The sequence below is a fragment of the Trachypithecus francoisi genome, unplaced genomic scaffold (assembly GCF_009764315.1).
Source record: "Trachypithecus francoisi isolate TF-2019V2 unplaced genomic scaffold, Tfra_2.0 Lachesis_group6, whole genome shotgun sequence".
NCBI lineage: Eukaryota > Metazoa > Chordata > Mammalia > Primates > Cercopithecidae > Trachypithecus > Trachypithecus francoisi.
Genome location: NW_022681471.1, coordinates 33,442,494 through 33,514,582, shown reverse-complemented (window position 1 = coordinate 33,514,582; position 72,089 = coordinate 33,442,494). Strand labels below are relative to the sequence as shown.

General features: G+C 41.4%; 2 protein-coding genes, 1 long non-coding RNA gene and 3 pseudogenes across 4 annotated transcripts; 4 read left to right on the top strand and 2 right to left on the bottom strand.

The window, feature by feature from the left end:
• Window positions 1–6,537: 6,537 nt before the first annotated feature.
• Window positions 6,538–7,112, top strand: LOC117077903 (annotated as a pseudogene). Its single transcript, XR_004434863.1, has one exon. The product of XR_004434863.1 is annotated as a 40S ribosomal protein S10-like (transcript).
• A 1,049-nt stretch (window positions 7,113–8,161) lies between these two features.
• LOC117078499 lies at window positions 8,162–9,288 on the top strand (annotated as a pseudogene).
• A 630-nt stretch (window positions 9,289–9,918) lies between these two features.
• Window positions 9,919–24,476, bottom strand: LOC117077676 (annotated as a pseudogene).
• Window positions 24,364–32,490, top strand: PGRMC1 (progesterone receptor membrane component 1). The gene is given in 4 exon segments (XM_033202058.1): window positions 24,364–24,802; window positions 28,337–28,393; window positions 28,396–28,491; window positions 31,172–32,490. Coding segments are annotated over 4 exon segments (585 nt in total). The 5' UTR covers window positions 24,364–24,474; the 3' UTR covers window positions 31,276–32,490.
• Window positions 32,491–40,126: 7,636 nt separating this feature from the next.
• Window positions 40,127–62,137, bottom strand: LOC117078497. Its single transcript, XR_004435000.1, has 3 exons — window positions 61,669–62,137; window positions 41,886–42,016; window positions 40,127–40,216 (listed from the first exon to the last, which is right to left on the bottom strand). It is a non-coding gene; the product is annotated as an uncharacterized LOC117078497 (long non-coding RNA).
• Window positions 58,861–59,348, top strand: LOC117078496 (40S ribosomal protein S25-like). Its single transcript, XM_033202057.1, has one exon. The coding sequence runs from the start codon at window positions 58,924–58,926 to the stop codon at window positions 59,299–59,301; it is 378 nt and encodes a 125-aa protein (XP_033057948.1). The 5' UTR covers window positions 58,861–58,923; the 3' UTR covers window positions 59,302–59,348.
• Window positions 62,138–72,089: the final 9,952 nt, after the last annotated feature.

Below are 72,089 nucleotides of genomic sequence, written 5' to 3'. Positions count from 1 at the left end.
GAAGAATCTAACTCTGCACCCCCGGGCCTCCCGCCTCCACTGCCCTAGCCCTAGCCCCAAGCATGGTCACAGCAGATTGCTCATTCTTCAAACGTATCATGTTCTTTCCACCTCTGTGCCTTTGGACAGGCTGTTCTCAAAGCCTCTCAATCTCCTTCCCTTCTCTGTCAAACAATACAAATTCAGCCAAGGTCCATCTTGTGACCCCACTGCCCACGCACCCCACCCTCGACTTCCAGAAGAGTGGATTTCTCTCCCTTTCCCTCGGGCACCAAGGAGAGCATTCGGGTATGGCATGGTATGGTCAGTGCGTGCATGGCAAACCAGCAATTAGGCTGCTCTCTTCAACTGTGTATCCTCTCCAAAACACACATATACCACATGTACACATCTTACAGAGTACAATAGAGTATTGCAGTTAAGTGAGTGAACTCGGGATCCGGACAACCTAGGTTTAAGTCCAGGCTTTGTCACTAACTCAATGAATGACCCTTGGGAAAGTGCTTGAACCACTCTGACTCAGTCATCTCAACTGTAAAATGGAGATGATAATAATAATACTCCTCTCAGAGAGTCATTTTAAGGACTAAATGAGATGAAATATATGAAGTGCACAACACAATGTCTGACATACAGCAACTGCTCCATCAGTGGTACCCGGTATTATTATTGCACAGAGCTTGGTGCATACAGGTTGCCAAATACATATTTGAGTGGGTATCTGAACACAGGAAGTCTTTAGGGGATTAACTTAGGGAGAAGTCAGGGACAATTGGGGTACTCAAGGAAGCTGTTCCCCTGACCTCATTATTCTCTTACTGCACCCTGTTTTTTCCTTCAGTGCATTTATCACAATGTACAATTATTACATGTGTTTGATTACTTATTTGATGTTGATGTTTTCCAATACACTAAGTTTCGTGATGCCAGGGTCCATGTATGTTTTAACCACCACCATGTATCCTGTACCTAGAACAGTGCCAGGAAGATGGTAGGTGCTCAATTAAAGAATTAAAAAATAAATGAAACTGAGTTAAAGAACAAATGAAAGAAGAATTCAGCAACGATGTGGGATGTAGGTGGGCCTGAAGGATGAGTAAGAGTTGAGTTGGTAGGCAAGAAAGCTTCTAAATGGAAGGGAATCCTGGGAAACTCCAGCACTTGGTGGTGGAAGGTACAGCGAACAGGGTGCAGTAAGTAGATCCCTTGGTCTGGAAGAGCAAGAGACTGTTTCTGTAGCGTAGTTTATATAGGGGAGTAGTGAGAAGACTGGTAGGGGGATGTAGTGAATGGCTTTGAATGCCAGGCTATCAGGGATTCATTCTATTAGCTTAGGCTTTGGCCTCTATTAGCATGCAAATATTCCTGGGAAAAAGTGTTTATTATCAGCAAAGTATAAATGTGTACAAATTAGTTTACTTGCTCTTTGCCTTAGAAAAAAATTTGTTAGAGGGGAAAGCAATATCAGGAGGCCACTGGAAAAGAGAAAATCGTGCCCCAGATAATCAAAAGCATATAAAGGGGAGGGAAGACAAACCTTACCCACTTCCAGGGTTCTGTTGGTCCAGAACCTGACCTCAACTTCTATAGTTTGTTTCATCACAAAATGACTCTTCTTTATCAAAGTGCAGGCAGGGAGTATGGGTGTTATGGAGGTTTTTAATCACTGAATAAATCTGTTTACCTGTTTATAGATCTGATGAATGTTTGAAATTTGTTTCTCTGGATTATCGAATTTATTATCTATGGTTTCCTGTGTCATTAAAAAAACTTTGTAAACATCATTTCCGATGGCTGCATGACATTCTATCACATGGTTGTCCCATAATGTAACTATTCTCTTAATGGTTCTCCTCTAGTTATTCACAAGGCCGACATGAATAATATCTTTGTACTAAAATCTTTATCTGTACTACCACTATTTCCTTAAGAAAAATTGCTAGACATGACATTTTTAGGACAAAAGACCCAAAATTTCTTAAGGTTCTTTCATCTTGCCAAATTGCCACCCAGAAAGGCCAGAGCAATTTTTCCTCCTCACCAGTACATGAAAAGCTTTATAACGTTGAGGGTCATGATTTTTAAAACATCTTTGCTGCCAGGCACAGAAAGACAAATACCACATGTTCTCACTTATGTGTGAATCTAAAACAATCTAACTCATAGAGGCAAGAATAGAATGGTGGTTACCAGAGGCTGGGGGTAGCGGTGGGGGTTGAGAATGGGAAGATGTTTGTCAAAAGTTACAAAGTTGCAGTTATGTAACTGACCTAAGGGTTCTTCCTGCCCAGTGCAAAAACAAAATAAATTCAAGACATTGCATTAAGAAAGAGTTTAATTGACCAGAGGCGGAAGTGTTGGAGTTTAGGGATTTTTCAAAGATAATTTGGTGGGCAGGGGGCTAGGGATGGGAGTGTAGTTTGTTGGATCAGAGATTAAATCACAGGGAGTCGAAGCTGTCTTCTTGCCTTGAGTTGCTTCTGGGTAGAGCCACAGTAGTGGTTGACAGGTCCAGGTGGAACCATCGATGTCAGACATGCAACGAACCTGAAAAGACATTTCAAAAGGCCAATCTTAAGTTCTGCAATAGGGATGTCATCTGCAGCAGTAATTGGGAAAGTTGCATATTTGTGATCCCAGGAATAATGGTGGGTAATTGTTTATGTCTGCACCTTAGCAGAATTCAGCCTCCTCTTATCCTCTTAGCCTGGTGGTCTCTCCTTAGCTTTACAAAAGCGTTGAGTTATGGTGAAAGACTATTATCATTTAAGCTATAAACTAAATGCCTCCCAAAGTTAGCTTGACTGAAGCCCAGGATTAATTAAAAGCAGCTTGAAGGCTAAAGGCAAAAGGGAGGTTGGCCAGATCGGATCTCCAGTCCCCCACCATGTTGCCATAATTTTCTCACTGATATATTTTTCGCAAAGGAGGTTTCAGTTGGGAGAAATAAATGGTAACTTATTTCAGTAAATGATGTGATTGTTTTTACCCAGATTGCAAATCATCCCTGTACCACTTATCGAATAATCCTTCCCTTTCCCATTGAATTGTGATCTTTCCTTTACCTTATAAATTCATATATATGTGTGTGTGTGTGTGTGTGTGTGTACACGTGTACATATACACACATATTTTTGCTTTATTTTGTTTCTAGGCTCTATTCTGACCCATTGATCTGTCTCTTCTTGCATCACTATCACTGTTTTAAATGTTGCAGTTTTATAATACATTTTGATAGCATTACTCCTCTGCCTCAAACTTTGCTTAGCTATTTAACTTAGTTCACTTTTCCAGACAAATATTACAATCATTTTGTTAGAAGGGCCGGTTCCTCCCCAGAGCCTACCTAAGTCACATGTTTTGGGTGCTGCTTAATTCATCTTCTTTGATCATGAGACACACTGATCCTCATAATGAGAAATGCAAAAGCCCAAATAAGCCAGACTCTAATTCTACCTTTAGCTTTCATACCGTCTTTGGCTCTAAAGGGAAAAATCAAAAGAGGGAAATATTTTGTCCACACTGAAGAGCTGAAATGAAAAGAATTGTTTACCATGCCATCGTATTTTATTTATTTTATCACAGAACAATTGGAATGTAAATCAATCATTTTCAAAGTATATTTTTCCCTCTACCCAAAGTGGAATTACTCTCTAAAGTGACAAACATTAGTATTTTATCTATGTATTTATTTTCGTTTCATTACTAACATCATGGAATTACATTTACAAATGCTCTCAGCTTTGTCTCTGTGTCTATGGAAACATGAATTGCTTAGCCTTTTGGAGCCTCAGTTCCCTCATATGGAAAATGGCAATAATGACTCCATTGTGCAAAATGCCTGGCTCACAGTTGGCCATCAGTAAATGTTGGCTATATTATATAATTGTGACAGGTAGTAGAGCATTTTGGTTCAGAGCACAGCCTCTGGAGTCAGGCTTCTTTGGTTCAAATCTTATCTTCATCAGTAAATGATTTTCTGATCTTGGATAAGTTAGCTAACCTGAATGTGCCTTGATTTCTTCTTCTGTAAAATGTGTTAATAAAATTACTTGCTTTATTGGTTGTAAGAAATGAGTTCACTCTGTCAATGAAGAGTCCAACTGTAAAATATTTGAAGTGTAGTATTCTGAGCCAGATATGAGTGGCCAATGAGTCCTCCATTGTGAGCCTGGAAAACAAGGCTGAGGCCTCCTACTGTGGAAACTAAGGGAAGCACATTCCCTCTCCACAAGCCCTGAGTGGTTAGGGAGCCCATTGGGGACCCAGGCTCCGATGTACATGTAAGATGTACATCGGTTCTATCTGGAAAAGTGGGGACATCTGGCAGCAGGGGCAGAGGTGAGGGGGTTGCTTCTAAGTCATAGACGGATTCAAAGATTTTCTGATTGCCAGTTGGTTGAAAGAGTTATTATCTAAAGACCTGGAGTCAATATAAAGGAATGTCTAGGTTACTATAAGGGATTGTGGAGACCAAAGTTTTGTCATGTAGATGAAGCCTCCAGATAGCAGGCTTCAGAGAGAATAAATTGTAATGTTTCTTATCAAACCTAAAGAGTCTGCTCTATCATCTCTTTTTTTTTTTTTTTTTTTTGACAGAGTTTTCGCTCTTGTCTCCCAGGCTGAAGTGCAGTGGCACAATCTTGGCTCACTGCAACCTCCGCCTCCGGGTTCAAGTGATTCTCCTGCCTCAGCCTCCCAAGTAGCTGGGATTACAGGCATGCTCCACCAGCTAATTTTTTGTATTTAGAAGAGATGGGATTTCACCATGTTGGTCAGGCTTGTCTCGAACTCCTGACCGCAGGTAATCCGCCTGCCTTGGACTCCCAAAGTGCTGGGATTACAAGCGTGAGCCACTGCGCCTGGCCTCTATCAGTCTTAAGGTCTCTGTGTTGATATTAATGCTGGTCAGCTGTGCCTGAATTCCAAAACGGAGAATGGTATAATTAAGCATGTCTGACATCCACTTCCCGTCATGGCCCGAACTAGTTTTTCAAGTTAACTCTGCAATGCACTTAGCCACGGGGAGGGTCCATCAGTTGGTTGAGGGGTTAGAATTTTATTTTTGGTTTGCAACTCTATAAAACATGTAGAAGAGTTCCTGGCATATATGAGGCACTCAATTAATTTTAGCTATTCTTGTTGACAGTATCCTGGGTGATGGTGTTATTGATTATCTTAATCCTTATTATTTGGGCAACGACATAATCAAGACCATATTACCTCACAGCGCCATCTAGTGCTTATTTTGGAAAATGCCAAATCCCTTTCTCTTGAACAACAGTCATTTGGTGAGGAGAATTTCTTAAAATTCCAATTTTAGGAATACAAAAGGAGTTTGGAAATATCATGATTTCAAATTTTCTCCAGCCTATCTGGGCTTGTATTTATAAATATCAGGGCTCTTGGTTGCAAATGACAGAGACTGACTCTGACTGAATTTAGCAAATTATTGGGCATTTCACAGAATCAACAGAAAGGCAGGTAAACCAGGATAAAGAAATGGTCAGGAATCATGGAAGGACCCCAGTCAAGATTTGCCATAGGACCAGCTTGGTTGGTATGTCACTCCTGGCAACAACCACCTTCACCACCTCTACACACCACCACCACAAAACACTGCTACATCTGGACTCCACTGATTTGACATTCTGGTGTGCTAGATGCAATTTCTATGAATGAATTCAAAATGGCCACTTTTTGTATAAACCTCTCAAGATCCAAAGTCTTCAGTAAGAGCCTGGGTCCCCAATGGGCTCCCTAACCACTCAGGGCTTGTGGAGAGGGAATGTGCTTCCCTTAGTTTCCACAGTAGGAGGCCTCAGCCTTGTTTTCCAGGCTCACAATGGAGGAATACCTCAAAAAAGAAGAGAGTTTGGACATCCACCTCAAGTGGGGTTGCTGGATAAAATACAGGATGCACAGTTAAGTTGGAATTTCAGAAAAACAATGAACACATTTTTAGTATGAGCATGCCAATATTGCATGCAGCATACTTATAGCAAAAACTTGGAAAGGTGAAAATGCCCGGTTTAAGTGTGGAGGGCACAATGAGATAAGCACTCTTGCATATTACCGGTTGGTATGCCTATTCATATATTCAAGTGGATTAAACATATTCACAACTACTAACCCTCAAATACTGTTTTTAGGAATCTTCATAGCCTATGACCCAATAGTTGAATTTTAAGGAGTGTATCCTAAGAAAATGATCAAAAATAGGCAAAATAATTTGTATGCAGAGTGCTCATTGCAGTTGCTGTTCATAAAGAAAAATTGGAAATAAATCTAAATATGCAAGATAGGAGAATGGCCAAATAAATTGTGGTAAATACATATGATAGCATCCTATACAGTCATTAAAAATATGTTCATGAAGAATTCTAGATACATGAAAATTGACAAGGAAATGTTCAGAGATAAGAGCAGGGCAGATAATAGCACGTACAACTCACTAACTGTAATCTTAGGCTACTTAACCTCTCTCTATCTCAGTTTACTCCTCTGTGAAATGGTATAATAATAGTAATAAGGCCTTTCCAGCCCCGGCCCCGGACCCTGCAGCTGCCGAGATGTTGATGCCTAAGAAGAACCGGATTGCCATTTACGAACTCCTTTTTAGGAGGGAGTCATGGTGGCCAAGAAGGATGTCCACATGCCTAAGCACCCGGAGCTGGCAGACAAGAATGTGCCCAACCTTCATGTCATGAAGGCCATGCAGTCTCTCAAGTCCCGAGGCTACGTGAAGGAACAGTTTGCCTGGAGACATTTCTACTGGTACCTTACCAATGAGGTATCCAGTATCTCCGTGATTACCTTCATCTGCCCCCGGAGATTGTGCCTGCCACCCTACGCCGTAGCCGTCCAGAGACTGGCAGGCCTCCGCCTAAAGGTCTGGAGGGTGAGCGACCTGCGAGACTCACAAGAGGGGAAGCTGACAGAGATACCTACAGACGGAGTGCTGTGCCACCTGGTGCCGACAAGAAAGCCGAGGCTGGGGCTGGGTCAGCAACCGAATTCCAGTTTAGAGGCGGATTTGGTCGTGGACGTGGTCAGCCACCTCAGTAAAATTGAAGAGTATTATTTTGCATTGAATAAATTTACAGCCAAAATAATAATAATAATAATAATAGTAATAAGAATGGAACTTGGAATAGTGCTTCACACATACCAAGTGTTATGTGTTGACTGGAGTGTGTGTGTGTGTGTGTGTGTGTGTATGTGCATGTTTGAGGAGGGGACAGAGGAGAGAGAAATGGTAGTCAAGGGACTTTTGCAATAATTGTAGCAACCTAAGTCAGTGTTTCCATGTCTCAGTCTCTAGTTTCATGGTTGTTGAGAGTCAGTTTATGGTGGCAGTGGTAGTGGCTCAGCTTCACTGGGCTGCAGCTATGGTGTTCTATTCCTTTGTTTTGTTTTCTTTTAATTCATCATTGTCTTTATTTTATAGTAGGAAAACTAAGGCATTTCATGAAAAACGAAGTAAATTGTACAATGCATAATACAGTCAAAGATCTTGACATAGAACTGGTGTCTTAACTATCATTTTTCACCTTTAATCAATAAACATTATTCCTCTTTAAAGACAATGAAAAATTACTCATGTTAAATATAGAAAAAATAAACATCATTAATTAAACACTACATCTGTAACTCTTTACATTAACACTCAGGAGTAAAAACAATAAAGATTTTTGTTATGGCTTCGTGTTTCTTTAAAATATTAACTAAAATAGATTTCTAATTTGGGAAACATGACTAATGCCATTTGGTTTTAAAAAGAATTGTATCTTAATCATCAAGCTAAAGACACAGCAACAAAACAATGACATGGTCACTTGAAGTGTGTCTCAGTCTAATTTTCACCATCTAATAAGACACCCTTTAAGTAATTCCAACAAAAACTCTAAGAAATTCATCGATCAACTTCCAAAGCACGTCAGGGAAGATGCTAAAACAGTGGACATTGAGAACAACAGCAGCAGAACATCTTATTTAAACTTTTGAGGTAATAAAACAATACAGAAGTGAGAACCCTTGTGAAATTTTTTTTCTTGTTTTGGTTAACAAGATCATTAATACTTTACAAACTTCACACATGTGGCACACTGTAAGGTTTAAAGAATAAAATAAGGGCCTTTCTGCCCGTGGACGCCGCTGAAGAAGCATCGTTAAAGTCTCTCTTCTCCCTGCCCTCATGTCTAAGTCAGAGTCTCCTAAAGAGCCCAACCGGCAGAGGAAGCTTTTCATTGGAGTGTTGAGCTTTGAAACAACCAATGAGAGCCTGAGGAGTCATTTTGAGCAATGGGGAACCCTCCTGGACGGTGTGGTAATGAGAGTTCCAAATACCAAGCACTCCAGGGTCTTTGGGTTTGTCGCATATGCCACTATGGAGGAGGTAGATGCAGCCATGAATGCAAGGCCACACAAGGTGGATGGAAGAGTTGTGGAACCAAAGAGAGCTGTCTCAAGAGAAGATTCTCAAAGACCAGGTGCCCACTTAACTGTGAAAAAGATATTTGTTGGTGGCATTAAAGAAGACACTGAAGAACATCATCACCTAATAGATTATTCTGAATAGTATGGAAAAATGGAAGTGACTGAAATCATGACTGACGGAGGCAGTGGCAAGAAAAGGGGCTTTGCCTTTGTAACCTTTGAAGACCGTGACTCCGTGGATAAGCTTGTCGTTCAGAAATACCATCCTGTGAATGGCCACAACTGTGAAGTTAGGAAAGTCCTGTCAAAGCAAGAGATGGTGAGTGCTTCATCCAGCCAAAGAGGACGAAGTGGTTCTGGAAACTTTGGTGGTGGTCGTGGAGGTGGTTTTGGTGGGAATGACAACTTTGGTCGTGGAAGAAACTTCAATGGTCATGGTGGCTTTGGTGGCAGCCCTGGTGGTGGTGGATATGATGGCAGTGGGGATGACTATAATGGATTTGGTAATGATGGAAGCAATTTTGCAGGTGGTGGAAGCTACATTGATTTTGGCAATTACAACAATCAGTCTTCAAGTTTTGGACCCATGAAGGGAGGAAATTTTGGAGGCAGAAGCTCTTGCCCCTATGATGGTGGAGGCCAATACTTTGCCAAACCACGAAACCAAGGTGGCTATGGGGGTTCCAGTAGCAATAGTAGCTATGGCAGTGGCAGAAGATTTTAATTAGGAAACAAAGCTTAGCAGGAGAGGAGAGCCAGAGAAGTGACAGGGAAGCTACAGGTTACAACAGATTTGTGAACTCAGCCAAGCACAGTGGTAGCAGGGCCTAGCTGCTACAAAGAAGACATGTTTTAGACAAATACTCATGTATATGGGAAAAAACTCGAGAACTGTATTTGTGATTAATTGTATAACAGGTTATTTTAGTTTCTGTTCTGTGGAAAGTGTAAAGCATTCTAACAAAGGGTTTTAATGTAGATTTTTTTTTTGTACCCATGCTGTTGATTGCTAATTATAATAGTCTTATCGTGATGCTGAATAAATGTCTTTTAAAAAAATAAAATAAAACAAGCAAGAGAGCTCCCTGAAATAAGAAACACTGCATTATAATAACTTTTTTTTTTTTTTTTTTTGAGATAGAATCTCCCTCTGTAGCCCAGGCTGGAGTGCAGTGGTGCAATCTCGGCTCACTGCAACCTCAGTCTCGCGGATTCAAGCGATTCTCCTGCCTCGGCCTCCTGAGTAGCTGGGATTCAGGTGTGCGCCACGACGCCCCGCTAATTTCTGTATTTTTAGTAGAGATGGGGTTTCACCATGTTGGCCAGGGTGGTCTGGAACTCTTGACTTCAAGTGATCCACCCTCCTCGGCCTCCCAAAGTGCTGGGATTACAGGCGTGAGCCACCGCGCCCAGCCGTATAACTTTTATAGGCACACACTTCCTTAAGTTTCAAGCGAGTTTAAGTTCAACCCTTGTTATTCACGAGGACTTCAAGTAGGCCAGTTTACAAACAAGTATGAGCACCCTACAAATGGCTCTTACTACAGAATTCTTAGGATAAACGTGTTTACACTTTGAACAGTCACGTGAGTATCGTAAAGCTGGCGATTGTATGTTACTATCCAGTGAAATTGCTTGCCTTCCTTCATGATTTCTTCAGTCCTTTTTCCAGCAGAGATAAGATTTTCTAAAAAGTCTGAATCTTCTAAGTGTAGCTCATCACTGGTAAAAGCTAGAGCATCCCATCAGCAGTTAACAAGGTGATCGGCAGCCACCTTTCCAGTCCTTCTAATGCCAGATCCAAACAAAATTTGTGCAAATCAGAGAGAGGCAAAGTTTTCAAGTCTTCTCATTTCGTAGAACTGTGGGGGTGCCAGCCAAATTTCTTTTGATAAGAAACTTTCAGTTGCCTTTGATGGCCATGACCAGTGACAGCCCACCACCTCCGCCAAGTCGAGGTAGACTGGCAGCGGCTCGCGCAGGCAGCATAGGAAGAAGGAAGCTTCGAAGAGGCGAGTTGCGCCACGCGAGAAAGGGGTAAGCCAGACGCTCCAGTGGTGCAGCGCCCAGATGTCGGGCGTGCAGCCGAGGTGCGCTCACAGCCGCAGGAAGTGGCGCGAGTCCTGGGCGCAAGCGGGCGCAGCAGGCGGCCAGGCTCGGCTGCAGCTCGAGGGCGAGGCCGGGCTCTGGCGCAGGACCCGGGCGGGGAGGTCTTGGGCGTTGCTCTATTCTTGAAGCCAGTCATCCTAGCGGAGGCTTCCTGATGACCCACTTTTCTGTCTGAGGGCAGAGGTCACAGTACCCCTAATGGGCCTATTTAGTGATAGAGTCCTGGTAGTCATTCCTACAGCCCGAGGCTATAGCCTGTTCTTCCAACCCTTTCACTGATTTTTGTAAGCTCTTAATTCCCTGTGTCCCATCCTTTTCTCCTCTAAATAACTAAGCAGTTTCTGTTTCTCACCACTGTACAGCGTCTAATACAAGGATGAAATTAAAAGTTATGTTTAGGACATGTAAATATTCTGATACCTATTGATGTCAAGTATGCCTAATGTATACAGGATCTGGAGTCCAGGGGTAAGGCCAGGGTAAAAAGTTTATTTTATGCTTTTTTCTCCTTCCTTTTGTCTTTCATACAAAGTTTAAATATGTGAGTCTTAAGTATATGAAAAACATTAGGACTGAATGAAATCACCTGAGCAGAGAATGAGACCAGATGCTGGCCCAGGATGTATCTGGGGCACTCCAACATTTAAAAGTCTGGCAAAGGAGGTGTAAATGGTATGGGCAGCTGAGAAGGAGTAGTGAATAAGAAAGGAGAAAAACCATCAAAGGATGTGGGATGTATCCCAGAAACTAAGTAAGAAAAGTATTTCAGGGTGTAGTGATCAACTCCATTAAATGTTGTACTCTGTGTACAAAGTGCTCTGAGCATACTTTGTACTCTGAGAGACAGAGTCCAAAGATAAAGTTACAAAAATGTCCATGGAATCAGAACATAAATAAGAATGGCATTGAAGGAGTGATGCAGACAAAAGCCCAGCAGAGTAAGTGGAAGAGAGAATGGGAGGCAAGGATGTGGAGATGATACATATAGACAACTTTTGTAGAAGTTTGGATACACAGGGAACAGAAAATGGAGGGGAATAGCTACTAGGAAGATTTGGGGTTAGGGAAAGGTTTTTGGTTTTGGTTTTGGTTTTTTTGTTTGTTTGTTTTTGTTTTGTTTTGTTTTTTTGAAACAGGGTTTCTCTCCCATCGCCCAGGCTGTAGTGCAGTGGTACACTCTTGCTTCACTACAACCTCCACCTACCAGGCTCAAGCGATCCTCCTGCCTCAGCCTCCCAAGTAGCTGGGATTACAGGCACATGCCACCACACCCAGCTAATTTTTATATTTTTAGTAGAGAACAGGCTTTCACCATGTTGGCCAGGCTGGTCTCAAATTCCTGACCTCAAGTGATCTGCCTGCCTCGGCCTCCCAAAGTGCGGGGATTACAGGCATGAGCCACGGCACCTGGCCCTGGGGAAAGTGTCTTAAAAGAGAAGAAACACTAAAGCATGTTTATCTGCTCATAAGTACGATCAAGGAGAGAAGAAGATAAACTATGGGAGCCTTTGGGTATATACCCAGTAGTGGGATGGCTGGGTCATATGGTACATCTAGTTCTAGATCCTTGAGGAATTGCCATACTGTTTTCCATAATGGTTGAACTAGTTTACAATCCCACCAACAGTGTAAAAGTGTTCCTATTTCTCCACATCCTCTCCAACACCTGTTGTTTCCTAATTTTTTAATGATTGCCGTTCTAACTGGTGTGAGATGGTATCTCATTGTGGTTTTGATTTGCATTTCTCTGGGTATATACCCAAAGGATTATAAATTATTCTACTACAAAGACACATGCACACGTATGTTTATTGCGGCACTATTCACAATAGCAAAGACTTGGAATCAACCCAAATGTCCATCTGTGACAGACTGGATTAAGAAAATGTGGCACATGTACACCATGGAATACTATGCAGCCATAAAAAAGGATGAGTTTGAGTCCTTTGTAGGGACATGGATGCAGCTGGAAACCATCATTCTTAGCAAACTATCACAAGAAGAGAAAACCAAACACCGCATGTTCTCACTCATAGGTGGGAACTGAACAATGAGATCACTTGGACTCGGGAAGGGGAACATCACACACTGGAGCCTATCATGGGGAGGGGGGAGGGGGGAGGGATTGCATTGGGGAGTTATACATGATATAATGATGAATTGATGGGTGCTGACGAGTTGATGGGTGCAGCACACCAACATGGCACAAGTATACATATGTAACAAACCTGCACGTTATGCACATGTACCCTAGAACTTGAAGTATAATAAAAATAAAAAATAAAAAATAAAAAACCCTATGGGAGCCAGGGTTTTGCGAATTAGGCAAATAGATGCAGAGTTCAAGGGGAAGGCCCTTGATAGGAGTAAAGACACTCTCTGCACAGTACCAAGAAGGAATACAGAGAATACAGCTGCAGGTAGGGTTTGGTGGGTTTGGTGGCAGGGAGATGATAGTTTACATCTAATTGTTTCTATTTTCTTAAAGAAATGAAATGCAATATCATCAGCTGAAAGCAAGAATAGAGAGGTGGGCTCTTCCTCATTCATTATCCCCTGGTCGCCACTGACCTGCTTTCTGTCACTATATGTTAGATTGTATTTTCTGGGCATTTACATAGATAGAATCATATACTTTTCGTCCCAAATTATTTCATGTTTAATATGTTGTTGTGGATGTTTTAATGTTGTTGTGGATGTTATTGTCTCTTTCTTCATTTTGATTTCTGATTGTTCATTGCTATTGAATATTTAGAATATAGGAATAAAATTGATATTTATATGTCAATCTTGTATCCTTTAGCCTTGCTAACTTACTCATTCGTTCTAGTAGCTTATTTGTAGAATTTGTTGGATTTTCTACATAGATGATCATGTCATCTGTGAATAAAATAGTTTTGATTCTTTTCCAAAGTTTTTTTTCAAGGAAGACCAGCAAGTAGAGTACTGTGCTTTCTGCTACGATGTTCAGTTGTTTATGTGCAGTTAGGAAATGGGGGAACAGTTGGGTTTAATCGGAGCTGGGCTTTTGAAAAGGTCTAGTGTATGACCAAGAGAGGGTGGCTAACGTGGGGTAGAGGAAAAAGTGTTGGAGGTGAAGAAAGTCAAGGAAGTGGAAGTCATAGTGTGGGATGGGTCATCCACATTAATGTTAAAGTCACTAAAAATGATGGACCAGCATCAGCATGGGGAGGACAACTGAGTCTGGAGGGAAAGACTTCCTCAATAGAATTTACACCCTCCACTGTTATGGGCTTCTGGGGAGTCATGGGTGCGGGTGTGCGGACCAGGACGTGGATCCTGGACACTCTGGGACACTGCCTCCCAACCACAATATGTGCCTAGGCTGGGGCATGTAGCTGATCCACACTCCACTCCTCCCCACCCTCAGAGACCTTTGAACTGAACTCTCGGTTCAGCTCAAAGCTTTCAATAACCTAGAGACTTTTTGGAAACAAAGTCCTCTCTACTTTCTTCCTGGCATACATAAAGCTCAGATCTCCTTGTCACAAAGCCCTGGCCATCCTCTGTGGCAAGAGTAAGAGAGAGAAAGATAAATTTTGTTTAGCGATGAACTTATATAGCAAAAAAAAACAGAAGACAATTCATTTTCAATTAGATTATCTTACCACACCAAAAAAAAAAAATCAAGGAAAGGATAATTCCCACTTATTAACTCTAGATATTTCAGATTGGTGGGAAAGTGGGATCGTGCCTGTATACATGCAAAGGGATGGAATGTGTGTGTGTGTGTGTGTGTGTGTGTGTGTGTGTGTGATGTGGGTCACATACAAGCACAAGGAAATAGGGGAATGTCTTTGACACCTTACTGCCTGCCACTTCTTTGATGGTCTCTCCTATTTTATTTAAGTCTCCTGTCCCAGGGCTACTCATACCCTCTTATTTTTCTCAGGCTAAAGAGGATGTCCACTGTGTGTTCTATGGAGCAAAATTCTCTCTACTTCCATCCCTATTCACCAGTTAGCTCTCTTTGAGGTTACAATGGATACGAAAGGGTTAATAAGATTCGAAAGAACATACTATTGCTTTAGCAAACCACTGTGTTTCCTAGGCAACGTAATGCCTGTATTTCTCCTGTTTCTTCCTGTTTCCAAAAGCCCCTATGGAGGGAATGGTAAAAATATTAGCCTTGGCCAATACTCAAGCCCTTGCTGTTTCCCCTCTCTCCCCATTCTGTTCCCCTCACAGTTGACCTTGCCTCCTACTTCATGGAAAACGTTGAAACTGTCAGGTTTGAATTCCCTCTCCCTCTCCTCTTAAAGGAGAAGCTATGATCCTTCCACCTGTTCTTTCGATTTCATCCTCTCTTGTCTCATTCCATGCCACAGGGTTGATTAATACCCACTCTGGGCAGAGCGAGGTGGCTCACACCTGTAATCCCTGCACTTTGGGAGGCCAAGGTGGGTGGATCGCTTGAGGTCAAGAGTTCAAGACCAGCCTGGCTAATATGGCAGAATCCCATCTCTACTAAAGAATTTGGAAAAATTAGCCAGGAGTGGTGGTGGGCACCTGTAATCCCAGCTACTCCGGAGGCTGAGGCATAAGAATCGCTTGAACCCAGGAGACAGAGGTTGCAGTGAGCTGAGATCGCACCACTGCACTCCAGCCTGGGCAACAAGAGCAAAACTCCATCTCAAAAAAAAAAAAAAGTACCCACTTTGTCCTGTACTTTCAACCTCTAAGCATTACTACCTATCTTCTGCAACTGAAGTCTATGACAGTTTTCAGAACAACAAAAATCAAACCAAGGAATCCAATTCCCTCTTTTCCCTACCTCCTTTGCCTTAGTCAAGCTTCTCAAACTTCTTTTTTGAGAGGTAGATCTCCTCAATCCTCATGTTCCACTCACTCCCTAGGCCACTGGAACCAGACTTCCACCTTCTCATGCCACAATAAAGAGTCTGGCATAGGTAACCCAGGACTTCCTAACTGTCTAGTCCAACTTACACCTTAGTTTTCATCTTTCTTGATCCATTTACAGCCCTTGGCACTGTAAACCTCTCCCTCCTGGAAACCCTGTCTCCTCCCTTTGCTTCTATTGGACCACACTATTCTACCATTTTCCTACCACTTGTGGTTTTTATTCTCAATCTCCTTGGTGGGTTTCTCTTCCTCTACTTATTCCTACAATGTTAATCTTCCCCAAGACTCTATCTTGGCCCTCTTTTTCTCTCTGCAACCTGCCTATAAATGCCAGGCCAGTAATATGAGTAAGTAATGCAAGTCTGGTTGATGTGTGGCAATGTAGTATATGCCAGAAATCACAAAGAAATGTGTTCTTGCCCTGTTTTTATTTTAAAATAGTAACCCTGTTCTCTTTCATTTTCCACTTTTGATAGTCATAGGTACAAAGAAATTTTGATTATCCACTTAATTCTGCTTTAACAAAAACAGAGTAAATGTGATAAAAGACAGTTGATACTTGTTCTCAGCATTGGGGATACAGCAGGGAGAAATGGGGCTTCTTTAGGTGTACCTGCTAAAGGAGGCAGCTGCTAATCAGAGATATAATGTCAGATCTTCTCTCTCTCTCTCTCTTTTTTTTTTTTTTTTTTGGAGACAAAGTCTTGCTGTGTCGCCCAGGCTGGGGCTGGAGTGCAGTGGCGCAACCTCAGCTCACTGCCACCTCCGCCTCCTGGGTTTAAGTGATTCTCGTGCCACACCCAGCTAATTTTTGTATTTTTAGTAAAGACAGGGTTTCACGATATTGGCCAGGCTGGTTTTGAACTCCTGACCTCAAGTGATCTGCCCACCTTGGCCTCCCAAAGTGATCTTCTCATTTTTTAAGAGAAGATTTTTATGTCAGAAATGCAGGCTTTATGTAAAAATCTATTGGTTAAGTGCTTACATCTAATATTTTAAAAATTAAAATAATGTGAGGGTCAAATAAACATGTGTTCAAGCCAGCTGTAGTCACCAAGGCTAACAATTTTCAACCTTGGCTTAGAACATTGTGCAATGAGCCTTGAAGAGAGAGAGACCTCTGCCCTATATTCTCCTTGGGATCTAATTCAATGCCAGTAGTCTCAGCTACCAACCATAGTCTGATACCTCCTGTCTTTACCCCTCCAGTCCAGACCTCCATCCTGAGCCCCAGACCCAAATATCCGATTGGACATATCACTGGATAGCACCACCAGAATGTTCTTTATGCCCGTGCTTTTCAAACATTAATGTGCATGTGAATCATCTGGAGGATTTGTTAAAATGGAGATTCTGATTCAGTACGCCTGGCATACTGCCCAAGTTCGTGCATTTCCAACAAGCTCCCAGCGGATGCCAAAGCTGCTGGTTTATGAACCACACTTTAAAACACAACCCCCATTTGCATACAATGTCCTTTTTGCAAGTTTGCTCCTCCTGCTATATATCTTCTTTTGACGAATGATATGCCATCCACCCATGCAAAACTTGGGGGCATAAGTCAGATGTAGAAGGAATGGGAGAAATAGAGGAGGAATCCAAAGTCCTGTCCCATCCAGCTCCTTAACATTTATCACATGTATCCTTGCATTTGTGTCCTCACTATCCCAACACTGATTTAAGTCTTCATTTTCTCCTGCGGTAAGGCTGGTGTCCCTGCTCCAGTCTCCACACCTCCAATTGCAACCTCCATGTTCCTATGAGCATGACACTTCGAAAAAGCAAAATGATCTCATGTAAAGCATGGGCTCTGGGGCCAGACTGCTGGGTTTAAATCCCAGCACTACTTACTAATTGTGTGACTTTGGACAAGTAACTTAACCTATTTATGTATTGGTTTTGCTCATCTATGAAAAGAGGATGATAATAGAACCTCGCTTGTAAGATTAACGAGATTTGAAGCAGGAAGGGGAATGACCCATGAGAATATCTGGAGAAGAGCATTCTAGACAAATGGAATCACATGTAAAATGTTCATAGCACTCACATTAGCTGCAACATTGGCCACATCATTCCTAGCTTCATTATGGTTGGGGTGTTGAGGGTAAGGAGAAAGTAGAAAGAGATAAAGAGATAAAGCTGGACAAGTAATCTGAGACCAGATCATGGAAGGCTGGGTTGCCTGGGAAAGAGACTCTGTGATGGAGTTTGCTATGTAGAATATTGACTGAAGAGTGCTCTTGGAATTGACACCTGAAATGTAAGACAAGGGAGTACGATAGGGCGGAGGGAGAAGCTGAGCTTCAGTGCAGTCACAATGCAGCTTCCATCAGTCCCACAGGGATTTCTGAGCCTGGTATGACTCTTCAGAGTTTTCCATAGATGGAGAAAGGGAGACAGGCCTTTATATCCTTGTATTGGCCATTCATTACCTGCAGGCTGCACTAAGAAGGATCTGTGACTTTGGGCTAGAAAGCTCTCTTTAGCCCAATGCAATCTTAGGAAGAGGATTTCATTGCAAGCTGTCAGTCACCAACACTTTCAGCAGTTGGGGACCTGGGAGAATGAGTGCGTGGGTCCTGAAGTGGGAGTGGGAGGTGAAATCTGGGTAGGTATCACACCACAGTTGGGTAAACCATGCCAAAGACTCTGGACTTGATTTCACTGACAATGGGGAGTCATTAGAGGGTTTTCCTAGAATGGGACATGCTGTTTTGCACCTCTGTATCTTTGTTCAGAATGCTTTTTTTTTGAGACAGGGTCTCGCTCTGTTGCCCAGGCTGGAGTGCAGTGGCACGATCATGGCTCACTGCAGACTTGACCTCCTGGGCTCAGGTGATCCTCCCACATAGCTGGGACTATAGGCATGTACCACCACAACCGACTACATTTTTGCATTTTTTTTTTTTTTTTTTTTTTTTTTTTGTAGAGACAGGGTCTCACAATGTTGCCCAGGCTGGTCTCAAACTCCTGGGCTCAAGCAGTCCACCAACCTCAGATTCCCAAAGCACTGGGATTACAGGTGTGAGCCACCGCACCCGGCCCCAGATTGCTTCTTCTATCCCAGTGTTTCTGACCTGGATTGGAATCACCTGGGGTGCTTGTTCACATGTTAGAATGCAGGTCAAATAGCTTAATGGTAAACAGCCAAGGTTGGAACCAGACTGACTATATTTGAATTCTGACATTCCACTTACTAGCTGTGTGACAGTGGACAAGTTCCTTAACTTTTCTGTACCTGTTTCCTCAGCCGTGAAATGGAATAATATAACCAACTGCCTCACAGTGTTTTAGGAAGAGTACTCGAGTTAATCCACAAAAGGGCTTAGAACATTGCCTGACAAGTAATAAGTGCTCAAACAATGTCAGCTATTACTAAAGATTCGCAGGCTTTCCCTTGGACCTACTAGATTAGAATCTTTGGTGGCTGGTCCTAGGAGTGGACATTTCAATAAGTGCCCTCCCCTTCTCCAGATTATGCTGATCTTCACTAAAGTTTGAGAACTACTGGTTCCTCAGAAAATTTATCCCCTTCCTTGTCCACTTGGTGAAATGTTTTTCTTTTTCTCTCTCTTTTTTCTTTTTACTGATAGGCCTAACTGGTGCCATGAACATTTTTAAGACTCAGCTCAGTGTCATTTCCTGTATGAAACCTTCCTAGATCACACCTCCCACCATCCCTTGCCAACCTCCCCCTTACCATGTGGAGACCTCAACCGCAGCATCTGTAACCTTTTGACCATCTGTCTCCCCTTGCTAGACTGTGAGCTCCTTCTTTGAGGGAAAGTATTTTGCATCCGTAGGCTCACCACAGAGTTTAGCATAGAGCTAGAGCTCAATCAAGGTTGGCTGAGTGGATGCAGATGGGCAGGTTCCTTTGGGGTCTCTTTAAAATCTCAGCATGAAGTCTCCAGTCTCTGAAATTGGGAATGTGGATCCATACACTATCACTCAAGACATAGTTGGCAACTGTAGAATTTTGTTTTCTAGTCTTTAAATTTTTAAACTTTTTATTGCTTGTTACAATAATAAAAGGAGTTTATATTCACTGGATAAAGAAGATAGCAAAAATTACCTAAAATTACCTATAATCTCACAACCCAGAGATAAGTCTTAACTTTTAGGTGCGTTTCCTTCAGATTTTTTTTCTGTGCATGAGAATTAACATAATGGGTTTCCATACTCAAACTCAAGTCCACAAATATTTATTGAGCACCTACTACATGCCAGGAACTATTCTAAGCACAAGGACTATAACAGTGAAGAATATAGACAAAAGCCTCTGTTCTTGTGTACCTTATGTTCAAGTTGGAAGAGATTTTTAAAATGAGAAAAGATACTGTATATAGGAAGCAGTAAATGCAATGAGGGAAAATGAAGCAGGGAAGGAGGATAAGGAGTAGGAAGAGGGTGTTGTGAGATTTGAAAGCAGTGAGGGAATGACCCATGAGAATGTCTAGGGAAGGGCATTCCAGACAAATGGAATGACAAGTACAGAGGTCCTGAATTGGAAATATGGCTGCTTGTTCAAAGGGCAGCAAGGAGGCCACTGTAGCTGGAGTAGAGTGACCAGGGAAGAAAGTGGTGAGATCCTAATGTCTTAAAGGTAAGTGTGGGTAGAGTACTGCAGATCCTGTAGGGCCTTCTAGGTGCTGTAAGGACTTGAGCTTTTACTCTGAGTGAGATGGGGAGCATCTTTGGATATTTAGGCTGTTTCCAGATTTTGCTATCATGTATCATGCTTTGTGATTCTTCTACACAAATCTCTGTTCACGTCTCTGAACACTTCCTTAGGGGAAATTCCTGGAAGTTAGATTTCTTGGCCACAGACAAGGAATAGTTTGAGGCTTTTATTGCATATTGCCAAAGGGCTTTCTAGAAAGCCTAAACCCTTTTACAACATAATTAAGTTCAACAAATATTTATTGCATGCCTACTGTGTGCCAGACATGGTCTAGGGGCTTGAAATACCTTGGTGAACAAAATGAATCTTGCATTCTAGCAATTTTACTCTTGCCAATTGTGTCAGAGTGCTTGTTTTGCTCTGTGCTTGCCAACACCGAGTATTACCATTCTTAAAAAGCTCCAAGAAACAAAAGAGAAAAAAGAACACTCCAGTCATTTGAATGATGAGAAATGGTGCGTTGTTATTATGTTCCTTTGGATTTATTTGCTTCCTAGTAAGGCTGAATTATTTCCCAAACATTTTCTAGCTAATCAGCCAATTGTTCTATTTTTCTTTAAAAAGCTCTTTAAAACCTTTGAAAATAATTAAAAGGAGACAGAAAGTTTGAAAACACTAAAAGACTTAACATGTATCTTGGGAAATAAGTAGTCCTTGGGTCATGTACATCAGCTTTAGGAATTGATTTGGAGCCAAAGAGCATATTAAGGCAACCCTCATGTTCTGAAGGGGGCTTTTTATTCAGGAGCACACTTGCTTATTTCCAGATAACTTGAGAACTGCCACCCTGGAGGAGACCATTCCACTCAGCATTGATTCTGACATGAGCCTGAATGATGGGATGCTTTTCTTCAACAATCTCTACATTGCAGTGTTAGCTAATAGCCCACTTTATTGAACATCAAATCTGGTTTGCAAGCATTTATATTTTTAAACTGTATCACTTCTTGAGGTCTTACGTTGCACAAGTTTTCTACCCTCCATGTGAAGCAGGACTTCCTTTAATCCATTATCCTCCAAGGGGACACAGAGGTGTAGCAGAAGAGACACTGGACTATGATAAATGAGAATAATAAATCTCTGCCATCCCTCCATGAAAACACTTTCCCCAGATTTAATAGCGGTTACCTTTGAGGAAAGAGAATCAAGAGTGAGGACAGGGACTACAGTTGTCTTCTGTATCTTCCCATAGTTTAAAGTTTCTAACTTTAGACAAATATTACTTTGAAAAATCATTCCAGCAGGGGTTATCTGGGTGGGGAGCTAATGGCTTGGTTTTTGTTTTGTTTTTTACTCTGTGTCTCTCTTTATTGGAAAAAAATGATAAAACTTTTATCATATAAAATTTCCCCCAGTTTTATAAAACAAAGTGTGTGTGTGTGTGTGTGTGTGTGTGTGTGTGTGTTGCATGTCTGCAAGAATATAAGCCAAACGGCTAATGTATGGACCTGATTTAAGTACTGTTTGGGGAACTGGGAGAGGGAGAAAGGAGTTTCATTTTTTACTTTATACGCTCACGTATTGTTTAAGTTTGTTATAGTGAACATGTATTATCATTCTACATTTTTCAGAAAATAAATAATAAACCATTTTTCCCCCGAGGTTAAAAGTGACACGTGCCCATTGTGGATAATATAGAAAGGTATAAAGAAGAAACCAACAATCACAACAGTTAACATTTTAGCATGTTTCCTTCCACACTTCCTTTTATGAATTTTTTGACATAGTTGAATTCATACTGCATATAGTGTTGTATCCTGTTTTTCCCTCAAGATTAAAACACAAGCGTTTTGCCATGTCATGATTGTTGTGGGGGAGAGATGACTGGGCCGGTGGCACAGGGGTAACAGAATTTACCAAGACAGCTTTAGTTAAAAGAAGGTAGATTTATTAGAGAAAGTAGGAAAATATATGTTGCCAGGGAGACAAAGGGCAGCCTGCAAGAGAGGAGCCAACTGCCAGGAGATGAAGGCTTGCTGGAAATTTTATAGGATGGTGTTTATGCTGCCTGTTGAAGAGGTCTTTGTGTAATATTGATAATGCCAAGGTTGCAATGAGCTAACTTACAGGTGTCTGGTGATAGCTGGGCACGGGAAGACTGAGAGTTATTTGCGCAGGAAGGCTGCATTTTGGATCATGAAGAAAGGCAGATTTGTAGCTTATTTGCTTTTTTCTTTTTGCTATTTCATGCTCCCACCAGCCTGATTCCCTTTCCCTAATTAGGACTCCACATGATGATATTTGAATGGCCTTTTAATGGTTTTGTCACAATTCAAGTGCATTAATTAGCCATTTTATTGAAGTCGGACATTTAGGTTGTTTCCAGTTTTTCTGTATTAAAAATGAATCTCTGCTGAGCATCTTAGTAATGAAATATTTGTCTGCATTTCTGTCTCCTTGGGATGGATTCCTAAAATGGAATTACTAGGTCAAAGAACAGATTTCTAGAAGTGGGATTAATGCATAGAAAATATTTTTATGGATAATGAAAGGTTATACCCAACAGTGTATGAGAGTTTCACCACTCTCTTGCCAATACTGTGTTGTCCTTTTTTCCTTTTATCTTTCCTGTAGAAAAGTAGTAGGCGATAGTGGCATCTCCATGCTTTTCTTTTTGTTACTAATGAGACTGAACATTTTCATATGCTTATTCACCACTGGCATGCTCTCTTTTGTGAACTACCTGTTCTATTTTTTCCCATTTATTGACTAGAATCTTATACATTTTATCAATCCAAATGAGCTCTCAAAGAAATATTAACCCTTTGTCATATTAGTTGCAAATGAAAATATTTTTCATAAGTTTATTAGCTTTCTAAATTTTCTTGGTCATACATGTTAAAAGAGATAGATTCTAACTATAGCCAAGTGCCCTCAGTTTGAGCCTGTTTCCCCATGATTAAATTGAAGAGTTTTGACAAAAGATCTGGAGGGGCCGGTTCAGCTAAATCAAATTTAGCTCTGAGAAAAATGCTGGGCCCGATACAAAGACTGTTTGGCTCATTACACTTTATAATGATTTAAGAAGATGTGGGGGGCAGGGATGGAAGCAGTTTTTGCTAGAAATTTTTAGAATTCTGAGGTAGGAAGCCAATCTTTACTCAAGTCTCTTGCGTGTTGGGAGGAGTAAATTATGTGCAAGCCAACAGAACGCTTGGTGGAAAAGTACTGCTCTGGGCTGCAGATGCGTGCACAGCTTGGTTTTAATTATTTTGTTCCCTCTCTATCCTTTCTTCTGCTCCCCTCCCCTGCCACCAGAAAAAGGGCCACATTAGGACGAGGCAACCCCTTCCTCCGTGGAGGCCTGCTTCTGTGCAGTCTGTTAGCACATCAAAGGCCGGATGAAATACCTAGGAAAGGAAGGGACCAGGCCTAGGATCCTTCCAACTTCCGCCTTTGTCTGGGCTCCAGCTCAGGGTTATTGTGACTGCCAAGGGTAGCCTGACAGACTCCAAATAGAAGAACGCTGCCAAACAAAGAAACTTTCACATTATTCTGAGGGGGAAAAAAGAGCAACAAGAGAACGTTGCTTGTTAATGCCTGGTGACTGAGCAAATCAGTAATTGCAAAAGGGTTTTCGGAGAAAAAATTCAAAGTTAACTGGGCGATCCGATTCGTTTCCCCAGATAATAGAGAGAGTTGTGCACTGACTTTAGCAATCCCGGGGGTGTCGGTCCTACAGCATCTGGGGGAGAATTGGGGAAGGGCCATCAAGGAGAGCGAATGGGGGTTCCCAAGGTGAAAATGAGTCGTGTAGGGCTCTAACACAGAAAATGGAGTTCGAAGAACGAGTTTCCTGTCTCCTAAGACAGCTTGGAGGGCCCGGGAACGGCCGGGGGAAGATGAGGGGCTTCGCAACGGGAGGCAGGGGAAAGCCTGCACCAAGAGAAAGGGAGTCGGTGTCTGGCGCGCATCAGGTGGTGGAGGGGCGCTCGCACAGAGCCAGGCAATGCCGAGGCTCTCCCAGCGGGTCGGTCTGCGAGAAGCAAAACAGGGGCGCAGAGGAGGGCAGCGCGTGCGTCGCGCTCAGCTATAGGATGGCGCGAGGATGGCGTGAGGCTGGGCTGGGGCCTCCCAGGTAGAACTGAGGGGGGCACTGCGACGCCGCGGGGGCGCGGCGCGGGACTCCAGAGGCTTTGTAGGGGGCCTGAGGGCTGCCTGACCGGACCGAGCAGGGCGGGGCGCTTAGGTGGCCTTGGGGTAGGCGGGGCTTGAAGGCTCCGCCCCTCCGGCCCCGCCTCCTCCCCGGCTAGTCTTTGGCCGCCGAACCCCGCGCGCCACTCGCTCGCTCAGAGGGAGGAGAAAGCGGCGAGTTCCGGAGCACTGCCTAGCGCGGCCCAACCTTTACTCCAGAGATCATGGCTGCCGAGGATGTAGTGGCGACTGGCGCCGACCCGAGCGAGCTGGAGAGCGGCGGGCTGCTGCACGAGATTTTCACGTCGCCGCTCAACCTGCTGCTGCTTGGCCTCTGCATCTTCCTGCTCTACAAGATCGTGCGCGGGGACCAGCCGGCGGCCAGCGGCGACAGCGACGACGACGAGCCGCCCCCTCTGCCCCGCCTCAAACGGCGCGACTTCACCCCCGCCGAGCTGCGGCGCTTCGACGGCGTCCAGGACCCGCGCATACTCATGGCCATCAACGGCAAGGTGTTCGACGTGACCAAAGGCCGCAAATTCTACGGGCCCGGTACGCGGCCGGCGAGGGGGGCTCGGAGACAAAAGAAGGGGGCCCCCGGCACGGGGCTGGGCGGGAGAGAGGCGAGGCGGGAGCGGGGCGACCCTGAGTGCAGGGAGGAATGGCGGCGAGCTAGGGTAGGCGGATAGGGGACAAGAGGCGCTCCAGAGGGGCTGCGGGCCAGTCGGGGACGCGGATCCCCGGCCCGCGCTGACAGCGCTGGAAGGGGGTTAGAGAAGGAAGGCTGAGGCGCTTAAGCCGGGGATGGGTGGGACCACGAAGCTCGAAGGCGTTGCGGGGGACACATCAAAGCCCAGGCTGTGAGGGAGTTTTCGAAGGACCTGGGCTTGGGGATTCCTGGAAGGAGGAGGGGGTAGTGTCGGGTTCTAGGAAGGAAATAAGGGTGTTCCGAGGGAGGCATGGGGGAGGGCGAAAGAGAGAAAAGGTCCAGACCTAGAGAAGACGGGAAGGCCAATGACGCCGGGAGTAGCTTTGAAATGTGAGGGTATGGGAGAAAACGCCGAGACGAGATTAGCAGCAGGTAAAAGCATTGTGCCCGGTGGATAGTGATGTGTGTGTGCACTCGCGGTGTGTGCATGCGCGGTGTGTGCGCGTTTAGTGTATGTGATTTATCGGGTGTGTGTGTGGTGTGTGCATGCGCGCTTGAAATGGGTCATGCGTCAGGTATGTGTGTGGCATGTGTTTGGTATGTGTGCGCTTGTGCTGTGTGTGGCAGATGGGGAAAGGCTGGAAGGTGAACAAGGAGGAAGGGGGCTGTTGAGGGAGGAATAAAGCTGAATGTGGTGGACAATGGTAACGTGGCAAGCTTTTAAGGTAATATGGTATTTAGTCTATAGCAGGCGAGAAAGGATTAGAAGCCGAAAAAAAATTAAAATGGAGGGAGGGAGGAAGTGGGAGGATACCAAGAAACAAAAGGAGTAGAGCTATGAAGACTGCTGGGTGGGGGGATATCAGAAAAAGCCAACCAGAGGGAAATGAAGAATGGATGACTGCTGCACTGCTGAGCTGTTGGAGGAGGCAGGCCTGATGGGTTCCTTAGAGTCGAGGTTTTGGCAAACCTGGTTGCGTATCAGAATCACCTGATGCATCTGAGGAAAATTACAGATTCCCAGCCTAACCGCCAGAGCTGCAAATGAGTCTCAGGTGGTCCGGGAGTCTGTATTTTTAACATGCTTCCCAGGCGAATTTGAAAAGCAGCCAGGCTTGCGAAGTCCTGCTTTATAGAATACTTGGAGATGAGGAAGAAGAGGTTTTCGCTCCTCCAATATGGACTCCTCTAAACACAGGGAGCTTAGAGGGTGTCCACATGGGCGGCGCTCATTCCACACTGGCCTGAGAGAGGAAAAGTACAGAAGGCGGTACACAGGTCAGACTCAGGCGTTCATTTTAATCTCCCAGTCCAACTGATCAAAATCAGATGTGCTAAGGTTAAGGAACTCAGTTTTTTCTTGCAGACATTTTATTCATTTTTCAGAGACAGGGTCTCGCTCTTGTGTTGCCCAGGCTGGTCTCGAACTCCTGGGCTCAAGCAGTCCTTCCACCTCCACTTCCCAAAGTGCTGGGATTACAGGCATGAGCCACTGCACCGGGCCTGCGGATGTTTTAGAATACCTGCTTTCTGTGGGCATGTAACTGTCAAAATCATTTGAAAACCACACACATTATTTGTCACTTAGAGTAGCACACATAGATGCTTTATCAATAAAAATAATCATGTAAATACCTGTTAATATTGAGCTCAATATTAAAGGAGTGAAAACATGTGCATGAGGCATCATCATGACTGTAGTTTGCAGAGTCATTGAGAGGATGTCAGCCTGCGCACAGAGCACAAAACTGGGAGTCAGGCAACCTGCGTTCTAGTCCTGATTGGGTCATGACTAGCTGTGTGACCTTGTGCAAAGTATTGTTCTCTCTGAGCCTTAGTTTTCCCTCTGAAAAGTGATAAAGATGGCCTATTGTGAGACCTCTGTCTCTATCTTGCACTGTCATTCAGTGAGCCCATGACTACGTGACATCATGGTAGAAAGTGATGCTTCATGTTGTAAAGGATTCCTAAAAATTAGTCATTCTAGTGCCTGTTAACTCTGTGCAAGGCACTGTTGTAGATGTGGGAATATAGCAGTGAGCAAAACAGACACAAATCTCTGCCTATAGAGCTTACATTCTAGTGAATGCATTGAATAATATGTATTTTTTAAAGACTTTTAATGTTCCCACTAGACTTTGTTTAAATATTCTATGAGGTTTGCTTGGTAAAGACTCACTCTACCAAGCCAATGACCATAATTTCTGAAATGGTGAGGTTCAAACCATTACATTTGCCGATTCTGAAGCACTAGGTGCTGCCATTTCCACTAGAGGTGTACATTTATGAAAAATGTGGGCATTTTTTTACCTTCTTTAGTGGATATGGCAGCATGTAATGATGATTAAAAATAAGCATTTTTCTTTGGAATTTTAATTGCATTTAAAAGTCATGAAATTTGTAAAAAATTTCTGAATGTATTGTGGTTTCAGGTGACCAGGCCATGTTGAAACTTGATCTATTCTCATACTTGGCATGGTGGTTACCTACAAACATTTTAATGTCAGGGCTGCTATTCAGTCTGCCTTGGGGGAAACAACACATTGTTTAAAGTACACTGGATTCTCTTCATTAGTTGTGCAATATTTAAATAATTCTAAATATCCACTTTTTGTACCCACAGAATGATTCTCTGCTCTCTTAGACAAAAGTTCAGTGTAATATCACAGATAATCACATTTTATAGAGTTGTTTTGCAGTATTGATTCAGTCTCTTTTCCATGAAAATTGTAGTATTTTCACAGTCTTCTTAAGCCCACCAAAAACAGATAATGAAGACTGATCTCTGTGTTATCTCTTATTTATTGACAGTGAAGGTTATGTAATGTGTATAGATTTTTTAACCACTGATACTGTTATAAAATGGTTCTCCTGCAGATGCCATGAGTTAATATTTAATTGAGCCTTGGAACCAAAGATCTCTATAAGATATCTTTGTTTCATTAAAACATATCAGAATATATTTACAAGGAAATGTGTTTCCATGTACACATCAGGCTTATTGTCTTAAGAAACCATAACTCTCACTGGTGTAGCCCCAAGTGCCTAGAACCGTCAGGCTCCCAGTTCAATGTTCTAAAGTTGAATTCTAACCCATGGACTCAGTATTATCTTGTATGATTCCCTACTACTACCGCTACCCCAAGAGATCACTAACCACGTATGCCTTTTTTTTACTAGCTATTTGGAAACCACAGGAGACTGATGCAATTGTATAGCAGTTTGATTTACTTTTAGTTATTTAAAAGTTAAATGGCAACAGGTCTTTCTACGTCTCCTACGTAATGTTCAGAATATCGGCATTACTATGGTTTCCGAATAGAATTTGATATTCAAAAATGGGGCTATGTTGATGAATAGGGAAGCCATTTTCTGTGTATAAATCACAGAGAAATTGACTGTCTAATAAAGAATGATCTTTGGTTTTGTTTTTGAAGAGGGGCCGTACGGGGTCTTTGCTGGAAGAGATGCATCCAGGGGCCTTGCCACATTTTGCTGGATAAGGAAGCACTGAAGGATGAGTACGATGACCTTTCTGACCTTACTGCTGCCCAGCAGGAGACTCTGAGTGACTGGGAGTCTCAGTTCACTTGTAAGCATTTTTAAAATTGTGCCTGGGTCAAATTTCTACCAGTAATGGGGATTCGTGGCAGGACAATAGTTATTACTAAGCAGCCTGAAACTTGGGTGCATTTTGATAGGCTCCTTAATCTTGGACGGATCAAGTTCATGGCTTGAAGTAATTGTAGCAATGCTGAGTCACTTACTATGATTACATACCAATTTTTAGCCAGTTCTCTATGGAAACTTGGGTTTCTGGTTTTGATTTTAAAATTTTTGAGAGATTTGCACAGATTCCAAATGAGGATTTGGTGCTTGGTGTGTCAGGGAAAGGACAGTGGCCATCTTGGCTACAGAAAGGGATTTTCATAAGCCCTCTCTTGTAGAGCTTGCCGTTTAAAAGCAGCCCACATCTCTGTTGAAGAATGGGAGACTTGTATTCTGTGAAACAGCTTCTCTTTGAATCTAATTGAGCCTAACTATAGGCCTCATCTACAAATGATGCTTATAATGTGCCCAGGAACAATGGTGTCTGCATTTTTAAAAAGAAAGTAAAAGGAGATGCTTGTTTCTGGCTTATGCTATGGGCTGAGGTCTTTAGGGAGAAGTAGGAATGAGGGGTTAAGTTCAGATTTTGAGAATTCAGGAATTGGCTTCTGTCAAATCTAACTGTTTAATTATCACTCTAGCAATATTTCACTGCCGAGAATTTGAGTAAGAGTCTTTCCCCACTTTTATGAAACAGTATATAAAGACCATAAGCATTATTTAAAGATCTTTTATTTAAAATGTAGTTTTCTATGTGTGTTCTCTATAATCAGTTAAATATTACATGTTCTCTTGGCTCTATCCAACCATTTTCTTTGAAAATAATGCTGACTTCAGAGAGAGTTCTGGATTAATAATTAGCCAGATGTGTCTCTGCCTTTGAGTTTGGGTCTCAAGCAGGCTACATATAACTTCCAAGTCTAGAGGCAAGTCTTTATACTTTGGAAAACATAGTTCAGTTACCTAATAGAGTCCCTAATTTTTGGCATCATAAGGATGCCTTTGTATTTAGTTTTCTATGTGAAACCAATGAATTGTAGTGTGTAACTTACAAAGCTCTATTTTCTAGGGCTTGCCTTCATCAATGGGAGAAAAAGTGTGATTTTTTTTCCCCACTTTAAGGCTAGCCCCAGATACTGTTGTGACACCTCAGCTATACTCAAAGCTGGTGTGGATTCCCCTTAAGGCAGGTTTCCCAGGCGCCACCCAGCTTTTATTTGTCTCCCACAGTTCCAATTGTTCCCAACAGTTATTTCACACAAAAGCAGCTTTAGTTACCTGGTTAGACAGGTTGGTTACTCCTCTAATTCCTACTCATATTCAGGAAGAAGAGACTCTTGGCTGCGGACATTCAGATGATCGACCCTGCATTAGTTTGGCTACAGTGATGTGGTGGTTTGCTGATGCCATCTCTTCTCAAGTCTTTTGCATTCTGGTTTTCACCCTACATCTGTTTTCTCCAACACCTCCAGTCATCTCCTGGCTCCTTTACCACTTCCTTTAACCACCTATAGGTTTTTCTCTGTGATGGGAAAAACATTCTGTCTCCTGCTATCCTCTTCATCTATGAGACTGTTATTCCTTCCCTTCACTGTCAAACTTCTTACAAGTTTTTGTTCCTAACCACTGCTTCATTTCCTCTCTATACCTTCTTCCTCCCTACAGTATGGCTTCTATCCCCACAATTGGATTGAACTCTCTTTCTGAAAGATTTTCAGGGAAACCTTTTTTTTTCTTGCCAATCCTGACTTCACTTGTCCATTCCATGTTGTAGATCTCCTGTCATGTGAGCCTCCAGAATGGCTCCCTCCACAGAGTTTCCATTTTGGTCCATGGGAACTCCAGTTTTCACTTAATTAATTCGTGCTTCCAGTTTTCTTTCAAAGTACTTCTCATCTGTCCTTTTCCATTCCCTGGACACCACCCTACTCCTGCCTCTGGTTCCTTTGCATCTGGATCTGCACGCTAGCCTCCGGATCGCCCTGTCCCCAGCCTCTCCTTACTGAAATCTGCCCTATGCACCACATTGATAATACTGTTGTTAAAACACTATTTTACTGTGTCATTCCTTCGCTTATAAAACTTCAGTGCCCTTTGCCACCTGTAAGTCCAGTCTCCTCAGGCTGGCTTTTCAGATCTTTTGTAATATTTCCTCACACTACTTAGCCAATCTTATCTCCTACTAACTTCTAAATGTTAACTACTCCTGCCAACTTGGTCTCTTTACTGCTTCCCAGATACATTGTCTCACCTGTATGCATTTGTACATGGCGTTTTCATTTTCTGGAACTCCCTCCCTAAATCCCTGTATACATTTTTTCCAAAATATATCCTCCTTCCATGAAGTATTCTGTAACCCTTCTGATGAACTCATAACTTGCCCTTGTTCTTCTAAACATTCCCTACACACAAACAGTTCATTTTGGCATTACCTTGCACACTCATTGCCAGACATTGCCACCTGTTTTATATGTCTATCTTCTGAATAAAACGAATTCCCTGTTAGCAAGGACGGTGGTATAAACCACCTTTGTATCCTTCAAGAAGCCCAACACATTGCTGAGTATATTGTAGGCCTCTAATAAATGCTTTAAATTGAAATGTGGTAATGATGTTTTAGAAAGAATGAGAATGACCATTTGTGTTTTCTTCTCTACCTCCAGTCAAGTATCATCACGTGGGCAAACTGCTGAAGGAGGGGGAGGAGCCCACTGCGTACTCAGATGAGGAAGAACCAAAAGATGAGAGTGCTCGGAAAAATGATTGAAGCATTCAGTGGAAGTATATCTATTTTTGTATTTTGCAAAATCATTTGTAACAGTCCACTCTGTCTTTAAAACATAGTGATTACAATATTTAGAAAAATTTTGAGCACTTGCTGTAAGTTTTTTAATTAACATCACTAGTGACACTAATAAAATTAACTTCTGTCTTGGCATGCATGATGTGTTTGTGTGTCACAAATCCAGAAAGTGAACTGCAGTGCTGTAATATACATGTTAATACTGTTTTTCTTCTATCTGTAGTTAGTACAGGATGAATTTAAATGTGTTTTTCCTGAGAGACAAGGAAGACTTGGGTATTTCCCAAAAAATCTTAAATGTGCACCAAGAACAAAGGATCAACTTTTAGTCATGATGTTCTCTAAAGATAACAAATCCCTTTTTTTTTTCTCAATTGATTTAACTGCATGATTTCTGTTTTATCTACCTCTAAAGCAAATCTGCAGTGTTCCAAAGACTTTGGTATTGATTAAAGCACTGTCCAGTAACAAAATGAAATCTCAAAACAGAGCTCAGCTGCAAAAAAGCATATTTTCTGTGTTTCTGGACTGCATTGTTGTCCTTGCCCTCACATAGACACTCAGACACCCTCACAAACACAGTAGTCTATAGTTAGGATTAAAATAGGATCTGAACATTCAAAAGAAAGTTTTGAAAAAAATAGCTGGCTGGCCTGAAAACCTAAATATAAGATGAAGATTGTAGGACTGTCTTCCCAAGCCCCATATTCATGGTGGGGCAATGGTTATTTGGTTATTTTCCTCAATTGGTTATTCTCATTTGAAATGAGGGAGGGACATACAGAATAGGAACAGGTGTTTGCTCTCCTAAGAGCCTTCATGCACACCCCTGAACCACGAGGAAACAGTACAGTCACTAGCCAAGTGGATTTTAAAGTAAAGTATATTCATAAGGTAACAGTTACTCTGTTGTTATAAAACTATACCCACTGCAAAAGTAGTAGTCAAGTGTCTAGGTCTTTGATATTGCTCTTTTGGTTAACACTAAGCTTAAGTAGACTATACAGTTGTATGAATTTGTAAAAGTATTATATGAACAGCTAGTGAGATTTCAAACTCTTGTAATTGTGGTTAAATAGTCGTTGTATTTTCTTGTGAACTGTGTTTAATGATTTTACCTCAAATCAGAAAACAAAATGATATGCTTTGGTCAGTTAATAAAAATGGTTTTACCCACTATAGTGTGGTGACTTATTTAAATTTTTTAAAAAAATCTTATTCTAGGGAATCTGATTCAGACATTTTACTTTGGCTTAAAATTCAGTTTCACTTTTGAGTGCAGAGTTTTTGTATTCCAAAAGAAACAAGTGGCAAAAATTCACGGAGACCCCACACCAAAAACAAATACCAGCTTGTCCTGTTAAGACATAGTGAATTGAATTGCTTTTTTTGTGACTTGTCGAAGTTTTGCCTAAATCACAGCTTTCTAAACTGTAAATGGCAGACCTCCACCTTGAAGTCTATAGCCAGGTTCTTAAGAAGTAGTGTTACTGAAGCCTTTGTCATTGCCAAGTACTAAGGAAGGGTTTTGGGTTTTTTTTTTTTTTTTTTTTTGAGGCAGAGTCTCACTCTGTCGCCGCGGCTGGAGTGCAGTGTCCCGGGTTCACGCCATTCGCCTGCCTCAGCCTCCGAGTAGCTGGGACTACAGGCGCCCGCCACTTCGCCCGGCTAGTTTTTGTATTTTTAGTAGAGACAGGGTTTCACCGTATTAGCCAGGATGGTCTCGATCTCCTGACCTCGTGATCCGCCGGTCTCGGCCTCCCAAAGTGCTGGGATTACAGGCTTGAGCCACCGCACCCGGCCTGGGTTTTGGGTTTTTTTGTGTTAATGAATTTTCTGATCAGGAAAGTATCAGGAATCCTTACAGTAGCAAAGTTAATTCACCTCATGTCAAAAGAAGAATAACAGATTTGCATATGCAGTTAGTTGTATAAACAAAGACAACCTATTAGTGTTTTGTCATTTTAATGTTAACATTGGCAGAGTTTTCTTACAAGAGATATACTCCCTGAACCAAAGAAATTTCAATTTTTCATGTTATCAAACCACACTGCAGGTACTTGTGAGTTTTTTTAATGTGTTTTTTTTCCCACTTGGTTTCATTCACCAAATGTTTGAGTGCCTGTTTTGTGCCATGTAACATGTTATGCCTTATGCTTTGGAGAGGGAGTGGGGGAGAGAAGTTGGGCCCACCTTTGCAGCCTGAAATCTCATGTGCATGTGAAGATTAGGCTATTCATTTTGCAAAGTTAAACAGAAAATATCTAGAGCAAGCTTGTCCACCCATGGCCCACGGGCTGCATGCAGCCCACGACAGCTTTTAATGTAGCCCAACACAATTTGTAAACTTTCTTAAAACATGAGTTTTTTTTCACAATTTTTTTTTTTTTTTTTAGCTCATCAGCGCTCATTAATGTTAGTGTATTTTATGTGTGGCCCAAGACACCCAGGGCTGAAGGAATTGAGGTGACATTCCATGGAGTCAATTTTGCTACCTCTTATTAGCACTGATAAAATGTGCTAAAGGGAGGATCATCTTAAATCTAAATATCATGATTTCAGTTTGTTCAAAATGAAAAGAAAACTATAGTCTTTAGTCCCATGAACTCTGACAATGTCAGTTTCCACAAAACGGGAAAACTGACATAGAAACGATATTAAAATTAGGCATCTGTATTCCCACAGAAAATGTTATTGTGGATGTGCAACATGCTAGCCAATACATGTGATAAATGAACAAATAATATTCACTATAATTTTATTTTTAATATATCTGACAATTGAATATGTATTACTTCTCTAACAATGCAAACGAGAAAAGAGATCATCAACAATAGCACAAAGCAGCATACTGTAACTAGAAACTTTCCCCCAAAGGTGGACTTATCAGCATTTATTTAAAAATGAATATTTTAAACAATTTTGCAACAAGTAAAAATATGTTAATTTAGTTTTTATTTTCAAAATTACCAGGTTACATGGCTTTCTACCTGAGAAATTTAAACAAATTGAAAGCACATTGACATATTTTTAGTCTTTTGCATTACTACCAGCAACCCATACAAAGAAAAATATGAAAATACCTCAAGACAAAGATTAAAGTTCAGACCCTTAATAGGACATAGAAAAAGATATGAGAAAACACTTATTCACTACTTAGCACAACAAAGAATAGCAGTGTTCATTAGAAGGTGGTTACAATATTTTAGTTCTATTTTACTCCTTACTAAGCCATTCAATTAAAAAGTACAGGATAAGTTGTCTTCCTCATTTAGGGCCTACACACCAAAAAGGCTGACTCTTTTATAAGACATATAAAAGTCTAGGGTTATACAGAATGTAAACATAAAACCAGTATTTTTACTTTCTTCTAAGTCCCAGGATGATATTTAGCAAAAAAAAAAAAGAGAGAGAGACAAAAATGTTATATAGAAATGACTTAGCACCGTTCTAATACACATAGAATTGCACATGTTGTACTCTGCAATTTATTTTTATGTCTGACTACTGAGCAGCAAACTGTTTTCATGTCTAAAAACTCTGCAAAGAAAAATCAAGTGACAATGAGTTTTTTTCAAAACAAGCATAGCTGCTTCTCATTACAAACCCATCATATTCTTTGTTTTAATGGCATGACACATGAAAAATTAAGAGGCAGGTTTTCGTCAAAGGAAAATAATACCTGGTTACTGAAAGTTGCCTGACAAAATACAAGCTGTCAGTAGTTTAAAAGGCTACTCTGGACAACAGTACTTTGAACATTAACAGTCAAGGCACTTGCCCCATGAGCTGTGTTTTTCAGATTTGACAAGCCAAATCTAGTTTTGATGGGAAGAGTCACTGGCTTCAAAGTGGAATTGAACCCAAGAGAGCCAACAAATCATCCACTGGTTATTATATTAATAATAATAAACAGCATCTGCTATGGTACATTCATTTCTGACTTCTTGCATGTACTAACATAGTTCTATGATTAGAAGAGATCGACGAAACAACTTGTGGCTCTTCCTTCAGATAAATAAGATTTCACATACCAGGTTGCTCAAAAGGCTGACTATATGCACACATTGTGATAATCTGGGCAGCCACAATGACTGGCATTCTACCTGGCTCTACCAGCTGGTACTTACTACAGAATATCAAATTAAGGGTGTATGAATGAATCATGTCATATCAAAGTGTTGCCCTTTACTGCTTCTGTGGATTAAAATCACTTTTTCCTGTTGCCGACAGTCTCTAATCTCGTTGTCTTCAATTACCAGGTCAGGCATAGTTTTGTTGGAGGAAAAAAAAAAAGGTAATCTATTGCCCCTGAGGTCCTAAATGCAGGGTAAGGCAGAATGAACATGCACTGCACTAAGATGTAAGTCTTCAAGAATCCATAAAATATCCCAATTTAAAAACATTTATGAAGTCAAAAACTAGTAGGTAAAAAGATCAATTGCTTATGTTGAGAGTTTACAAATCCTATACATATACATTTTTCTCCAGCTACAAAACTATAGGCTTTTCTCTTGACTCTTTTTAAAAACTCAATGGCATCACTAAGGATTGAGAAGAGAGGCACTTGTTACTGTTTAATAAATTCAGTTTGGGGGATATTCAGTGACTTTTTACAGACTGCTGTAACCCAGCCCTGAGTGAAAGGATTACATAACCTGAAGTGGAATAGTCACATCCTCTCTTTTCAAGTGGCATTATTGGTGCCCCACAATTTTTCAGTATTTCCTTTTGCAAATTCCACTGGTTATATACTTCAATCATGCTGTTTTTCTAAAATGGAAAGATATGGGGTTCTTAAAAAAAAACAAAAAAAACTCTGCTAATGGTTTTAAATACTATCCACTTAAACCTCAAGGACAATCTGGACCACTTTTAGATTCTTCTTCCAAGACTTTGTCTTGAAAAAGACAACTCTTTGAATATTTAAATGTAGTAGTAAGATGAATTTGCTCCTGGTGGATGCTCATGCAACCCTTTAATGTCAGGAAGAAGTCTATGTTCTAACTGTGGTCTCTTTTTTCTACAATTATTTCTAAATAAAACTCAGGAAAGTTTGTTGCTGCACGGGGTGTTTCTGACCAAATCAAATAACATGTAAAAGGATCATTATTCATTCACTGTTGTCATCTTTGGAGATAAATGACACTAAATGATGATGTGACACCTAAGGAGCCATAGAGGGCCATCTCAACCCCTCTCAATGTTCATCTGCTCCTTCACTGGCATAGAATTAAAGTTTTAGTTGAACTATAGAAATGTCTATCCTTGGATCAAGTAGCATTTAAAAGCTTTAGCAGGGTCAAATACAAAACATTATTTCTCTTGCCAAAGTTGAAAGCATAGGTCAAAATGACTCCAGGTGTATTGGCAAGCTTTGGAAATATAAAACACACAGGTTCTGAAGCTTTTAAATGCTGCTGTCTTGCTGTGTAGTTGTTAATTACATGACTACATTTGGTTTTAAATTTTCTTCTTGTAACATGTTTACTGTGAAAAAAGATACTCCTGATCTAAGTGGCCATCAAAACATTTAAAATTTAAAGAACCAGTGCAGTTATTTCCTGAATAGCTTCCATAGTCAATATACTCCTGACCATTTTGTCTACTATAGTGATAATCAGAATTGAATTTGAAAGAGTTATAATTACATCCTCTAAAGCTTCTTGAATTCTGGTTATATTCTGACTTCCAAGGAGTCCCTCTTCTTCTGTGAAAATTACCAAAATAGAAAGACCTAGCACTTCTTGATGACGTTATGGGCACCTGAGAGGGCCCATAGTTCACTCTCTGATCCAATGTACTATCACTAAACCTCCTCTCTAGATAACTGGAACTGGGTTCCTGGTAGTAATCTTCATCAAACAAGTATTTGGGGGCTAGCTGTTCCTTCATTTGGCCATTGTTGTTTTCATGTGTAATGAAATGACTTTCACCCCTACACCATGAACATATCCATTTTCGTTCATACTCAGACTTCCTGCCTGGTGTCCTAAACCTGTAATTAGAGTATTTTTCCTCACCATCACTCTTCCACTTTGAAATAAGGTCTGCTGACTCAACCTTGTATTTTGTTTGCGCATGATCATTTTGTCAGTGTCAAGAGGTTCTTTTTCTGAAAAACTATTAAATGTGGCCACAGATTTCTCTTTCTCCTCTTTGTTTATACTAAGGGTTTCACTGAAGCATTCAGAATCACTACTAATTTCCTCTAAGAAATCTGTCAACTGTAAATCTAAGCCTATTGACTCGTGGGGTGTGGACACTTGGCTTTTCCTTGTGGATTTGGAATCTTCAATATAAGTATGAGTCTTTTCCAACAGACAGCTGTTTCCATCAGTTGGGGACAGCTGACCACCAGCTTTATGGGCTGTCTCCTGGCAATGAGTTTTAAACCCATTAGTACATTCTTTGGCATAATCTACTTTTCCTCGTTTATGCTCAGGATCCTGAGTACAAATGTTTGATGAGTAATCATTTTCTTGAACCTGTTCTTTCCTTTCCAGGTTTTCCCCTTGGCTCGAATTGATTGAGTGATGCCTACGCTTTCTCAAACTAATCTGAAATCCATCTCCCTTAGTTTGGACTCCCTCTGCCACTGACATGTGCCTGCTACCTGACTTGTTTCTAGGCAGATACGACTATATTGTGGAGCTTCATAATAATTGAAAAGATAGTCAAAAAATGCATCTGTTTCATGGATCTTAGGTTTCCTGCCTTGGCCTCTCCCAGATAATTTGGAACAGGATTCACTAGAACCGTGGTGATCTCCATTTTCAAGAGACTGGCCTTTAATTATCGTAATCTCCAAGGAGTTATGCTCAAAAAACAAACCGTATTCATATTCTTCATCACCTAATAATATTCCTGTTCTCTGTTTTCTAGGGGAATACCTTAAATTTTCTTCCCCAAGGCAGTGGGAAGATTTCTGTAAGTGATCCCTAGTTATTTTCTTCATTTTTTGTTTTTGCTTATTGTCTGACTTGGCAACCTGATATTTTGATATTTCTTCTTGATTTTGAAGATGCAGAGTGTTTAGCGCTTCTTCCTCCAGAGTTTTCAATGTGTTCCCTCGAGAAGCATTAGCTTTGGTGCCCATAATGTCGACCTCCTGTGGGTTAAACTGTGTGGATCCCTTCAAAGAAAAAGATTAAAAATCTCTCATGAAAAACTAAACAGATTAAAAAATTCCAAAGACAAATTGTGCTTTCTGACATTGTTCTGAAGAGACTTCTAATACCTGGGATAGATCCAAATTAGGAACAATATTGCACTGAGGAAATAGAAGGCAAAATTAAATGTCTTAGTCTAATATGAACTGTTTTGAGTAGGTCTATGCCCATGCTTATGTGAGAAGGCACCACACTTTACATAGCCTTCAAAGCACATGACTCTTTTCTCACTTGTTTGAAAATCAATGTGCCTGATGTTCCAGGTATTGTGCTAGGAGCTGGAGATACAAAGAAGAATAAGAAATGATCTATAGCCCTCCCAGAAAAATCCCAGTACAAGAAAAGACTGACGGTGAAAGTATATCTAAAAGGGTCCACTAGCTTAAAAGATAAACTGTCTTTCTTTTCATACCAGCCTCTTACTATGGACTGCAGGTAAGGCTGTCTCTGAGTTTCCTCCCTATCCCCCTGTGCTCAGTAAAAAGCAAGGCAGCAAGTAGCAAATGTGGCCGTGATCATGGTTCTATCTGCAATCATGTCTGCAGTGCTATCTGCTCTCCATAACCGCACAGCAGGTGAAAGGTGCTGCCCACAGGCCCCATCCTGCTGGAGGCTTTGTACTGTGCTCCCACTGACACCTGACACACATCAGAGCACAGTGCCTACACACTACCTGGGATTAGAACCTGGGACTGCATAATGGATATTAGAATTTACGAGGCCAAGAAATCAGGCACCACACACATAGAGATAGATTCTTTAGGAGGAGTCACCCTCAGAGGTCATTAAGGAAAATGAAAAGAGATCCAGCTAGCCTTATTATCAATGTAAATGTGACATTTTTCTGATCCTGATTTCACTAAGTTTGATTGTCCACACTAATGAGAAAAAGGTCAAGATTGCAAATATACATAAAATTTATGTAATCCTAATGGCATTACTATTCATATTTTAAAACACTGAATATGGATTTTTAAAAGAACACTTTGGCAGCTTTTCTGGCTTTTAATCCAGGACATCTGCAGAATCTGGCTATCTTTAAGAGGTCAGGAAGGGGGGAGAAACACCTTCCAAAAATGAAACTCTCCAAACATAACAATTGCTCTGTGAGGTGAGAAATTTCTATCAAATAGTTTAAGACTAGACTATCATGAGCTTGTTACAAGTCTCAAGACTCTACCAAACCTACTGCAGATGAGTGGAAAAGTAAGGTTAATAACACCTAACATCCACCCCCCATCCGTTTCTTCCCTCTGGCATTTTTCTGTTACATCCATTAGAAACTTAGAAAAGTAGACACACTAGCTAAATGTTCTGGGTAATACTGTCCTGAAGTTTAGAAACACAAAGAGAGAGAGAATGAGAGAGAGAGAGTCAAATGGAAGAGTTGGGATGCAACTCCTTTAGAGAATGTGGATATCCCTTTTGTAAATCTACTATTGGGTTGTTAGAGGTCAGCCTATTAAAATACCCCAGTGGATGCAATGAGTCTCCATGGAGTGAATTTTCAATAGACCACTGCTCAAATGCAAAGGTAATGTCTCAGAAAGGTGAGTACCTACCAAACTTGAAGAACATTCGGCAATAGCCTTCCTGAAATGTTCCTCAGGAGTACACTTAGGAACCGAAGTGCCTCAACTCGCCTCTGAGACACTAGGTACTTCCTCTCCTCCCACTCCTCTGAAGAGTCCGGCTCTTGAGGTGCCTCAGCTTTGGCTTTGGGCTTCTGGTTCCTGAAAATTAGAACTGTCTCAGTTAGGCCCTTATAGGAACGTGGGGAAAGGGAAAGAAGGGACAATTACGTAAGTCAGAACTTGGCCAAAAGTCAGAGGATTATCTAAATTGGATGTTCAGCCTGGATTTAGGGGGGACTAGTTATATTTATTAGGCTCAAGCTCTGGCCAAGTTTCACAGACATGACCTCAAGTAATTCCTATCACTCCACTGGTAAAAAAGAAAGGGACACATGGAAGGGTATTCTTTATCTCTTTTTTTTTGAGACAGAGTCTTGCCAACACCCAGGTTACAGTGCAGTGGCACAATCATGGCTCACTGTAGCCTCAGACTCCTGGGCTTAAGTGATTCTCCCGCCTCACCCTCCTGAGTAGCTGGGACTACAGGAGTGTGCCACCATGCCTCGCTAATTTTTTTTTTTTTTTTTTTTTTAAATTTTTGTAGAGACAGGGTTTCCCCGTGTTGCCCAGGCTGGTCCTGAACTCTTGGCCTCAAGTGATCCTCCCACCTCAGCCACCCAAAGTGCTGGGATTACAGGCGTGAGCCTGCTTATCTCCTTTTCTGAATGGCTACAATTTATATGAAGAATAAAAGAATAAACCATGCATGAGGAAGGGCCAGGAAGTAAAAATTAATTTTCAAAGCTCCATAGTTTTGGCTCATCTGTACTCGACTGGCAACCTTTGGCAATCAAATAGCCCCTTCTAGACTCAAACTCCTCAACTGGACATCAACAATAAGCTCAAAGAAATAAATACAAAGAGGCCAGGTGCTGTGGCTCACGCCTGTAATCCCAGCACTTTGGAAGGCCACGGCGGACGGATCACCTGAGGTCAGGAGTTCAAGACCAATCTGGCCAACATGGCGAAACCCCGTCTCTACTCGAAAATACTAGAGAGAGAGAGAGAGACGAGAGAAAGAGAGAGAGAGAGGAGAGAGAGAGAAGAGAAAGAAAGGAAGGAAGGAAGGAAGGGAAGAAGGAAGGAAGGGAATGAAGGAAAGAGAGAGAAGAAAGAAAGAAAGAAGAAAGAAAAAGAAAGAAAGAAAGAAAGAAAGAAAGAAAGAATAAAGAAAAAAGAAAGAAAGAAAGAAAGAAAGAAAAGAAAAAAGAAAAAAGAAAAAAACAATAAAAAATATATGGAGGCTCCTTAAATTCACAGATAGAATTTAGGCCAACAAGAAAAATACTCCCAATCAATCCATGCTTCTTGCGTACAAGTTAGCTTGATTATTGAACATTTTATAGAAGAAATTCCATCCCAGCCCTAAATTCTTAAGAATTTTAAATTAGTAGGCTAGGTAATTTTGATAATATTGGTAAACTGGTTAAATTCCTAAGTTGGCAGGCTAGGATTTTCACTACAAAATTTCTGGTCCCTTTTTAAAAAATCATTTATTTCCAGACATCTTAATTTAGCTAGTTCTATTATTCCCCATTATTTGTCCTCCCTGACAAACGTATTTTTTTGAAGTCTCTTGTTTTCAACAGTTTTGCCATTTTGGTTTTGTAACAGCACAGTTGAAAGACTGTAGCTTTCAATGGCATTTTCCAATCTGCTCCAATTCTTGCCCCCCATCTCAATGTTATCTACCAAGTCTAGCTGTTCATCCAAAGGATTAATCCCTAAATCAAAGAAAAAAAATCTTCATTAAAGTTGGTCTACACACCTTTCAGCTACTTCCTCTTCTCTTTTCTTTTCTTTTTTCCTTTCTTCTTCTAGTTCTTGTAATTTTAGCCTTTCCTGATTTCTCCTCCTTATAGCTCCTTCCCCGAAGTGTTTGGTTGTATCAGATGTAACCTGCTCCAAAACAATTCAAAGTTTCATTAGAAAAGTTTGCCAGCTGGCTGGGTACGTCCCAGGTCAGAGAGATAAAACTAAGATGGTACATGGTAATTCAAAATCAATTCAATTCAAAATGTCCTCTCTGCATCCCAGTACTCATATTCCTACTGCTTCTCAGCCACCAGCCAAACAGTACTTGTAAGCTTGAGGATTTTCTTTGGCAGAACCCTTGAATAAGTATATCAAATCATCACCTTAACTTTACACAATTTTACTTGTCAGTCATACCTCAATAAAGCTGTTAAAAAAAAAAAAAACCCCTGAGGAGCTTACTTTACATATGGTCATAGACACCATCACAGTGCCATTATAGGCACAGGCTGAGAAATGTCAGTCTGTTACTTCTGGTTCATTAAAAAGATCAAACGAGTTCATGTATTTTTTTAATCATCAGGAACAAAATTAATCAGAAGTGTCTGTGGTGCAGGGGGAACAAAGATGCACAAAAACTAACCTGATGAGAGAGAAGATCTATCATGATTAGTAAACAACTTTTCAAATCTTGAAATAAAGTGAAAATTAGATTGAGATACTACAAAATAATATAAAATAGGTTAAAATTTTTGGTTAACCAAATCACAAGAAAATTAAACCAGACACTGGACAGCGGGAAGTGGTCTCTCATCTTGTGGTAATGTTTTATTTATTTATTACTTATTTATTTATTTTTGTTTATTGTTTGTTTTTTGAGACAAGTTCTTGCTCTGTCGCCCAGGCTGGAGTACAGTGGCATGATCTTGGCTCACTGCAACCTCTGCTTCCCGGCTCAAGCGATCTTCCAGCCTCAGCCTCCCAAGTAGCTGGGACCACAGGCAAGAGCCACCACACCTGACTCATTTTGTATTTTTTGTAGAGACGAGGTTTTGCTATGTTGTCTTGGAGCTCAAAATGATCCGCCTGCCTTGGCCTCCCAAAGTGCTAGGATTACAGGTGCAAGCTACCGCACGGAGCCTAATTTTTTATTTTTTAAGCTGAGCAGTGGTACATGGGTGGTCATGACAGTATTTGCTATATCATTTGCCCGACTGAATAGCTCATAATTTTAAAATACACATTTTAACATAACTAGCTACATATACACACATGTGCGCACGCGCGCACACACACACACTCATACACTGGAAGCTGAAAGTCCAAATTCATGCTAAGACTGATTTACAGAAAAAGGAGAGTCTAGTTGCATCTTTTCCACTGCTGGGTTAAGACTTCAAGAAGGAGATGACGAAAGCATGTAGACATCAATGAGATGACATGATGGAGTAGACAGGCTGATTTTGAAAGTAAAGAACCCAAGTTTGTTAGGATTATGTTTCAGCAGTTTACCTAACAGATATCCTGAAAATTTAAGTTGTGACCCAGAAATAAAGAGGGAAAAAACTGCTCTCCATGTGGTTTGTGTGTGTGTGTGTGTGTGTGTGTGTGTGTGTGTGTGAGAGAGAGAGAAAGAGAGAGAGAGAGAGTCTCACTCTGTCATCCAGGCTGGCATGCAGTGGCGTGATCTCGGCTGACTACAACCTCCACCTCCCAGGTTCAAGCAATTCTCATGCCTCAGCTTCCCAAGTAGCTGTGATTACAGGTGCATGCCACCATGTCTGGCTAATTTTTCTATTTTTAGTAGAGACGGGGTTTTGCCATGTTGGCCAGGCCAGTCTCGAACTCCTGACCTCAAGCAATCTGCCTGCCTCGGCCTCCCAAAACGCTGGGATTACAGGCGTGAGTCACCATACCCGACCTCCATGTGGTTTCAAACTGCATGTATTCCTCTCTTCTCTCTCTCAGCAACTTGTCAAATATAATAAGCATATGAGATAATTCCACAAGGCCATGAATAATTCTTTAATGCCCTCAAGTAGTTGAGACAGAGCCTCAGATTATAAGAACCATCACTTTAAAGTCACTGCTGGCAGCATGCCTGATAGCACAAGAATGAGTGTTCAAATCAGGATTGTTTTTCTTCCTAAACATCCATGTATTAAAAATAATAAAAGTCTTTATATATCAGCTATTGATCAGAGCCTGGTAGGGTCTAAGAAAATTTATTCTAGATGCTTCCTTCCAGCTTTTACTCAGGATCACCTGAACAGTGGAAAATAAAAGAAACTCTGGCTGCTTCTTACCTTAATGTTACATGCCAGAGCTTTCCCATCATCTCCTTTAAGCATCAGTTTCATTCTTTGAAGGGACTGCATGGCTTTTACAAAGTCAGTTGCCTCTTGGTACTGTATGAAGGCCTCAAATGTCTGTAAGCCAAAGCTAAAACCCCCAAAGCTCCTGTCAGTCATTACTTCTCTGCCAAGCATAAGGATATCCACATTCTTGATCTTCCCAAAACTTTCAAAGACTACCCAAAGGATCTCTTCACATGGCTTCTCCTTGCTAGAACCTTTAGGTGCAAACCATTTACAGGGCAAGTCTTCAAAATATATGGAATCTGGGCTCTTCTCATGGTCCTTCAGCCCCGTCATTCAATGAGGGCTCTTTTCCCTTGGGGAAGTGCTCCCATTCTCCCTGGGCATCTGTAGCCACTACTTTTAAGTCTTTTTTCAAACCATTTAACTCGATAATCTTCCCATGTAACTTTGCCTTCAGGATCTGAATCAAACTTCGGGTCTTAGCCTCACCCTCAAATCGAATGAAGTCCTCTGTACTCTTGGAAAGCCAAACTGTGGTGAACTGGTCAGGGCAAATCAGGCTCTTCAGCTGGTCAAGAACTTCCCAGTTAGAGAAGGGCCTCACAGGTTCTAGACTCCCTGGAAGCAATATGCTGATCAACAATTTTGCTATGGGCTTGAGGTAGAGGTGCTGAGCTGCACAGAGCTCTGTTGCCTCAAGAGTTATCATACACCACTGTGACTGTCATGGTGTCCTCAGACCACCTTAGAGAGCGAAAGAGAAAATTTTGATACAGATGGAATAATACACAGATTTGGATTGTGAAATGGTGTTGGCATTGCTGGACTTAGAACAAATTGATAAGAAAAGCTATACTACAAGTAGAATTAAAATAATATCTTCTGATTCCTGGAACTAATAAGTTATTTCAGCAGGGCTTCCGAATATACGGTTAATACAAAAAAGTCAATAGCCTTCCTATATAACAGCAATGAACAAGTAGAATTTGAAATTTAAAACTCAATACCATTTACATTAGCACACAAAACAATGAGATACTTAGTTAGAAATTTTACAAAATATGTACAAGATCTATACAAGGTAAAGAAAAACTAAATATGTGGTCCACGAAGAAGAACGCTCAAGATGTCAGTTCTTGCCAACTTGATCAATAGATTCAATGCAATCCCAATCAAAATCCCAGTGAGTTATTTTGTGGATATTGGCAAACTGATTCTAAAGTTTATATGGAGAGGCAAAAGATCCAGAATAGCTAACTCAATATTGAAGAAGAACAAAGTTGGAGAACTTGACACCATCAAGACTTACTATAAAGCTATAGCAATCAAGATAGTGGTTTGGTAAAAGAAAAGACAAATACATCAATAGAACAGAATAGAAAGTCCAGAGAGGCCCACATAAATACAGTCAACTGATCTTTCAAAAAGAGGAGCAAAGACAATATAACAGAGCAAAGATAGTCTTTTCAAAAAATGATGCTGGAACATTTAGACATCCACAAGACCTTGCATATGGCAATGACTTTTTAGATGTAACACCAAAGGCACATTCTAGAAAAGAAATAATTGATAAGTTGGATTTCATTACAATTGAAAATTTCTGCTCTACAAAACACACTGTCAAGAGAATAAAAAGATAAGCCACAGACCGGGAGAAAATATTTGCAAAAGATATGTCAGATAAAGAATGGTTATCCAAAATATACAAAGAACTCTTAAAACTCAACAATAGAGTACAATCTGATTTAAAAATGGACCAAAGCCCTAATAGACACCTCCCCAAAGAAGATACACCAGATGGCAAAAAAGCATATGAAAAGATGCTTCACATCATATGTCATCAGGAAAATGCAATTAAAACAACAATGAGATATCACCACACACCTATTAGAATGGCCAAAATCCAGAACACTGACCACACCAAATGAGGTCTCCCTAAGGAATAAGTATCACAATGAACATGTGGTACAACAGAAACTCTCATTCATTGCTGGTGGAAATGCAAAATGGTACAGTCATTTCAGAAGACGATTTAGCAGTTTCTCACAAAACTAAACATACTCTTGCCATATGATCCAGCAATGCGCACTCCTTGTTATTTCTCCAAAGGAATTGAAAATTTATGTCCAAACAAAAACTTGCATATAATGTTTATAGCAGCTTTATTCATAATTGTCAAAACCTGGAAGGAACCAAGATGTTCTTCAGTAGGTGAATGGATAAATAAACCGTGGTACATCCAGACAATGGATTATTATTCAGCCCCCAAAAGAAATGAGTTATCAAGCCATGAAAATATGTGGAAGAAACTTAAGTGCATCTTCCTAAGTGAAAGAAGCCAATCTGAAAAGGCAACATACTATATGATTCCTATTACATAACATTTTGGAAAAGGCAAAACCATGTAAACAGTAAAAAGATCTGTGGCTGCCATGAATTTGAGGGGAGGGAAGGATGAATAGGCTGAGCACAGAGGATTTTTAGGGCAGTTGGAGCTATGCTGTATGATACTGTAATGATGGATACATGTCATTAACATTTGTCCAAAACCACAGAATGTTCAACACCAAGATTGAACCCTAATGTAAACTATGGACTTTGGGTTATGATGATGTGTCAATGTAGGTTCACCGATTGTCACACATATAACCACTCTGGTGGGAGATGTTAATCACGGGGGAGGCTAGGCATGTGTAGGAGCAGGAGTATGTGGGACCTCTATTTTCTGCTCAATTTTCTTCTTCTTCCTTTTTTTTTTTTTTTTTTCTGAGACGTAGTCTTGCTCTGTCACCTAGGCTGGAGTGCAGTGGCGTGATCTTGGCTCACTGCAACCTCCACCTCCCAGGTTCCAGTGATTCTCCTGCCTCAGCCTCCTGAGTAGCTTGGATTACAGGCGTGTGCCACCACGCCCGGCTAATTTCGTGTTTTTAGTAGAGACAGGGTTTCACCATGTTGGCCAGGCTGGTCTCGAACTCCTGACCTCAGGTGACCCACCCACCTCAGCCTCCCAAAGTGCTGGGATTACAGGCATGAGCCACCACACCAGGCCCCTTCTACTCAATTTTCTTGTGAACCTAAAACTTCTCTAAAAAATAAAGCCTATTAAAAATAATAATATCTGTTCTATTAGTGAATAATAATAATAATATGTAATATTTATTTAATAATATTTGTTTAGCGTTTTTAGAGCTTTCAAAGAGTATATACTGTGTCTCAGTTTCCTTAACCATAAAATAGAGATAATAAGATTTAGGGGAGGATTAAATGAGTGAGTACAGGTGAAATCCTTAGAATGTGCCTGGCACAAAGGAAGTTCTCAATAAACATAAGCTATAATATTATCTATTAGTGGTAGTAGTCTTACTTTATCTCATTTGATTTATGAAGCAACCTGTGAGTAGGTATCTGCCTGCCTGTTTTATAGATGGAGAAATTCAGACAGTTTCAGGAAAATTAAATCACTTGCCCACACATTGAGAAGCCAAGATTCTAAATCTCTAATCTACTGTAAATGTAAATCTACTGTAAATCTACTGTTTCAAATGTAAAGTCCCATTAAAAACCTGCTGGGGATGGTACACAAACAGGGCAAGGGTGGCACATTAATGAACATGCACCGAACATGCATAGAACTTACAGTTCTAACCCATGTACCTGACTTAGCATCCCTTGTCCAGGTTGGTTTCCAAGTCTAAAATGGACATATCTACTCTTATTCCTCCAGTCTGTTGACTTTAACGAAATTGATCCCTAAGCTAAAGTTAAGAAGAGACAGCCTTTTCTAATGAGTGACAAAGTGAATGTGCCCTCTACTTTGGGAGTGGAAAAACCCCAAAACACGAGTGCTTGCTGTTTACTTCATATTAACAAACTATTTGAAGCAGTACTAACTAAGGTGAACAAGATCACTAATGCTGGGAATTAGAGATTTAAACTTCTATTTGCTTAATTTAAATAGCACTTCCTAATAAAGGAGTTTTTTTCTGAGCAGATATATTCAGACTCTATGTCACCAGAGTTTCTCATTAATGTCAACTTTAGGGAAATTTAGACCCAAACATATATGGCCAGATGACGGAAATTCTAACACAAAATTTACTGTGAAATCTTGGCTAACTTTATAGGTACATAATTATTTAATAACTACCCCAAAGGACAATCCAAGTTAACTTCCTTTAGAAGACAAGGTTTGTATAGACTGATTTTATAAAAGGTCATCAAAAGCAGTATCTGAGATACTATGTTCTAGAAACCCTTATGACAGCAACATTGAAAGGGGATGATATGAAAATAAACATGTTTTCTTTCTCCGGAAGCATTATCTAAATAGCAAAATGGAAAACTCCAGTTAGTTTGCTGTAATTTGCAATAAGAGTCAACACTAAGGCCCCTCTAGGAGAAAAATTAATGTGATATTCAATTAAGATACACTGAACTCTAATATTTATTTATAACCATTAGGTATTTATTTACACAACCTAATATAAAGCAACAGTTTTTTTAAAAATTCCAGAAAATATACACCCAAAACAGAGTTACTCTCTTCAAAGTAATCAGGCTTGTCAAGCTTTCCATTTGCTCCAGTGATACTGCCTTTGTTTAAAACACTGTAGAATGCTTCTCTTGGATTGATTTCAAAGCCTAGGTTACATTATTTTAAGTAGCTTCATGGAAGCCAATTTCTAAATTCCTTTATAATGGATTTGATATTTAGAAATTATCACAAATTATGTATAATCAAGAATGTTGGGTAAAATGGATGACTACAAGAACAAACTGATTTTCCCAAGAAGACCCAATTGTTTTTGAAAATAAAAAAAGCTGACCTCCTTTAAAATCCTCACAACTTAAATTCCTGTTTCCCAAGGACAAAAATGACAATAAACTAAGGCATTTGTTCTTCTCATATCTTTCATAGTTGTTCACAGGCTTTAGATCTTAAAATTGAATGTCAATAAATATTTCATCTTAAATTACTCTCCCAAAATAGAGGGCTAATTATCTAATCTTCCTTTTTACATATATTGAGGACCTAGTATGAACCAAGAAGTAAGCTTTTTATATATGGCATGGCTTCATTGCTATAGCAGTGCCTTTGGCAACTTCTTCTAAGTCACTAAAAATTAACTAGCATAGTGACTGGGACATAGGTGCACAACAACCAACTCCCGTTGCGATGCTTCTTCCTTAAGGAGACCTCAAGTCGAAAACTACTAAAAAATATAGGAGAAGAAGGAGGAGGAAGTGGAGGAGAAGAAGGAGGAGGAAGAGGAGGAGGAGAAGGAAGGGAAGAGAGGAAGGGAGTATTTTTTTTTTAGATATTTAGTGAGTACAAGTGCAGATTTCTTACATGCATGTATTGTGCAGTGGTGAAATCTGGGCTTTTAGTGCACCCATCACCTGAATAGTGTATATTGTACCCAACAGGTAATTTTTCAATCCTCACTTCCCTCCCACCCTCCCACCTTTTGGAGTCTCCAATCTATTATTTTACTCTATATGCCCATGTTGTACACTTCTTCATACTTCAATTTTTTAATGTTTATAATAAGAATGTATGAATTTTGTACTTTGTTTAATTAAAAAGAGGAACTTCAGATGATAATAACAAGCTATTAAAAGGAAGCAATTTATAACTGCTGACACCAACTTGTCCAGAAAATGGTAAAAAAAAAAGATTAATACAATAGCAACTCCCTTCACCCACCAAAAGCACCCCTCTTTCTGCCATCACTGTAAATGCCTATAGGCATTTGAACTCATAGTCAAAGTTTGTGTGAGTCATGATGGAAACCCGGGAGACCAGAACAGGACTTTGAATATCACAGGCTCACTTGGCAATTGCAATACTAGCTACACAATGGGCTGCAGAACTTATCTTTTAGAACTGCTTTATTGAGGCAAAATTGATATATAATAAACTACACATTTCATAACATAAACTACACATGTATCAAAACTGTATGTTTTGATAAATTTTGACATGTGTATACACACCTATGAAACTATCACTGCAATCAAGGTAGTCAAAATACCCATTGTCCCTCCACATTTCCTCCCTACCCTCATCAATCACTGATCTAGCTGCAAAATATCTTGTTTTGAGACAGGGCCTTGTTCTGTCCCCCATGCTAGACTGCAGTTGCGCAATCAAGGCTCACTGCAGCCTCGACTTCCTAGGCTTAAGCCATCCTCCCACCTCAGCCTCCTGAGTAGCTGGAACTACAGGCAGGTGTCACCACGCCTAGCTAATTTTTTACTTTTTGTAGAGATGGGTCTCTCTATGTTACTGAGGCTGGTCTCAAACTCTTGGGTTCAAGCAATCCTCTCACCTCTCTCACCTCAGCCTCCCAAAGTGCTGGAATTACAGGCGTGAGCCACCACTCCTGGCTTAGCTGCAGAGTGTTTAACTCATAAATGATAATTTATAACACAGCAAAAGCAAACAGATGTTTTTGGAAAATACTCAACTAGTCCAGGCATGGTGGCTCACACCTATAATCCTGGCACTTTGGGAGGCTGAGGCAGATGGATCACCTGAGGTCAGGAGTTCAAGATCAGCCTGGCCAACATGGTAAAACCCCGTCTCTACTAAAAATAAAAAAATTAGCTGGGCGTGGTGTGGTGGTGGGCACCTGTAATGCCAGCTACTCAGGAGGCTGAGGCAGGAGAATCACTTGAACCTGGGAGGCGGATGTTTCAGTGAGCTGAGATCGTGCCACTGCACTCCAGCCTGGGAGTCAGAGCGAGACTCCATCTCAAAAAAAAAAAGGGTTTGTGATTTTCTCCCCAACACAATCCTTGGTTTTAACCCTGTTTAAGCCAAATATATAAAAATACAATCTATGCTTAGTTATTATACTGTAGGTATAGTTATGTATTTTATGCATATTTATATATTCATCAAAATATACATACCAAAATGTGTAGAATCACTAAGATCAATTATTAGGCTTTGACTTAAAACTGACTCTTTAGAACAACCTAATTTCCCTCTAATTTCCCTTCTAATAAGCCTGTGCTTCAATTGACAGTAATGGTAGAATTCATTAATAACTTTCCCATCATTTTCACCAATCACTATTATATGCATAGATTAATTTATTAAACAAAGTTTTAGGAGCCTAGATAAACCAAACCTTGATGGCAAGAAATGCCAGAATCATGATATTCACAAATTATCAAAAAGTCAAATTTTAATAAATATTTCTAGTATTCCCATATTCTATTGTGCTCACCATGACCTCCCCAATCCTCCCCACCCACATACACACATCTTTCCTTTAGCCTTATGATTAAAAGCAACACTACTGAGATGACTTATTCTTTAATATCTTTACATAAGCAAATGGGAGCTCCTCCAACCTTAAAAATTATAGTTATTTAATAATGTTTACACAGTGTGCATTCTAGCAGTATCTTGTGTATGTAGCTTTACTAAAACATTTCACTCAACATGTTCCCAATGCCAAAACATTTCTAAGAGATTATCAGAGAACACGGTCACCTCATCTTCCTTGCCTCTATATCTCGTAGCAAAGCTGATTGAATAACAGTAGGATAAGGGAATAGAGAAAAGGAAATAGACTGGAGATGTTGTCACAAGCCTAAAATGTTCATTTTAACCAGCAGTGAAACCTCAATAAATTCTGCACAGTCTGCATCCTAAGACATTCCAATATTTTCTCCCATTTCAGGAGATACTGGAGAGATTCACCTAATACATCTCAGGATTTTTAGATCAGAAATATAATTTGAAACTTTAAAAGCACTTGAGTAATCAGCAAAGTAGCCACCTATTCATTCTCTCTTGCTTCTTCTCACTCTCATAAATATTTGCTGACACAGTGTTAGAAAGGCCATTTGAATGAGGTACTTTAAAAGAAAAACAGTGGAAAAAATAGGACCATCTATGCAATATCCTCTTTCAAAGTAGCTCTTTGCTGCCTTTCTTTTTTCTCCAGGCGTTTGAATCTTAAAGTTAGTCATTTTGAAAACATTTAAGATGTATACAATTATACAACATATTTATGGAAATAGCAGGGAAGTCAGAATTTATTTGGGTCAAATTAACCTAGTCAATTTTCCATTTTCTGGCTACTACAGAATCCCAGTATGTATTGACCAAATAAAAACATTCCATGGTTCTTCAGTCAAGATGCCATGCATGGACATTCAAGTATTCTGACACGTCATTAAGCCAACAACATTTTAAACCTGAGGCTGACCATATGCTCTGATCTTGAATAATTTAAAAATCACATCATTAAAATCAGTGGCACTCAGTTTTGCAATAATAAGAATATAGCCAATATATGACCCAACAAATGACCAAATTCCCAAATTAAAATGGTCTGGGCTTATGGGGGCACTGGGGGCTTTCTGGGCAGAATGGAAGGGATTTTTGGAGATCCACAGCCATTCGGCAATGATAAATTTGCAACAACGAAATATTAGAGTCCTACTGAGAGAGAATCTCTTCTACCACCATTCAAAGAAAATCAGCTCTAAGGTAGAGTTTAGTATGTGGAATTTCGATCCTGAAATTAAGAAAGCTGGATTCATATTCATTTAACTCTGAGCAACTTAATTTCCTGTTTTCTCTTGCTTGTGTTAAAACATCATCCTAAAATTTCCTGTATGTGGTAACGTTTGTGAAAGCAACATGTTCTGAGTGTTTCTGAGGCTAATAGAAAATAAATTAACCTGAAGAAAAGTCTTGTGTTGGCCTTTCTGTGCAAATGCGTTCACATAACTAACTCTAAGCTAGTGTGTATAGGAGTCATTCCAAGATAACAAGGGAAGAAGCTGTTTTTATTTTATTTTATTTTATTTTTATTTTTATTTTATTTATTTATTTATTTTTTGAGACGGAGTCTCGCTCTGTCACCTGGGCTGGAGTGCTGTGGCGGGATCTCAGCTCACTGCAAGCTCCGCCTCCCGGGTTCACGCCATTCTCCTGCCTCAGCCTCCCGGGTAGCTGGGGCTACAGGCGCCGCTACCACGCCCGGCTAGTTTTTTGTAGTTTTTAGTAGAGACGGGGTTTCACCATGTTAGCCAGGATGGTCTCGATCTCCTGACCTCGTGATCCGCCCGTCTCGGCCTCCCAAAGTGCTGGGATTACAGGCTTGAGCCACCGCGCCCGGCCAGAAGCTGTTTTTAAAAACCTGCACAGAGCAGTAAGCAGACCTATCTGACCAGTCTTTTGGTCTTTTGCTCCTTCGTCTGCACCAGGAACATTTTTATTGAAGAACACCTCTCTCCAGACACCTCCAGCCAGGAATGCTGCTTTATACCTTGGATTAATAAACAATGCTACTGAAGAAGACTCACTGCTTTCTATTCTCAAGAAAAAAAAAAAAAGCTATCAGGGAATTAAAGGAACGTGGTTGAGTATCTTCCATACTTTTGCCTCAATCACTGAATAATCAGAGTATTATTTGTGGGAAATGCATATCATGAAGTTGCCAGTGTTTTGCTTCTCAGTTGTATTTCCACAATCTGAAAATTACCAACAAAATTCCTGCCCACCAATCGCCACCTACAGGTCAAAAGCAACCTTCACATGGGACCCTGCTTTGCACTATTAACCAGTTTTTAAGAGTAACAGTATTTCCCAACCTTTTAAAAATCCCAAGGTAAATACAAAAAGCTAGCCGGGCGAGGTGGCGGGCGCCTGTAGTCCCAGCTACTCGGGAGGCTGAGGCAGGAGAATGGCGTAAACCCGGGAGGCGGAGCTTGCAGTGAGCTGAGATCCGGCCACTGCACTCCAGCCCGGGCGACAGAGCGAGACTCCGTCTCAAAAAAAAAAAAAATTCCAAGGTAAACTTATTTGAATACAAGTCCCACAGAATAGGATATTACCCAATACCTCGCGCTGAAAATGTGATCAAGGGAAGAAAGATTGGAGAAGCCACAATTCACTTGAACCCTTCACAGTGGACTAAAATGAAGTTATGGCATCCTAACCAGGGAACACTGCCAGAGAGAAACAGGTACAAAGTCAAAAGCGAATGAAATTGTTTTAAAATTAAGACAACTGTATATTAACAATATTCAGCATGAACAGCAAGTAAGATTTACGCCATTGTACTTATATACCATCATGATCTGATTTTTGCACCTATTTTATTAACAATTCCAGATATTGATATGGTCATCACAATTCCTCATTTTTCATGCCTATAGAGAGTTTCTCTAGAAATTCTGTACAATTACAATGTGTCAATAAAAATTAAAGGTTGTTAAAAAAGAAATTCTATATAGAGAAAAATTATATAGAAACTCTATACTTACTACATATTTAGTTGGATATTCTCCCTGGGGATTTGTGTCTTCAATTATTTTTGAAAGAGTATAACTCTTTCCAAAAGAGTACTGCCACTGCTCTACACTACTATTATGAGAAGGAGTGCTACTATGGAAATCTTTGTGTAAATTTTTTATTATTATTATTATTTTTGTGTGTGTGTGAGAGTCTCACTCTGTCTCACAGGCTGGAGTGCAGGGGCACGATCTCAGCTCACTGCAGCCTTTGCCTCTCGGGTTCAGGTGATTCTCATGCCTCAGTCTCCTGAGTAGCTGGGGTTACAGGCACATGACACCACACTCGGGTAATTTTTGTATTTTTTTTGTGGAGACGAGGTTTCGCCATGTTGGCCAGGCTTGTCTCCAACTCCTGACTTCAAGTGATTCGCCCGGCTCGGCCTCCCAAAGTGCTGGGATTATAGGTGTGAACCATTGTTCCAGGTCTTATGTAAATATTTTTAAAAGCCAATTTATTAGGCCATCAGCAGCATTAACATACATGATTCCCCTGCAGTCCTGATCACATTGGATCATTATCATTTTTCTTTCTGCTACCTTTATTAGTATAAAATGATAACTTAAAGCAGCTTTAATTTGCATTTAATTTTATGTAGGCTGTAGTTCCAGCCAACCTTTATATTGATATTCAACTGCCTATTCAATGTCTCCAGTTGAATGTATCATTGGCATCTCAACCTAACAAGTGCATCAGAGCCCTTAATTTGCATCTCCTAAATCTGTCCTCCACCTCACACTTGCTCTCCTGACTCCCAGTGATTCCCAGCTCCCTAAGTAGACCCACCCTGCACCCAGGCGCTTAGACTCAAAACCTAGGAGTTAATCCTTCCAAAAGTCTTTTTGACTCCACCTTTACCACAAATCCCAAATTCATCTCCATCTTCACTGCTACCCCCCAGTCCAGGCCACTGTCATCTCTCACCTGGATTACTGCAACAGCCTCCTAACTGGTCCTTCTTCTTCCATCCTTGCCCCTACAGAGTCTACTCTACACAACAGCCAATGTTGTATTTTTAAAAACCTAAGTCAGATCATGTCACTCCTCTGTTCAAAACCTTCCAGCGGCATCCCATCATGTTTTGAATGAAATCCAAACTACTTACCTTCAAAACATGGCCCCTGCCCACCTCTTTCAACTCAGCTTTGTACCCTTCTCCCTTATTACCCTCGTTCTCTCCATCCCGCCCCACTGGCCTTTTTACTGCCCCTCAAATGCATCAGGTTCACTCCTCAGGACTTTGCTCTTCTCTTGTGGTTCCCTCTGCCTGAAGGGCTATCCTCCAAGATTTTCTCATGGCTGGTGCTTTCTCTTTGCTCTCATTTGACTTGAATGTCACCTGCTTAGAGAAGTCTGCCCTGAACACTCTGAAATAGCACTGTTCTCACCCCTGTGACTTGGTAGTCTATCACCCCATTTTATTTTCACTGTAACACAGAAACCATCTGATCATCGTGTGTCATTGCTAACCTTTTTTTTTAAATCTGCATCTGTCTGGTTCACCATTATATCTTTAGAGCCTAGAACAGTACTTAACACACAGTAGGAACTTAATAATGCTAAATCTTATGTAAAACAGAGACTTTGCTCAATAACTACATTTAAAAGGTGTTACTTCCGGCTGGGCACGCTGGCTCGCGCCTGTAATCTCAGCATTTTGGGAGGCCGAGGTGGGCAGATCACAAGGTCAGGAGATTGAGACCAGCCTGGCCAACATGGTGAAACTCTGTCTCTACTAAAACTACAAAAATTAGCCAGGTGTGGTGATGCACGCCTGTAATTCCAGCTACTCAAGAGGCTGAGGCAGGAGAAGTGCTTGAACCCAGGAGGCAGAGGTTGCAGTGAGCCAAGATCGTACCACTGCACTCCAGCATGGGTGACAGAGTGAGATTCTGTCTCAAAAAAAAAAGTGTTATTTCCATACTTAAAATACTAACAACAGCACCTAAAGACCCATAGTGAAATGATAATGCAGACTTGCTTGTTCATTTGGACTCCTAGACCTATTAACATTAATCAGTGAACATTGAGATTAATTTAAGTGTACCTACCAAGCACCTTTAAGACACTTTGACCACAGGGAAAAGTCACCCTCAAACAACTGAGTCTAGAAAGAGAAAGAAATTGAGACAATTAACTGGAATCTAAGGAAGAAAATGGTGACTGTCAGGAGAGACATTTGGTACTCTGGGCTACAGACAAGCAATAATGGTCTTAACATTCTTTCACATGAAATGAGTGTTAGAATTCCTGAGAATAGGCTCCAGTCATGTTTAAGTGTGTAAGTATTGCTCCCTTCAAGAGTGTTGGGACATGCATAAAAATAGTTGTATCTGTCACAATAACTAGCATGGGGAGGACACCACTGCCATTTGGTTAGCAGGGGGCCAGCGATGCTAACTGCCTTGCAGTTCCTAAACAGACCTGCACAACAAAGAACTCCCCATCTCAAATGCCAACACACAGCGGCTTATACCTGCCCATCTAAAACATATGGAGCACTTTCTGGGACTCCAGATAATATTTTTAACATGCTATCTTTTAGGAAGTCACTTCTGAGTTGTTTTTATTCTCCCTGATTTTTTTTTAATCATTTTGACCCAGATCCTATACACATCAACTATTCAGCAAACAGAAAACCTGAGTGCAAGCAAAGGATGAAGAACAGCAAGGCCCACCAGAATGTCTCTGTGGGGCCCTAGCACAGCGGGCTTTCAACCCCAGGCCCGAGGAAAGCTACCATCTATGGCTAATGCTTCACAATGAGGTCCACAGCATTCCTGTGTGTTAAGATTATTCACCTTTCACAGAGACAGTTTCACTGCATGTCTGACAATTTCCTAATTACACAATAAGACAAGAAGCTAATCCTGAGTGTGAAACTTCCCAAGTGGTGGCTTGTTTCCCTTGAGCAGTGGCCCAGGGCCTACAGGATTAGGTAGGTACTGAGCACGGGGGCTGGGGACTGGGTAGGACTATGGGAAAGCAGAGCACTTGCCCCTTGCTAAAGAAGTCAGTTCTGCACAGCTTTGCCCTCCACAAATGAAATGCAGACCAGGCCTTCCAGTATTTCAAGATAAGCTGGAAATCCTGATTCTTACTGAGCTCTTTTGCTTTTTCAATGTCGACCACTAATTCAATTGTTTTTTCAAATCCTGTGCAGGCTGCAGCACACTCATCTAGGGCTGAGTTTGACCCAGGGCCCCTAGCATGTTCCTCCTGCACATTGGACCCAGGAATCTATTTGGCTGCATGTGTCTGCTACTCTGTAGGGGTTCAGGAAATCCAAAAACAACATCTAAATGTGCTACCATTGGGTAAGGTTCTCAAGAAAGGATGAGAGAGGCACATGCTGGTCACACCAGGTGACTGATACTGCCTTTGCCATGCTCTTTCTTGCCCAAAAATTCTCAACATCCCCCACTTCTTACTGCTTCACGTCACAGTTTCCCTTCAACGCTCTCCAAAACATGATCCTACCCCACCTTGCCAGTCCTATTTTCACCACGCCCCTGTGTCCATCCCCCATTCTAGTTGGGCCAATCTTCCTTGAGTTCCTCTAAAGATGTTGATCCCCTCAGCCAAATATCCCCTCTCCTCATCTAAAGCCTACTCACCCTTCAAAACCTTGCTCCATTTCACCTCTTTTATGCAACCTTCTCTGTGACAGTAAAAACCAAAATGCTTTTGAGCTTAAGGTCTGGTGTCAAGCAGATTCGGATTCAAATCCTGCCTCTGCCACTGACCAGCTTGGTGACATCCTTGGGCATGCTACCTAACCTCTTTGAGCTTCAGAAGATGATAATAGTGCCTACCTTACAGGTGGGATTAAATAAAATGATACGGCCGGGTGCAGTGGCTCACGCCTGTAATCCCAGCACTTTGGGAGGCTGAGGCAGGTGGATCATTTGAAGTCAGGAATTTGAGACCACCGTGGCCAACATGGTGAAACCCCGTGTCTACCAAAAATACAAAAATTAGCCAGGTGCAGTGGTGTGCACCTTTAATCCCAGCTACTCAGGAGGCTGAGGCAGGAGAATCATTTGAACCCGGGAGATGGAGGCTGCAGTGAGCCGGGATTGTGCAATGCACTCCAGCCTGGGGAACAAGAGTGAAACTCCATCTCAAAATAAATTAATTAATTAAAATAATCCACTAGAACTAGAAATACCATTTGACCCAGCCATCCCATTACTGGGTATATACCCAAAGGATTATAAATCATGCTGCTATAAAGACATATGCACACGTATGTTTATTGTGGCACTATTCACAATAGCAAAGACTTAGAACCAACCCAAATGTCCATCAATGACAGACTGGATTAAGAAAATGTGGCACATGCTTTTTTTTGTCCGACATCTTAGCAAGTCTGTGGTGTCCGCTGCTGCTCTCCGAGCTTCGCAATGCCGCCCGAGGACGACAAGAAGAAGAAGGACGCCAGAAAGTCGGCCAAGAAAGACAAAGACCCAGTGAACAAATCCGGGGGCAAGGCCAAAAAGAAGAAGTGGTCCAAAGGCAAAGTTCGGGACAAGCTCAATAACTTAGTCTTGTTTGACAAAGCTACCTACGACAAACTCTGTAAGGAAGTTCCCAACTATAAACTTATAACCCCAGCTGTGGTCTCTGAGAGACTGAAGATTCGAGGCTCCCTGGCCAGGGCAGCCCTTCAGGAGCTCCTTAGTAAAGGACTTATCAAACTGGTTTCAAAGCACAGAGCTCAAGTAATTTACACCAGAAATACCAAGGGCAGAGATGCTCCAGCTGCTGGTGAAGATGCATGAATAGGTCCAACCAACTGTACATTTGGAAAAATAAAACTTTATTAAATAAAAAAAAGAAAGAAAGAAAATGTGGCACATATACACCATGGAATACTATGCAGCCATCAAAAAGGATGAGTTCACGTCCTTTGTAGGGACATGGATGCAGCTGGAAACCATCATTCTCAGCAAACTATCCCTAGAACAGAAAACAAAACACCGCATGTTCTCACTCACAGGTGGAATTGAACAATGAGATCACTTGGACACAGGAAGGGGAATATCACACACTGGGGCCTGTTGTGGGGTGGGGGGAGGAGGAGGGATAGCATTAGGAGATATACCTAATGTAAATGATGAGTTAATGGGTGCAGCACACCAACATGGCACATGTATACATATGTAACAAACCTGCACGTTGTGCACATGTACCCTAGAACTTAAAGTATAATAAAAATAAATAAATAAATAAAAGACAACACTTTGGAAAGTATTAAAAAAAAATCCAAGTAAAATACTTAACTTCCAGTGAGTGTTCAGTAAGTTTTCATTATTATTATGACTACTAAATTTTCACTGACCTTCCTCTTCTTCTGCAAGTGCTCCAGCCCTTGTGCTGTCTCTTCTGAGCAAACGGCAAATGGATTCCACGATGTCCACATTTGCTCTAACTGTGCCCCAGGCATTAGCCTGCCTCAGCCCACAGCTTGGTTTTATAGCTTCTTAAAGTGCCAGGAGCATGTTGGATACAACATAGAACCCACAGACCCAAGTATACACTGAATCAGAGAGTTGGACAACTACCAGCGCCCTGGATCTGAAATAACTCAGCGAAAGTCTCTGTCTCTAGCAAAGGTAGGAATGCATGCTGGGAAGATAAACTGCGTCACTGTTTGGAATAAGTCTCTCTCTCACACACGCATCAGCACCACCACCATTGCCATCTCCATGTTCTCTAACCTCTATACCTCGCCTTTCTTACTGTGGGTAGAGATGACACATAAAGCCAGCAAAGGCCACTCTCTTCACGTAAGTGTATGATGGAAACTTGGACAAACAGGCTGCACTGCAGGTATACTCTTTGGCTGGAACAAAATGGAAAGCCACTACAAAAGCCAAGGTGGACTCTGCAGGCCCTGCCCCGCTCCCGCCCAATGTTACTCCACCTCAAGTCAGCCCCATCCATCCTAAAGTGTGTGGCAGCTGGGATCCTCTTGGCACCTTTGCCAGCAGGCCTATTCCACTAGTCGCTTTCCTCTGTGCTCCACAATGGTTGAAGGAAAAATGCCTTCATGGAAGTTACTCCATGTTTTGAAGGCCTCCCCTGGCCTCTCTCCCCTCCCCCTAAAAAACCAGAGCACAGAAAAATGTAACTGCTGGAATGTCACATGCTTCAAAAGGCAAACAAACAACAAAACAGAATTTGAGAAGTCCCAACATATTTTTCCAAAAAATGGTTTTCTCAGCATGAAGAGTGAGCACTACCAATTGCACTGCACAAGTTTACACTCTCAACAGCATGAGGTTCCAAGGTTAGATCAGAGGTAGGCAGGAAAACAGGGCAAAATGGGCATGATCTTTGAGACCATATTCTCAATCTAGAAAAGACACCAAGAAGAGGCCCAAAAGCTAACCTGTTTCCCATACTGGAACCCAGCGTTCCAGTACACGTTTGTTACCCCTCAGAGTTAGCAGCACTAGAAAATTCTGCCTCTTGTAATGGTCGACTTTAAATAAAAACACAAAAACCAGGAGACCAAAAGGCAGCACTTGTCCCAAGGACCACGACTATGATTTCCCCTGAGTGCAGGTATGGCATGCATACCCTATAGCATGGGTCTCCCCAACTTGATTCTTCCCCTCGCCTCTCTGCCCACCAACCCAAGCTCAGGATCTTGCATCCCGAAAGCCTTGTGGGTGAGCAAGTCACGGTCAGATTAAAACGGTCTTAATCCACCCCGCTGGAAACCTCAAGCCGAGACTCAGAATCTCTTGAGAAGTCCCTAAAGCCAAGGATGAGGGTCATCAGGGGGTGGCGACGGCAGAGCCCTGCTAATGATGGGCACTTGGTGTACCGGTCGAGCAGGAAAGGGCACCTTCAGTTCCCATTAGCGGGATGTCACTGCCAACGTGCCCCAGGGGAACGCCTCGACCTTCGCCGGAGCAGCGGTCTGGGTGAGCCCTCGAGTGGGTTCCGGTACGCTCCCTGGCGCAGCGGGGTCTGGGGTGAGGGGAGAGTGGACCTGGAAGAGCCTCGGCATTACTCTGGAAAACGTGACTCTGCTGAGGAAAGCGGGGCAACTCGGGTCTCTTGTGTAGCCCCTCCCCAATCCCCACCGAGGGCCCAGCGTGGCTGCCTTCTCTGAGGACAGAGCGGAGGGCATTTACCTGGAGCTTCAGGAACCGTTCGTCTCTACTTCAGGATCCGCTGGGATAGCGGGACTACCGCCCCCGCCGCCGCTGCCGCCAACGCCTACGCCGCCGTCGTCGCCTCCCTCCAACCGCCGCAGTCGCAACCGTCAGCGGTCCCAGTCACCCCGTGCGACTGTCGCTCGCGAAGCCAGCTGTTGAATGGCTCGCGTCGAGCTCACCGCGCGCAGAAGCGTCCTCGCCTTATCTAAGAGGGCAACGCCAGTGCCAACGCCCCGTGACCTCCTCGAACCCCTGCGGCTCTGGCGAGCTCACCGCAGCTGCCTAGTGACTCGCGACTGCGGGTTCTTCTGCCCGCGCGCTGGCTGCCCTCGGGGCTCGGCCGCCCTCGCCGCTTGCCCCGAACTTGCCGGCAAGGACTAGTGGCAATGATGGACTCGTCCCGCCCCCTGATTTCCCCAGGGCCAATCGCCTTCTCCTGAGGAGCCCTTCACGTAACCCCACCCCTCTCATGCTGCAAAGGCCGAGCCAAAGTTTATCTCAATGCGCCGCTGCTCCCGAAGATTTCGAAGCTTTGACCAGGCTACTCACCCCCAGCCGCCACGAAGTTACAGTGATTTAGAAGCTGAAACTCACTTGGCCTACCAACCCCCACGCGACCTATTTCCTTTGAAAAAACGAGTATACAACTAGAGGTGTATACAACGAGAGGTGATGTTGTTCACCTCATCCCTGAAGTGGGACTGCTGGGAAGTGGCCACGCGCTTGGCCAAAATTACACATCATGGAGTGAGCAAGAACCACAAAAGCCATCGACTGACTATCCCCGCATTGTTTTTTCTGTTTCTGGGGCCTGCTTTCTGAGGCTGGCCAACTTCCAGCGACCAGGACTCACTGACTCCGCGTACCACCGTTGGGGTCTCCGACTTCCTGGCTTGAGGGTGAGGGAAACCGATCCCCCGGTAACTTCTGCACGTTTGAGGACATGTAAAGCCAGGCTTGTCCCTCCTGCCCATGGTGGTCCAACAATTTGAACACAATTCCGGCCACGTTCCTCCAGGCTCTGTTGCTCTAAAGACCTGGGTTCAAGGCTCGTCTCTGAATTTAATTCCTTTATATCTTTTGAAAGTGGAATACAGGAACTGAGTCTATCCGTTACACCCGCCCCACCCGAAAGTATAGACCCTTCAGCACAGAGGAGACCACGATGGCCACGTCCCTTATATAGACATTTGGCTTCTTCTCTGGTGGACCTCCCTCAGGTAGCATTCACTTTCTTGACTTCCATATCACAAGGCCCATTCTGTAGAATATAGTTTTAGTATATAATTAAAATACAGAATATAGCTTAATATAGTTATAATATTTTGAATTTTCTTATGCTTTAAAATAAAATCAAGTATAACATTTTGTATCATTTAAACTCTTAAGTTATATTCCATCCAATATAAAACAATCTGTGTACACTGATGCAGTACACATAATCATTTCAGTTAAATAAATTGACCTGAAAATTTAATAGCTATTCCTTATTGTGTTAAGAACCATGAAAAGCGTTTTACGTATACAAACTGTATAAAGGTATTTAGTACTAACAAAAAAAAAAAAACTATGACCGAAATTCCATTTTTGCCCCTATTTTTTAAATGAGGAAACAGGCATAGAAGGTTTGAGCTACAGCCCTACATGAGCGATTAAGTAACAAGAGCTGAGATTCTAACCTGAGCAATTTAGTTCTAGATGCTATGCTGCTAATCATTACGTTGATTTGTATTTTAGGTTAACCAATGCTCCAAATGGGATATATTAAAGTATTAACAAAGGAAAAATTGCTTCTCTTGTCATCTAAAGCTTTTTCTTCTTGTTGTTGAATCTTAAAGATTTTGTGCTTTAATTACTTTGGTGAAATATTTTCTTTTCTAATGCATAGACTATTGGGAAAAAGTAAAACAGAATTCAGCTTAGCAATAAATTATATCCTGTTAGTGTATTTCCAGGACTTTTGTTTCAAACAATATACATGAAGAATGCATGTCATTCATTTCATTTTGGGGCATAAGCAACAACAATTAAAAATAAAAGCAAAAATAGAAATAACACCAAGAAAACTGACTTGAAAACCTATTACTACCAATGTCTGGGGAAAAAAATCATGGTTCAAAATCCAGTCATTCCCACTTGTTAGCTTTATAACACAGCTTGGGCAAGTGACTTAATTTTCTGGGCCACTCTTTTTTCATTTGTGTAATGAGAATAATCCTTTGCAATGTTATTTTGAACGTTGGTATTTGGACTTACCCCAGAGAGTGGCACATTGTGAGCATTTAATAAATATCAGTGACATAATGCTTCGATCTCATCTTTTAATGAAAAGCCTTCCCTGGAGTGAGACAAAACCCTTGAATTTACCAGTTACAAGAAGAGGTTATCAGAAAAATTAGTCTTTTTTTTAAGATTTGCACAAAATATTTAGTAACAGAACTACCCTGTTATGCTATCATTTGATATATATTTTCAAAGCACAATGTCACTCTAAGTGATGTAATCAGTAAACAGCACAGACGAACCTAAAAAAATTCCTAATCCTAGTTGTCACTCTTACAATAATCCTTTATTACTTAAATTATATTTAGAAAGGCCTTAACAAAACTAAAATTCTTAAAACATCTACATTTTAATGTAAGTTAAATACATCATAAGTGTAAGATACCATTAAAATTTAGAAAAGTAAAACCTAAAGAGCAGTAAGCAATATGGCTTAGAATTCCTTCTAGCATTGCAAAATAAAAATAAAAGGGGCTTAAGCAGTTTCTGTTATTTGATGTGACTTTTTCTTGAAGACTATAAATTTGATAGCAGATACCCAATTATATTATTATGGTCCATATACATACACAGGGCAGAAAATTATCATTAGTTTTCGAACAAAGTGACAACAGAATCAAAATATTAGAAAGAAAACAAATTTTTAACTTTTGCTGTCATAAATCATTTATAACCCCCAAATCAGTAATGCCTGTTTACTATCGAGTTTTAAGGTGAATAAAAAATATCAAGGAGATTATTCAAGTGTTCAATAATTTGAAATGCTGCCATCCTATTCTAGACCTTTGAAAATCAACACGAGAAATGAATCAGTTTGCAAGGGATTCATCTACTGTAAGCTTCCTTCTGAGTCTGGACAAAATAAGAGTTATGTTATGTAGCGCTGGAAAAGTGTCATGTAGCATTGATTTACTATGTTATTGACAGCACGGGAAAAAAAAAAATCAACTTACCTTACCTGAGAAACAGCAAAAAGTACAGTCTCCAAATGTTGTACTTTGGGTTTTTTTGTTTGTTTGTTTGTTTGTTCGTTTTTGAGACACAGTATAGCTCAGTCACCCAGGCTGGAGTGCAGTGGTGTGATCTCGGCTCACGGCAACCTCCGCCTTCCAAATTCAAGCAATTCTGTCTCAGACTCCTGAGTAGCTGGGATTACAGGCCATCATGCCCAGCTAATTTCTTTTCTTTTCTTTTTTCTTTTTTTTTAAGTAGAGAAAGGAAACAAATTTTTTAATTGTTGTTTTTCATGTTGTCCAGGCTGGTCTCAAACTCCTGGCCTCAAGCAATTCGCCTGCCTTGGCCTCCCAAAGTGCTGGGCTTACAGGCATGAGCCACTGTGCCTGGCCTGTTGTCCTCTGGATAAAATCATTAGCCGTGGGTACAACCTGAAGGCACAGAATTGTATTGAAAGGCAGCCATGAAACCCACTCAATTCATTTGACCCTCTTGCCTTTTAAAACTATTTGTGGAAATTTCTGCCCAACACTGTGGCTCACTCCCAGCACTTTGTGAGACCGAAGTGGGTGGATCACTTGAGGTCAGGAGTTCAAGACCAGCCTGGCCACCATGGCAAAACCCTGTCTCTACCAAAAAATACAAAAATTAGCCAGGTGTTGTGGCGCATGCCTGTGGTTCCAGCTACTTGGGTGGTCCCAGCTACTCAGGAGGCTGAGGCAGGAGAATCACTTGAACCCAGGAGGCAGAGGTTGCAGTGAACTGAGATCATACCCCTGCCTCACTCTGGGCGAGAGAGCGAGACTCCATCTCAAAAAAAAAAAAAAAAGACCAGGCACAGTGGCTCACACCTGTAATACCAGCACTTTGGGAGGTAGAGCGGGATGGATCACTTGAGGTCAGGAGTTGGACACCAGTCTGGCCAACATAGTGAAACATCGTCTCTACTAAAAAATACAAAAATTAGTCGGGCATGGTGGCACACGCCTGTAATTCCAGCTACTCGGGAGGCTGAGGCAGGAGAATCACTTGAACCCGGGAGGTGGGGGTTGCAGTGAGCCCAGATCACACAACTGCACTACAGCCTGGGCGACAGAGCAAGACTCCGTCTCAGAAAAAAAAAACAAAAGAAAAGACTTTTGTGGAAATTTTAGTTTACTTTAATATATTTATGTCACTGTGGAATGTAACTCTGTTATCTTTATATTTAAAACTTGGTTGAATCAGTGAGTATAGCAGAAACTAGTAGAAAATGTATTGTTTTGAAACAAGGCAGCTCATTTATTTGAGCTTTCAATTCTTTTGGATGTATACCCACAAGTGGAATTGCTGGATCATATGATAGCTCTGGGTTTTTTGTGTGTGTGCTTGTTGTTGTTGTTTGTTTTTTGGAACCTCCATACTGTTTTCTATAGCGGTTGTACTATTTTACATGCCCCCAATAGTACACAAAAGTTCTAATTTCTCCACATCCTTGCCAATGCTTATTTTCTGTTTATTTTTATAGCAGCCATTCTATTCAATGTAAGGCGATTTGTTCCTTATTTTTAGCCCAGGTATATACCCAATTCTCTTACATGGTGTTTCATAGTATGAAAAATCCACTGTCAATGAACAATTTGTTTGAGCCTGATCTTCAGCTATTTCAAACAATACTGCAGTGAACATCCATATATGAATATCTTTATATACATGTTGGATACCTTTTGAAAGATAATTGTGAGAACAAAGATATGTACATTTTTGTGACTTTTTATTGTAATATAATTTCAGACTTACAGAGAAGTTGCAAGAACACATGTATTTCTCCAATTGTTAACAGTCTGTCAGTTGTTTTATCATATTTTCTCTATATATGCATATTACCTTTTTTCTGAACCATTTGGGAGTAAATTTTAGTTATGATGTCCATTTAACTTGAAACACTTCAGTATATATTTCTAAGAACAAAATATTTCTCTTCTGTCCTAGATGCATTTATGAAAAAAGAAAAAAAAATCTCTCTCTCTCTTTTTTTTTTTTTTTCCTTTGAGACAGAGTTTTGCTCTTGTTGCCCAGGCTGGAGTGCAGTGGTGCAATCTTGGCTCACTGCAACCTCTGCCTCCCGGGTTCAAGTGATTCTCTTGCCTCAACCTCCTGAGTAGTTGGGATTACAGGGATGCGCCACCACGACCAGCTAATTTTGTATTTTTAGTACAGATGGGGTTTCTCCATGTTGGTCAGGCTGATCTCGAACTCCCGACCTCAGGTGATCCACCCGCCTCTTCCTCCCAAAGTGTTGGGATTAGAGGTGTGAGCCACTGTGCCCGGCCGAAAAAATTTCCTTACATAAGAACAGTGCAAATATTAACATCAGGAAGTTAATATTGATAAAGTTCTATTATCTACCCTACAGGCCTTACTCATAATACTCCAATTGTACAGATAATGTTCTTTGTAGCAAAAAAATTGGGGGTCTGAGATGTAATTCAGGGTCATATATTGCTTTTTTCGTTTATATCTAGCCTTCTTTCATCTTGAAACAGTTCTTCAGACTGTCTTTGACTTTCATGATTATGACATTCTTTTCATTATTTTTAAATTACTATTACTACTACTATTATTATCATTTTAAACCGATCATAAACTTATAGAAAAGTTGGAAGTGTAATATAGGCTGTTCTGTTTTTTTTGTTGTTGTTTGTTTGTTTGTTTCCTGAACCATTTGAAAGTGATTTGCCACCCTGATGCCCCATTTCCCCTGAATAATTTAGTGTGTACCTTTTTATTTTTTTAATGTCAAGGATACTTTCCTATCTAACCATGAATGAAATAACCATCAAAATCAGGAAATTAACATTACTAGATTACTAGCATTGAATCCCCAGGTACCATTTAAGTTTCATCAGATGTCTCGAAATGATCTATGACAGCAAAAGGATCCAGTTCAGAATCATGCAGTGCTTTTAGTTGTCATATGTCCTTTACCTCCTTCAGTCTGAAAGAGTTCCTTGGTCTTCTGTTGACTTTTAAGACTCAGGCAATCTTGGAGACTACGGGCCAGTTATTTTGGAAAACATCCCTCATTTTGAGTTTATCTGATGTTTCCCAATGATTAGATTTAGGTTACTTATTTTTGGCAGGGCTATCACAGAAGTGACGCTAGGCTCTAATTGCATTCTGTCAAGCGGAGCGTAATTTCAGTGTGTCCTATTACTACTCATGATGGTCGTTTTGATCTCTCGACTAAGGTAGTAAGTGCTAGGCTTCTCCACTGTGAAGTTATTCGTTGTAATTAATATATACCTTCTGGGGAAGTATGTTGAAACTGTGTAAATATTCCATTCCTCATCAAACTTTTGATTTATTCATTTATTTATTTATACCAATATAGACTTATGGTTTCCTATTTTTATTCAATGGATTATAATCCATTATTATCATTGTTTACTTTGATGCTCAAATTGTCCTGGATTTGACCACTGAGAGCCCCTTTAAGCTGATTTCTATGTCCCTTTGACATGACCCCATCATTTTTCAAGCACCTCCTTAGCTTCTGGCACAAAATATTCCAGGCTTATCTTGTACTTTGCCTTCTGCAGTCCCAAAATCAGCCTGGAGAAGCCCTGATTCCTCTTAGTGGAAATGGTATCTAGAAGCCAAATTTGAGCACCAGGTATATATATTGCTGTTGGTGTGTTGCTGCTCCCTGAGCCTCTCAGAGGCCTCACTTATATACACTTACACACACATACACACACACACACACACACACATTTTCATCTATCTATCTATCTATCTATCTATCCATCCGTCATTTATCTAACCATGAGTTTACTCTGATATATCCAATCCAACAGCACAGGGTTCATTCTAATTTTCTTTCTTTCTGCATTAGTAATAATTTATGACAATGAGAAGATAGCTTACGTCATTCTTAATATATTTACTCATTTTTATCAATACTCCTCTACATAACTGTGCTGGGAGGTTTCTAAGATAGTGCTTAGTGATCCCTGCCTCCTGGTCAACCACTTGTGGAATCACCTCCCCTGGAGTGTGAGTTAGATTTAGTGAATCACTTCTAATGACACAATACAGCAAAAGTTATGGGGTGTTACTTCCAAGATTAGGTTATAAGATGACTCTGGCTTCTAGTCTCTCTCTTTCTTTCTCTTTCTCCCCCCCCGCCCCTTGCCCTACCCACTCCTCCCTTTCTCTCTCTCTCTCTCTCCCCCTCCCATCCTCCCTCTCACTAGCTGAGGGAAGCTAGCTGCCCTATGGAGAGACCCACATGGCAAGGAGCTGAGGGAGGCTTCTGGCCACAGCCATTGAGCAACTGAGGTCTTCAGTCAACACCCCTTGAAGAAATAAATCCCACCAACAACCACATGAATGTGCTTGGAAGCAGAGCCTCCCTCAGTTGAAGCTTCAGATTTTAGCTTTGTGAGAGACTGTGAGCCAGAGGCACCCAGCTAAGCCATGCCCAGATTCCTGCCACATAAAAACTGAGATAATAGATTTGCATTATGTTAAGCTGCTGAGTTTTGGGGTAAATTGTCACACCGAAAAATATACTAACACTTGGCTAGGCGTGGTGGCTCATGCCTGTAATCCTAACACTTTGGGAGGCCGAGGCAGGTGGATCACTTGAGCTCAGGAGTTTGAGACCAGCCTGGGCAACATGGTGAAATCCTGTCTCTACCAAAAATAAAATAATTAGTTGGGCATGGTGGTGTGCGCTTGTGGTCCCAGCTACTCTGGAGGGTGAGGTAGGAGGATCGCTTGAACCTGGGAGGCAGAGGATGCAGTGAGCCGAGATCATCATACCACTGCACTACAGCCTGGGTGACAGAGACCTCTTCTCAGAAAAAAAAAGAAAAAAAAAAAAAGCAAAGAAATAGATACTAAAATAATAATCAATCTCCTATGTCCATTGCCACCCCTCCCTGACAGCTCTGTTCTCCCTGCCTGGCTGCCTCTGATTCTCCATAACCAGCCTCCCTGATTCATGGATTCCCTCTGCAGCCTGCTCAGACTCTGGCTCGCTACATTACCTCTCCCCCATGTGTATGACCTCCTCATTCCACTCAGGCTCCAACAGCCCATGCCATGCCACTCCATCATGGGGATGTCCTTGTTAGCCCTCTCAGGCTCTGACTTCCCACACCAGGCTGCCCCTCCACAGGGATGCCTTCACTAACTTGCTTGACTCTGATCCCTCATAGCAGGCTGTCTTCTACACACACACCCCTTGCCAAATTGCCCTCCAAAAATCTTGCATCAATTTACACTTAGTTTATCTCTGTCTCCTTCTCCTTTTTTTTTTTTTTTTTTCTTTTTTCTGAGACGGAGTCTTGCTCTGTCTCCCAGGCTGGAGTGCAGTGGCACGATCTCAGCTCACTATAACCTCCACCTCCTGGGTTCAATCAATTCTCCTGCCTCAGCCTCCCAAGTAGGTGGGATTACAGGCATGCACCAGCACGCCCGGCTAATTTTTGTATTTTTAGTAGAGACGGGGTTTTACCATGTTGGCCAAGCTGCTTTCGAATTCCTGACCTGAGGTGATCCACCTGCCTCAGCCTCCCAAAGTGCTGGGATTACAGGTGTGAGCCACTGTGCCTGGCCTCCCTCTCCATTTTCTTTCTTCTCTCACAGGGTGCTGATTGGCTTTTCCTTCACTATTTCCAGGTCTCCTACCAATGAAAAGTCAAATGGTCCAATTCTTTTCAAAAAAAAATCGGCCCGGCATGGTGGCTCACGCCTGTAATCTCAGCACTTTGGGAGGCCGAGGTGGGTGGATTACCTGAGGTCGGAGTTCGAGACTAGCCTGGCCAACATGGTGAAACCCCATTTCTACTAAAAATACAAAAAAAAAAAAAATAGCCGGCTGTGGTGGCAGGCACCTATAATCCCAGCTACTTGGTGGGGCTGAGGCTGGAGAATTGCTTGAACCTGGGAGGCAGAGGTTGCAGTGAGCTGAGACTGCGCCATTGCACGCCAGCCTAGGTGACAAGAGCGAAACTCCATCTAAAAAAAATAAAATAAAAATAATAAATAAATAAATAAAATATATAATCAGTTGGGTTTCTCTGAACTGGCATATCTAAATAGGGAGCATTTCCACCTTTAAAATGTAAATATTCTCTTTCACTCTCACTGACAGTTAGGGACTTATATCCTTGGTCAGTGAGTTGTAATACAGAGAACTATAAAGAGGAAAAAAAGGAAGTATCTATAGGAATATGCTTTACAACAGCTTGTGAAAAGGATGGGCATTTAAACTGTAGACCTACAGGAACTTTTCCAAAAAGGGTTACTTTGCTCTTTGTTAAGTTCCAGATTCATAAAAATCTAACTGAGAAGGGGTCGTTTCTTTCTTAGCCCATTTTTTAGCTTTCAGGGTACAATCTGGGCTCATATGTGTATTTATTATACCCGGAGCTCAAGCTATTCTGGCTTTATGTCTCTCTGTCCCTTAGGGTAATATTTATACTTAACATTTATAAAGTACTTTATGTGACTCTCTTAACTCATCCAGTCCGTATAATAGCATTAGGAGTTTGCTATTTCTGCCCCTATTTAACATATGAGGGAAAACTGAACCCCTAAGGGGGTGATTTACCCAAGGTCACATAGCCAGTTAGTAACAAAACTGGGGCTGAAACTCAAGTCTTCTGACTCCAGCCCCAGGAATCTTATTTTTTTTTTTTATTATTTTTATTTTGAGACAGAATCTCTCTCTGTCATTTAGGCTGGAGTACAGTGGCACAGTCTCAGCTCATTGCAACCTCTGTCTCCCGGGTTCAAGAGATTCTCCTGCCTCAGCCTCCGAGTAGCTGGGATTACAGGTGGCACCTGCCACCACACCCAGCTAATTTTTATATTTTTAGTAGAGACAGGGTTTCACCATGTTGGCCAGGCTGGTCTGGAACTTCTTACCTCAAGTGATCCGCCTGCCTCGGCCTTCCAAAGTGCTGGGATTACAGGTGTGAGCAACCAAACCCAGCCCAGAAATCTTTCCACTTTATTCTACTGCCTGTCTGAGTTCTTCTCTTTCAAAGAAGTATTCTTGAAGGCTTAAGTTCCCCTTCCAAATTGGAGTCTGCATATGTTGAAACCCCTGCCCAAGCTGCCTGGTAGACTATATTTAGCCAGGCCAAATCAGCTCTTTAGAAGTG

Excerpts from the sequence above, each read along its gene's own strand:
- LOC117078496 (XM_033202057.1), top strand. The coding sequence starts at position 58,924 with ATGCCGCCCGAGGACGACAAGAAGAAGAAGGACGCCAGAAAGTCGGCC.